The 72089-nt window shown below is 31.6% G+C and overlaps 1 protein-coding gene across 2 annotated transcripts; it reads left to right on the top strand.

The window, feature by feature from the left end:
* Positions 1-17060: 17060 nt before the first annotated feature.
* Positions 17061-57408, top strand: LOC126892962 (uncharacterized). Of its 2 annotated transcripts, none has more exons than XM_050662907.1 (2): positions 17061-17366; positions 56868-57408. In XM_050662907.1, exons 1-2 carry the CDS (start codon positions 17157-17159, stop codon positions 57060-57062), a joined length of 405 nt encoding a protein of 134 aa, XP_050518864.1. In that variant the 5' UTR covers positions 17061-17156; the 3' UTR covers positions 57063-57408. The 2 variants fall into 2 exon arrangements, with proteins under 2 accessions (XP_050518864.1, XP_050518865.1); XM_050662908.1 differs by lacking the exon at positions 17061-17366 and adding an exon at positions 29999-30232.
* Positions 57409-72089: the final 14681 nt, after the last annotated feature.

Here is a 72089-nt window from a genome sequence, read left to right as displayed (position 1 = left end):
GTAAGGAAATGGGTGAGTCCCAAAGTTTCACAAGAAAAAAACGAATATTTCGCGAAATGAATGACAGATCAAAAAACTAAAAAATATTTGCCCAATATTTTTTAAAAATCTATCGAATGATACCAAACACGACTTCCCACGGAGAGGGGTGGGGGGTAAATTTAATATTTTAAATACGAATCCCGCGATATTTCGCGAAATGAACATCAGATCGAAAAACTGTAAAATACACTTATTCAACATTTTTGAAAAATCTATCGAATGGTACTAAACACGACCCCCCATGGATGTGGGGTGGGGGGTTACTTTAAAATCTTAAATAGGAGCCCTCATTTTTTATTGCAGATTTGGATTCCTTACGTAAAAATAAGTAACTTTTATTCGAAACATTTTTTCGAATTATGGATAGATGACGTTATAATCGGAAAAAACGATTGTTGGAAATGGAAAATTAAATTAAAAAATGGCAAGCGCCCACTAAAATGGAAAACTTTACTTAACTTTTTTTGGTTTAAGGACCTACTCTTCACAACCCAATAGGTCCACAAAGCGCTCGAGTGACTGCACATTTAGCATACTTTGCTCCCCTACCATAAAAGTATTAGATAGATATTGTTGAATAATTTGCAAAACCAATAGTATCAAATTAGCTTAAGAGGCAACATCGTCGCGTTGAAAACGCGTTCCAAGATTGCAGCTTTAATTTTGAATATTTTGTCGAGATATTTGGCACACATATTCGAAATATAGTAAATAATGTCGGTTCAAAGCCCAATTTGAAATATAATGATAGTATGTGGAAATTACTCTATTATAATTAAAACTATAATTAATTAAAATATGACAAAAACGAGTCCGTACCGCCATTTAGAAGAACACAAAAATACACTTTTTTCAAATAAACTTTTTTATCACTTGACTAGATTTTGTGTCACATTGGAATTACTTAAAATCGATTATCTATAAAAAAAAAATCGAACTTGACTGACTTGGCAACGTTTAGCACGCCTATGAGTATAATAATTATTGTTATCACAATATTGTGCCTTTGTTTTTGACAGTATAGTGTCGCTGTCGCTGTCATACTGTCGACGCACTGTTGCCGTCCTATTGAAATTTCGCAGGATTTTCGAAAAAAAAAAAAAATATTGATGACGCGCTGAGGTAGCCTCTTAATAATATTGGTTCAGTTTTTAATAGTGAATTGAATTCTAATTCAGACACATAAAATTGTGTTGAAGTGTTGCATATTGATTTTGTGTCCAATTCATATGCGTCTACGCTCATAAATATATATTTATTTATTTATTTATACGGGCAAGCCCAATTCGGTAATACATTAATAAGATATTGATAATTACAGTGTTGAATATATAAGAATAAAATGAGAGAGTACAAAACATTTAAAAAGACATGACAAAGTAAAATAATTACAAAACATTAATTACTAACAACTAATAAGGTTATGACATTGCTAAATATTTAATTTGGTTAAATGGTTCTTAAAAACATCAACAGAGTTACCAAAAAGTAAAAGGTCACCTAGGGAGTTAGCAAGTCTTAGTGTTCTAGGAACAAAAGTAAAATATGAGTAATTATATCTATGAAAAGAAATATGAAAGGATTGAATTTGTCTTGTTGATCGTGGTGGAACAAACAACAATATTTTAGCAAGGAGTTCAGGGCAGTAATATATGCCATTGATAATATTAAACAATACTGTAAGATCTTTACGCTTCCTACGGACATCCAGAGAAGAGATATTCAAAAATCGTTCCATATCTGTATAATTATAATTGATGTGTTTTTTGAACCCAATATATCTAAGAAAATTATGTTGAACACTATCAAGTTTGTTCTTGAGGTGTAAATAATGTGGGGACCAAACTGGAGAACAGTAGTCAAGGTGCGTCCTGACTAAAGAACAATAGAGCATTTTAATAGCGAACACGTTCGTGAAATCACGAGTTGTCCTTTTAACAAAGCCAAGCATTTTCATGGATCTTTGAGTAATATTGTTGATGTGATGGTTAAAGCTCAGAGAGGAATCAAGAACAACACCTAAATCTTTAATTGAGTCTACCGTATCCAATAATTGATCATTTATGGTATAATTAAATACTGATAAATGATGATTCCGACAAAACCGGATAATGTGACACTTGTTGACATTCAAATCCATCCCATTATCAAGACACCAGTTGGCTAAATTATCTAAATCTGATTGCAATGATATTGCATCATCTTGATTATTAATGATTTGATAACATTTAAGATCATCAGCGAATAAGAGAGCAGAAGTGTTAGAGAAGCAGGTGACGATGTCGTTAATATACAGGTTAAACAAAAGTGGACCCAAATGAGAGCCCTGAGGTACACCAGAGGTTACTAGAAAAGTGTTGGAGTAATGATGATTAACCCTAACCTGCTGTGTTCTATTTGTTAGGTAACTGCCCAACCACTTCAACACAGAACCTTCTATGTCATATAATTTGAGCTTATGTAACAAAAGATCATGGTTCACCCTATCAAAAGCCTTGGAGAAGTCAGTATACACTGAATCAATCTGCAACCCCCTCTCCAAAGCTTCAGACAAGGTATCAACATAAAGCAACAAACTAAGTTCTGCTGATTTACCACAAGAAAATCCGAACTGTTGAGAATTTAGTATCCAAGAGCAGTCATAATTAAGGTAATCAGTAACAATACTCTCAAATACCTTGGGAATTGTGCCGAGAATAGAAATAGGACGATAATTCGTTATGTCAGCTTTATTACCTGCTTTGTAAACTGTAGTGACATAGGATAGTTTCCAAAAGTCAGAAAATTCCCCCAACTGAAGGGATTTATTAAAAATATGATAAAGCGGCCGAGACAAAATAAAAGAGAATCGTTTAAGAAAAATGGGAGAAATACCATCTGGCCCAGGTCCCTTATTGACATTAAGAGTTGAAAGTTTTTCGTATATTTTTGAAATTGGTATAATATAGGAAGATACACAGACCTTAGACTGTATTAAATTGTCATTATGCTTAAGAGTTTTATTACTAAAAACTGAAGAGAAATGGCTAGCAAATAAATTTGCAATATCGTTGCCATTAGAGGCTAGTGTATTGTTGAGTGACATTGAGACATGCATACATTAAAGTCAATAGCATAAAAAATTTCAATGGAAAACGAATAATGTTTAAATTGTTTTTATTTATTTTTTGTTTGTTTTTTTTTTGGTAGTCAGTGTTATCACCTCTAGTCCTTATGCAAGCTTCAGTTTGCGTGGGCACGCTCCTAATCAAATTATCAACATTTTGTTGTGGTAGGTTGTTCCATCCTTCAAGATCAGTTTGTACTAGCCGTGTGGTGTTTTGTGGATTATCCTGGCGAGCTTTAATTTTTCTTTTAAGCATATCCCACAAATTCTCTATAGGGTTAAGATCGGGTGAGCAAGCAGGTCACTCCAAACAAGGGATACCTTCTGCTTCAATGATGTCTCTAATCACTCTAATGGTATGTGGAGGTCCATTATCATGCAAGAAAATTAAATTTTCTCCTGTTGCACCTCTTCAGAGCCTAACTACAGATTATCAACATACCTGTGAGCAGTTAAAGTTGATTGGATGAAAATTACATGGCCACATTACCAGAGGAGAAAAATATGAGTTGCTGATAATTATTATGCAAGGAAGGATCCAAGGAAGAAGAAGCATAGGAAGAAGACGCATCTCCTGGCCGAGGAACCTTAGAGAATGGTTTAACTGTAGTCCATTACAACTATTCAGAGCAGCAGCCAACAAAGTGACCATAGCCATTATGATATCCAAGCTCCGATAGGAGAAGGAATTTAAGAAGAAGAAGAAGAAGGATGAAAATTAAAGGAGTTTTTTTACGGATCACAATTCCTCTCCAGAACATTACACTTTCTCTTGTATATTTGTGAACAGATCTGACAGTTTTCGTTCTTGCTTGTCTTCCTCGACCTCTAAGTACACGATATCGTGGGTCATCTGATTTTACACAAATCCTGACTTTTTCTGAAAATAGCACATTTTGTCAATTGCCAATGTTACAGTTTTGGTAATGAAGACACCAATTTAGGCGATCAATCTTTTGCTGCCTGGATAACTCGGGAACCCATAACTGTCTCCTGCTGTATACTTCTTGGCACGAACTCTTCTTCTTATCGTTTCAACTGAAAGAGTTACACCTGTAGCTTCCAAAAGCTGCCTTTGGCGCTGCAGGTGAGAAATGCTTGGGTGTCTTCCAGCTGAATGGAAAATTAAACGATCGTGGCGAGCCGTTATTACTTTTTGGCGATTTTCCCTTGCTTTATTTTTGAGCTTTCCCAGTCCTGTTTCCTAGCATAGGTTTTGGACAGAACTCCCTGTGATACTTCTAGCTCTACAGCTATGTCCCTCTGAGAACATTACTTGCTCCACAAGACCAATAATCTTTCCTCGTTTTAAGTTATATAACCCCATTTGTCGCATATTTTCGGTTTTGGACGCAACAGTTGGTTTATTTATTTTCGTTCAATTTACAACTCAAGCAAATAACCTATACCGTACCGAGCTGTACTATCTGATTGTCATAGATTTGTTTATTTTCAATAAAAACCTTTATTCTTCGCAACAATAACAAGTTTTTTCAAAAGAAATAAATATATTACTTTGAAATACTTGGTGATTCCATATAAGTTTTGGTGTGTGTACATACATGTAATAATCATGAGATTATCACCATCTGCAACGTTACTTAGAGTACAAATGATGACATTTAATTATTTGTCATAATAATAAAAAATATACAATTTACATAAATAATATTTGATTAAATAATATAGTGCAGTTACTGAAGGTAAATTTGAGCTATTCTTGGATGTGAAAATTATTTTATAAAAAAAAAATTGAAAAAAAAATTTTTAAGAAACGCTTTTCTTTAGTTATGAGTGACTAAAATTTAAAAATTATAAAAAAATTAACTAAAGAGCAAAAAATAAAAAAATCAAACTCGAAAGATTATTCGAAAAAACGTTCGTTAAAAAAATGAGAAAATCTAACATTCGTTAAAGAAAAGCGTGGGGCGCTATCCTCAAACCGTTTATTGGATGAAGACGCGCCCTACGCTTTTCGTTAACGAATGTGTTAGATTTTTTTCATTTTTTTAAAGAACGTTTTTTTCGAATAATCCTTCGAGTTTGATTTTTTTATTTTTTGCTCTTTAGTTAATTTTTTTATAATTTTTAAATTTTAATCACTCATAACTAAAGAAAAGTGTTTCTTAAAAAATTGTTTTCAATTTTTTTATTTTTTACCTTTTAGTCTTACACTGTTCAAACATTAAAATATATCGTCATGTTTAGAAAAGGATGTAAGTATAAGCAGATACATGTTTTGCATTTATTTCAACTTTTGATACATACATTGTACATTTTCTGTAATTTCTTCATACATTTCTTGAATCAAAATCATTATTTACACCTATTACAGTTTTCGCAGTCTTTCCATCTCTTCTAATACTTTACTATTGCACGGTGTAGACCCTGATAATTTCTCGCAATACAGTTCTTCGATGCGCAAGCCGTCTAAAGGTACGTATCCATACAAGAGTAAACTTCGCTCGGTGTAGTAGCTCCACATAGTGGATAGGTCGGTGATCGCCGCTCGGCGCTTACCCTCTTCGATTCAACCGGTTTGCGGTTTATATGTAGGGGAACGCATGCCGTATCCATTTGAGCAGCTACACCGAGCGGGGTTCACCCTTGTATGAATACGTACCTTAATGATCGCACTCGGCTCAATGAAACGTAAGCTTTGCAGGCTCAATGCAGACTTTTAAGCCTGTCCTTAAGCAAACACTTTCGGGCCAAAGTTCACGACAGCGTAATCAACAGTCGAACCTTGAGTTTTATGGACAGTCGAAGCTCACGACAATACTAAGGGCAGCATTCGTCTCTCTGCGGTGCCATAACTTTTTTTCGCTGAAAACTGGATAGAAATCAGACAGAAACTGGATAAATTTGAAATTTTATTATTTATGCATGAAGCACAACGTAAACAATTAACGTAAAAAGTGAAATTATGTATAGTCCATATAATTAGCTACAGTCTGTAAAAGTTTTAAGTTTCTGCATTGCAAAAAGCAAGAGAATTTAAGCTTTTTCCATTAAAATAGTTTTTTTTATTTAAACAATTCACAAACACAAAAAAAATTTTTGATCGACTATTCGTGTATTGTTCCCGCGAATGCATATGTCTGCAAAATTTCATTCATTTGCATTGAAGAAAAGGCAGTCAAATTAATGTCTAAAGATTGAACTAAATAAAAGCGTTTAAAAATAACCGATAATGTATCGATAGAAGGACAAATTTTAAGCAAAATTTATTATATAAAGTTACTATATACCATTCCACGAATATATGACCCTCTTGGATTATCGCGACAACGAATATTTTACTGTGCAAAATATGAAGAACGAAAGTAAATTGCAAATTATATTGTTGTTTATTGGAGTAATTATTAGAGCAAAATACTTTCGTACTTCTTATGTTGCACACTAAAATATTCGTTGTCGCGATAATCCAAAACAGTCGTATATTCGTGGAATACACCATAACATAAATCAATAATTTTTGAGTTATTAAAGAGCAAAGATTTTATTTTTTTATTAAAAATGGATGTATTAAAGCGATTTTTCATAAATAACTCAGACACTATAAATTTTTACAAAAAAGTTAGCATTGCCAAAATTAAAGCTAATAAAAAATCGAAAAAATTCGTTACTAGAAAAACTTGAATATCAATTAAACGTATTCAAGCATAAAAAACGGGAAAACGATGCATTTTATTACATATATTAAACTTACACTTGTCAAAGTACAAAGTACTCATAAATATATATCTAATGAGCTCCCGAAAAAGTCCCGAATACTAAGCAAAAAATGTATGCTCCAAAAGTTTTTCAAAATTTGTGCTCCAAAAATTTTTCCAAAAAAATGTTGTTTTTTTAATAACTCCGTAAATTTTTATAATATCAGGTTCATCTAAAAATAATTTGAAAGATAATTTCAAGGGCTATAAAATAGTATTAAATTTAATCTTTTAGATCTCTTATTTTTAAAGATAAAAGGTTAAAGGGCATCGGTTACATGGTTCTCACAATAAAATTCGGGCTTTAGACGGTTCTATCTCGGTTATTTTATATCCTACAAAAATAATATAAAAAGTAGTAGGTATATTTGTTAAAGAAAAAACTAAAGTTGGTTCTGTATGGTTTTACGTATATCCAGTCTTTTTGGAGTTATTAATAAACAACAATGAAATTTACCAAAATTTTAAAAATTCTGATTTTTATAAATCATATATCTTTCTCAAAAATATGCATTCTAAACCGGTCAAAATTTTTGATATCATTACTTATGCTAAAATAAAAAAATTATACAGATTACTATAAATTTTTTTGTGGAAATGGCGTATTTTTCACTTTTACCTAAAAAATTCGAAAGGGTTGTTTTGTTTTCATCACAACTTGCTTAATTTTGATCGTACGAACTTCTTCTTAAGCTTATTTAAAAGGCATTTCAAAGTACTTTAACAAGTATTTAGTAAGTATATTTTATAAAACGCATCGTTTTCCCGTTATTTAAGTTTGAGTACTTAGTTTTGAGTACTCGCCAAAAAAATATACATTCAATTACCTAAAGGTAACTCACCTTGAATTAACATTAAAATGTTTCATCCCTTTCGTCTCCTTCATTTGTTGTCTCCTTGCCTTATAAATGGTAAAAGGCAGATATTAAGGATATAACCAGAAAGTGGTTCAACGAGAAGTTTCAAATTTATTGTTTAGATCTCTCTCAAAAGGTTTTTCAAGTAAGGAGTTTATTCTATTTTTTATTAGCTTCAATTTTGGTACCAGTAGTAACTTTTTTGTAAAAACTTTTTTGTTTAGTTTTTGAGTTATTTATGAAAAACCGCTTTTAAGCATAGGTAATGTGACATAATTAGCCCACTGACTGTTTTCAGCTCCCGGCCTAACAGACTCGAAGTTGTTTACCAAGTAACCTTTTTTTATGATTTATGATGTTCTATTCCTTCTCGACTTTTGGAGTAAAATCCTTTAAACTTGGAAATACTATTCGAGATCTTGTTATTTATTTCTAGAACATTGAATGTTGTATAAATAGCAGGTTTTTGGAATTAGTAGTTCAGTTGTGAATTTGAAAAGGTCGGTGTACTTTGATATGTAACGGGCGCGGTACACTTTTGAATTTGTAATTAGATAAATTATTAGATTTAGTGTAATAAATAAATTAGATATCGTAGTTTGTAAAATAAAGGATATAAATTCAGTGTTTTTCATTTGTTTAGTTGTAAGTTATTAAAAATAAATAAAGTCAACTAAAATTAAACATTAGTGCCTAAAAGATCATAGAGAAGTCAAGTTTTGTAACAGTACCTACATATTCTTTCAAGAAAAATTAAAACTTTTGATCTTTAAAAAAGTATTGATTTATTCTGATAACTTTATATAAAAAAATTGCTTATAATTTATCTCTTTACCAATTTGTGGGGTCATTTTAATAAAATCCTTTTTACTCCTGAGAAGGGGTGGCATCAACCTCCACGTTTGTTTCTTGAGGCTTTGAGTTATCTTATTCTAAACGTTGAACTGTGTGTACACTTCGAAGTGCACTAAGTAAATACTTCACCAGTGAAGGAGCTCCATTTAATTGCGTTATTACGAGAGGGATATAGTCAGAGAACTGTCGCCCGTCGCCTCCTTATGACGAAGTCGGCAGTCTCAAGGGCTTACCGTCGCTACCGGGGGACCAGTAGCAGCAGTCGACGCACAGATCACTAGTCAACGACCAGATTCGTGTAGGCGACGTGTAATGACAGAGGGGGATGATCGATTTAAGGATCCCCCAAACCAACACGAATTATTCGTGCCTGTTGCGGAAAATCGCAAAGCATGCGATTCGCATCAAATTATTTCAACTATGCTCAATTGACAAGTTCAGACTCGCACGAATTTTATCGCTGTAAGAGCGATTTGTCTGCGTAAATATTCGTCCGAAATTTTAGTTCGCCATCGATTGCGTTTTTGTCCGGATTCGTAGTACGGAAGTAATTTATTATAACGAGAGAATTTATTATGGAGAAATTTATTGAATTAGTTCGACAATATCCCATTATTTATAATCTTTCCCATGAAGAATACAAGAATATTCGAAAAAAGGATAAGGTTTGGAGTAAAATAGGAGAAGAAATAGGCGAAAATAGTATGTATATTGAATTTTATTACATATAGGTAGTAAAATATAAAAAATTTTAATTCATAACCCTGAATTTAAAAAAGTGGCAAATCTGTCTCGGACTGGGAATGCTAGTCTCGTAGCTCTCCTTGGGTCATAATTAAAACCTAGAAACGCTGTAACTTTAGGTTCTGCTGGCCCTAAAAGTTCGATAAATCCATCATCACATTTGTTTGTTCGTAGGAAATTATGTAAGATACATGCAGTTTTCACAATTTGAATAGTAGTGTCAACTTTTGTTTCGATAGGTCTGTAGAATATACGCCATTTTTGTGCTAACATACCGAAAGCATTTTCTACAACTCTTCTCGCTCTACAGAGCCGTAGGCAGGGCCCCCGCAAGGCTGAACGGCGCCCGCGTGCGGCACATATTTTAGCGCCCCTTAAATCTACTATTATCCACTTATGAAATAAATCTATATTTTTTATTTTTTACTTGTAATAAAACAACAGAAATTGCAGGAACTCAAATTTTATTTTTCTTGTAACTGATTTGTTGATGAACGCAAAAAAACAAGTAAAACAATATACCTAATTAGTTAAATCTGGAAATCCATACCTTAAATCTAAATTGAATTAAATGGGTGTGTTTCTAGATTTGACTGCAGCAAATTCTTTTATAATATCTTCAAAGTCAATTTTATTGACGAGCTTTTGCTATATAGCTAATATTGCCAAATTAGATAATCATTCCTCTAGCATAGTAGACCTCAAATAATTTTTAATTAACTTTAATTTTGAAAATGATCCCTCACCAGAAGCCACAGACACAGTTAAAGTGAGGAGTGTTATTAATGAAATTGTGATATTTGGCAAAGATTGATGAAGTTAGATATTTTCATATATTGAAGATTATTAAGAGGAAATTTGATGAGTCAGGTAATAAAAATAATTTTAAAGCTTTTATCTCACTAAATAAATCAGTTGCATCAATATCCGCCCCCGATTTTACTGGATCCGTTAACTTTTGCTGAAGAACAAGACAGTTTTTTAAAATATCATGGTCACTCAGTGTAAAAATATCACTAAAAAACCAAAAACATTATCATAACCAGACATCATAGATATTATTACCAGATCTACTATTTAACGAACTTAGTACCCGGGAGGTATTAGATAGAAGTTCAGCCACGATTTTCTGAGTCCTGTCATATGCAATACTACTGGAGGTGGTACTGGTTTCCTGTGACATTTTCCTGTGAAAATTAGATTTTCCATGAAAAAAATGGGGTGCAATGAATTTCTGAGTCCTGTCATATCCATAGAATAACAGGATACTATCGATTTTATGAAGAACATTTTTTGGACAGAAGGGTTGCAATTCTATGGATATGAAGGGACTTAGAAATTCTTTGCAACGCCCCTCTTTTTCATGCAAAATCTAATTTTCACAGGAAAATGTCACAGGAAAGCCATGGATTTTTCCACAAATTGTAAGTACCTCCAGTAGTATTGCATAGGGCAGCACTCAGACATTCGTGGCTGAACTTCTATCTAATATCTCCCGGTCTATTGATCAATTATTCTAGTACTGTCTACTTTCTGTGTTAAAGGTATCATTATCTGCTATATCTAAAAGATTCTCACAAATTTTCATTGTATGAAATTTTAATGGATTTATAACTTCTATCCTATTCGAACATCTTGTATCACTTTGGGGTTTTAGATTTATCCCAGGAACATGTACTTTTATAATATCCCATCTTTTTGTGGAGGAAGAGAAAAATACGTAAAGTTCTTGTACAATATTAAAAAAGTTTACTATTTTATTTGACACTTTATATTCTGCATCATTCACTACTAAATTTAAGCTATTTGCAGAGCGTGGAACAAAAAAGCTCGAGGGTTATCCTACCCTTATCATACAGGCATATAGGCAACGTTATCATACCCATTACCTCTCATGTCTCTTGTATTTAAATTTTGTAATTTTACTACAAAATTAAATAGTGATTCCTCTGTAGTGTCAAGTAAGTAGAAAGCTAAAAAACTCTCTTTTATTTGAACTTTTTTAGAATAACACAATATTTAATTTTTGGGATTTTGCTAGGTGTTCATAAAAAAATTATAATTCAAATTGTCTAAAAAAATGATTACCTCATTTGAAATAAATATTTCATATTAATCAAACCTTCGGTTTGGCGCCCTTTTGTGGTTGCGCCCGCGTGCGTCGCACGCGTTGCACGCCCAGTTACGGGGGCCCTGGCCGTAGGTACATTATAATTTTCCTTGAAAATGTATGTTTTACTTTGGCTGTATGGAAAGGGCGTTAACAAATATGATTTTAGAGCAAATGCTTCGTCTCCGATTGTGACATGAGGAGAAGGTTCATCTTGTCCAGGAAGATTTTTTGGCTCAGGCACATTCATTGAATTTATTTCAAATCTTCTTCCCATGTTGGAAACTTTTAAAATTCCACCATCACTATTTTTACCAAAACCACCAATATCAACCAAAATAAATTTATAATTTGCACAAAAAATAGCCAATAATCCTATTGAAAACTTTTTTTAAATAACACCAGTGATTAGCTCCAGTTTTGTCTGGACATTTTATAGTAATATGCTTGCCATCGATGCTACCAATACAATTTGGAAATCGCCAAATATTTATAAAGCCTTCTTCAGATTTTTTCCATATTTCTGTAGTTGGTTCTGGTAAATATGTTAATTGCAAATTTCTACATTTTGCTTCACAAACTTCTACAACTATGGCACTTAGAGTCGAGAAACCAGCTCTAAAACTATGGCCAATTGTATAGAATGAATCTCCGGTTGCCGGATATCTAAAAACAATTTTTTTAGGTGATGAGCTAAAGAAAAAATGGAGAAATTTGCGAGATACTTATGCCAAGTATATCAGAACCAGCAAAACTAAAACTGGACAGGCTGTAAATTCTACGAAAAAGTGGATATGGGCAGATCAGATGGAAGCATTCAAACCATTCTTAAGTTTTGCAAAAACTACATCTAACGTTAGCGATGTCCGAATACCAGAATATACAGAATTGACAAATGTAGAGTCTTTTGAGAATGAAATTGGCAGAGCACAATCATCTAGTTCACAAAACACTCAATCAAACAATTCAGGAACATCGAACACCGATATCATTCAGGTTTAACCCTCAGCAGTTTCACCTAGATTAAGTGGGGGCCCTATAGTTACTTCTGAGCGTAAAACTCCCATCACAACCAAATCAAATAGAAAACGCCAATCTGAACCATCCACATCTGTGAAAGAAATGATAACTTATTTTGAAGGCAAAAAGCCTCTTTTGATGCAATCGATCAACTTTTTTTGGCTCACACATTTGCGATAAAAACTTTCTCTCCTAGAAGACAAATAGAAACAAAAATGAAAATTGCGCAAGTCATCATGGAACAGGAGCTTCTTCAATTGGATGAATGTTCTACAAATCAATCTAGATCTGCAAGTGCAGATACTTATCCAAACGTCTCTTCCGTTGAAACATATTTCACCGAGATAAATGAAGAAAATGGTTTTACTAACCTTACCAACAAGGAAGATTATGTTAGCTCCCAATCAGCGTCACTGCTGGATCTGTCCTCTGCTTCAAACTACCTCCACTCATCAGTGACGTAGCGTAGTGGGGGCGGCAGGGGCGGCCCGCCCCGGGCGGCACTTTTTAGGGGGCGGCAAAATTTAACAATGAATAACAAAAATATTTTGTAAATATTTGAACCATTTTATATTTTTATCTCAACTACAAATTCGGACCGATTGAAAGGAGCACGGAATTTTTCATTACATACTTATTTTGTGACGAATTCGGGGAATTTCTTTTCTTTGAATGATATGTTGTAGCGACTGGCAACAACGTCTATACTGATTGAGGGAATTCCCCGTTTGTGACTAAAAATCAGCACAACTTTTTTCGGCACTTTAAAACGTTGCTATTCTTTTTTTCCTCATCGACAGATCGTTGGGAAGTTCTGAGAGCAGCTACAGGCAAAATAAGGATTGAAGATACGCGGTGGAGTGCAAGAGGCGATGCCGTAAATGTGACGGCATCATTACAAAGACATTCTCGTCACTTTGGAAAAACTGACAGAGGCAGGTGAAAGCTTGTACACTAGGACAGATGTAGGTGCTTTACTAGTTTCGATGCAGTAATTTTGTTTTATGAACCTGTGGCAACCGGTGCTTACATGAAGTGAATGATGCACAAAAATACAAACAAGGAGACTTGACATAAGATTGTGCGCTCAGAAAGTAAATGCTTCGCAGTTGATATTGACAGAGAAAAGAAAGGAATGGGCAAATGGCGCTGTAGGGTATGCAAAAATATGTGTGAAGAACTTGGAATTTCCATAAAACCTCGGAGGCGCATACCAAGAAAGCATATTTTCGATGACGGAAAAATGAGTTGAGACGAAAGCTGTTTTCTTCGTTAGATAGAGTTATTGTAGAAATTCGTGAGCATTTTCAACAGCAACAGAATTTAACGGATAAGTTTTTTTATCTTACGCTGGCTATATTATTAGATCCAGACAACACTGAATGTAATCTAGACTACGCATCTGACGAAATTGACGAGCTGGCAACGAAATTGATTAATGCAGACTCACTTGAATTATTTAAATTTATTGTTAAATCCAAGCTGGAAGATACTCTGCCCAATATTTTAATAATGTTCCGAATATTTTTCACTGTGCTATAAGCAAGGCCAGCTGTGAGAGGAGTTTTTCAAAATTGTTTAAGATCGACAATTAGTACTCTAAGCCCGACCGCACATCAAAGAAACATGAAACGTAAATTACGTTTCATGGAAATAAACCACTGCTAAATAAATATACGTCCGGCCATTTATGAAACTCTCCGAAAATAAAAATGTGTCATGAGCATGAATCACACTCGTTTCATTGGTAGGCGGACTTTGAGATTTGTTTAGCAGTGTTTTAGTTTCATGAAACATGTTTTTCGTTTCATGTTTCATGTTTTTCGTTTCATGTTTCTTTGGTGTGCGGCTTGGCTAAGATTAACTAATTTGGCTATTTTGTCTATTGAGCAAGAGGTGTGTGATGCGAAAGATGCAAAAGACTTTGCTCTTAAAAAAGGTAGACGTATAAATTTTTAATTGAAGACGGAAGTTTTGTTTTTAATTCTAACAAATACTCATATTACTTTTCAATAGAAATAAAAATATAACATTATAGTATCGTTCTAGTTCTAATTAAAAATTGATATTATTTAATTTGGTCGATCGTCAAGGTGTACCTAATCTTAAGTGATAGGTACAGTTACGATCATTGAATAGTTTACAGGCTTACGTATCTAGGAGCCAATTTTTTTTTTAATTTCACCTCGTTTAAACGCACCTTTTACGTCAAAGTGACGTTACCAGTGGTGTACCTAGAATAGGTTGATTAAAATTAAAAGATCAAAATAATATAAATATATTTTACAAAATTTAACAAAAATGCCAAGGGCCATTAGTTGTCGAGGATTTAAGCTAAATAAAAAAAATAACAAAATGGAAAGTATACAAAGAAGTTTTTTTTGGAGGAGTTTGATATCGATTTATTTTATTTTTCAACACGCGAAATTTTGACAAGTATTGACTTTTTGAAATTTTTTGACTTTGACATTTATCAGATCCGTACGACACTGCAACTTTACAGTATTACAATATAAAAATTATGGTGTAAACTATTCAGTGATCGTAACCGTAGCTGTACCTAAGTTGTATCAATGTATCTAATTAATTAATGTAAAAGAATTTTTGTATTAATAAACGTGATTGTATAACGTAGATAAACTTTTTTATTTAAAATCCAACCTGTATAATGCAAAATAATGATGAACGTTCTGGCCGAAAAGTTCTCTATAATTAATGTATGTAATGTTATACAATAAATTAAAATACCTAAATAAGAGGGCGGCAAAATTGTCCTCCGCCCCGGGCGGCCGACACTCACGCTACGCCACTGCCACTCATTTAACGCGTACAACAAATAAATCCATTTTTTCCTAATAAGTACAAAGACTGATGCTATGACTCAATGTTTTGAGGAGAAGCGAATTTTATTATTGTATGTTGATTAAATTATATTTAATATTTAAAATAGTTTATTATTTTTTTTTTGTTCTCGCCTTAATGTAATGACCAATCGCTCTTCAGGGGAAATCGATTCTCGATAATCTGTGTCTGATTTTCGTATATCATTTTCTATAAGGTGCAAAAGTTCATCGAAACAATTTATTGGCATTCTAAAATAAATATAGAATATTTTTTCATCTTTTCGTAATTCTGGCATTAATGCATGAAATTCGCCATATTCTCTTCTTTCTAGGTTGATATCGTGAACCCATTTTCTTCTTTTCCTTCTTCTTCTTCTTCTTCTTCTTCTTCAGGTGCCATCTCCGCTACGGAGGTTGGCAGTCATCATTGTTATTTTAATTTTTGAGGCAGTAGCTCTAAATAGTTGTTTTGAGCTGCATCCAAACCATTCTCTCAGGTTCTTCAGCCATGAAATTCGCCTTCTTCCGATGCTTCTTCTGCCATCTATCTTTTCTTGCATTATGAGCCTTCTTTTCCTATAAAGTTGTAATCATAAAATGATCAATGTCGGTATTTTCAGAAAAAGCTAGTAATTACTTTGAATTAAATTGATTAATCAATAATCAAAAATAACAATAATGGACTGACATCCATTAAGTCCGGATATAAATCCCATAGAGCACCTATGGGATAAGCTGAAACAGATAAGACAGTGGCGGAGTCACTGTCATTAGATAAGCATTCTAAAAACTGCATTAGATGATGAATAGTGGGAAGCTATTCTTCAGGAATCAGTAAGAAACAATAAGATCGCATGGACAGTGTAATAAAACGTAGAGAAGGAAATACGTAGCATTAATTTTGATTTACTCAGATTTTTTATGTTAAGGTGATACAGTAGCGATCAACAGATAGCCAAAACGCGTTCCAAGATTGCGGCTGTAATTTTGAATATGTTTTCGAGATATTTGGCACACGTCTTCGTAATATAATAAAGAATGGCGGTGCAGAGCCGAATTTGAAAAATATATTAATATGTGGAAATTACTCTGTAATTAAATACAATATTAAAAAAACGAGCCTGTACCGCCATTAAGAAGAACAAAAAAATACACTTTCTTCAAATAAACTTTTTTATCCGATGCCTAGATTTTGTGCCATTTTGGAACTACTAATGAAATAAAAAATTTGAGTAGTTCCAAAATGACACAAAATCTAGGCATCGGATAAAAAAGTTTATTTGAAGAAAGTGTATTTTTTTGTTCTTCTTAATGGCGGCACAGGCTCGTTTTTTTAATATTGTATTTAATTACAGAGTAATTTCCACATATTAATATATTTTTCAAATTGGGCTCTGTAAGGCCATTCTTTATTATATTGCGAATACGTGTGCCAAATATCTTGAAAAAATATTCAAAATTACAGCCGCAATCTTGATCGCTACTGTTTCCTCTTAATTTACTTTTATATTCATTACGTAATGACTTTCATCCAAAACATGTTTTCTTACATACAATATTAAAGTTACCTTTCTTATGTACTTTAGTCACTAATCTTACTCAACGAAATCGGAGGTGAAAACCTTCAGTGACTGCACTAATGAAAGATTTACAATAATTATTTGTAATCAATATCTATTGCGGTAGTCTACTCCCATGCATACGCTTATCTATTGTCGTCTTTCATAAATCAAGATTTAAAAATGCATTTATGTTAATTTTCTCGGAATTTTCTCTTAATAAAAATATTTAATAACCTACTTCATTGCCACTATAGTATAACAACAGAACACACCTCAACAACTTAAACTTGAAGAACCTACCATGTCGCTTGGTTGTAAAGTGATAGTCGTAGCTTTCGTTGTTTTCTTCTTTTGTGGCGGCAAAGATTTTAAGGAACTAAATGAGCTGTATTTGGAGCATCGAGAAAATAGTTCCAGTGTGCCCTGTGGGGAGCCTCAACAGAGGGCAGTATACCTTGAAGAAATTTTAAACAAGGAGTTATGGAATAAGTATAAAAAGTGGATATCGAAGGTTAGTTATTTTCATTTTAGTTGTGATTTGTTATTGTTCTATACTTCTTCTTTATGTTCTCTTGTAATCTTCGTCGAGCTTTTTTATTCCTGGTTGAATATGTTTCTCAATTTTTTTAAAGATATTATGATTCACTTGCGATGAGTCACTCCACAATCTTCTTTTTTTACAGTTTGCCGGGTAACATTTATTGTCATTATAATTAAGATATACAATTAATAATCTATTGTAGTATCCTGCTCCCATACATAATCTAGTTTGACATCTTAAACATAATCTATCTGTCTATCTAAGTAGCCTGGTATGAGTTTTTATTGAATCTCACCCCAACAGTGGCGAAAAGGGTTTAATTATTATCTTTTGCCTTCTTCGCCACTCTTCACGGTTCTGGGCTTCTTGTTGCCATTTCTTGGATATTCGGTTAATGTCGTCCATCCAGCATGTTGGTGGTCATCCTCTGCTGCGTTCGTCTTCTCTTGGGCGCCAGTCAATTAGTTTTCTGGTCCATCTTGAGCAGGGGTGGGCAAAAGCCGGCCCGTGGGCCGGATCCGGCCCTTTTGCTTACTTTATCCGGCCCATTGAGAAATCTAGCAAGCGATTTTTTTAAGAGCGTAATGCATTCATTTTTTTAAAATCCTGAGAAAACTAATAAGTATTTTTGGAAAATTTAAACGCAGAATGAAATATTACATTATTACCGAGGGCCGAAAGTTCCTAAAAACTTCTATATTGTTTATCACAGAGGGGGAAAAAGAGAAAATTTAGTGTGATTTTTAATTTCAAATTATGTTTTTCTCCTTTTAATGATGGTCAAAAGTCCTTTTCCATTCTGTGTAACACCATTTCGTTCGTAATATGATCGGTCCACGGTATTTTCATAATTCCCCTAAAAAGCCACATCTCAAAAGCTTGCAGCTTTTTCATTAAGTCAGCATTAACAATCCAATAAAGAAGAAGAGAGTGGACATAACTTTTTTTATTATTATCCCGGTTTTTTTTTATAGCGTTCTCCGTCTTCCGGTTGCCAGTTTTCAGCTTCGTCCGTCGTTGCATTCGTCAGGGTGAAGGTTCCTTTCCGACATTGCCTTCTGAATGCCGCCTAGCCAGGATTGTTCCGGCATTTCTCTCTTCCTTCTTCCCTTGACGTCCATTTTAAAATTTGTTTTGGCAGCCTGTCGTCGTCCATTGACATCGTACATGACCATACTACACCAGATCAGTTGTCTCCTTTGAATTTCGTCTATGATGGTTGACTTGACATAACATTTTACCATCCGATATTAGATTTGCAGATTGGATCTTTGGTTGCTCAGAAATTTCCTCATCTTCAAAAAGGCTGTTGTTGATTACTCTATTCTTGATCGAATTTCTGAAGTTCATTTTTTATCTGGATCCTTGTTATGGCTTAATACAGTGCGCTGGATTAAGTGTTACCTCTCCCTATTAACTTATTTATTTTTAGCACATAAGCAAAACGCTCGGGCAGGTCGATTTTTAAAACAGTCATAGTATATTCTGGCATCAATGTTTCGAACTTTACGTGATCCCTCTTCAGGTGACAGTCATAAGTTTGATTTTTTTTGAAATGGGAAAGTACATCATGTGATACCTCATTTAAAAGCTTTTGAAATACTGATTACAAAAATGTATAATACTTAAATCCTTTTTGAGAGCGTAGACGCAAAATTTCAGGTCGAATTATTTTTAAATGCATTCATTTTTGCGGATCCTGAGAAAATTAATAAGTATTTTTGAAAAAATTTAAACGCAATATGAAAGATTACGGTATTACCGTAAAATCAAAGTTATGCCTGTCACCCGAAGAGGGTTCACATAAAGTTCGAAACATTGATGGCAGAATATGCTACGATTGTTTTAAAAATCGACTTGTCCGAGCGTTTTGCTCATGTGCTAAAAATAAATAAGTTAATAGGGAGGGGTAACACTTATTCCAGCGCACTGTATAATGAACCATATTAAAAATTTCGTAATTTTACTGGGAACAAATTGTTCGCATGTACACACCAGAAAGACAATTTATTATTATTAACAGTCAAATGTCTTTCTCCAAATGCTTTAGTTTAAAATGATACTTTAGTATCTTTGTCAAAAAAATTTCTTGGGCAGAGAAAAACCTCCGCCAAAAACATTAGCGTACATACTGGGTATAGTCTTCCGGCCTGGGAGACATTTTGAAAATTTCATTTTGGCCCGCGCTTAAAAGTATTTGCCCACCCCTGATCTTGAGTCTTTCAGTCGCACTATGTGACCTGCCCAATTCCATTTCAGCTTGGCTATACGTTCAACGACATCAGTGATACCTGTGATACCTGAAGCAGAGATTACTTCGATATTAACAAACTAGTGAACTTTTAGGGCAACTGGTTCTCAGATTTATTTGCTCCGGTTTTATAGTTACTAATAAACACGGTATGAAGGGTTGTGCAAACGAAAAATAAAAGATTTAAGCGAACAAAACATTTATTAACAACAACGAGTTTAACAAATGCACGGAATTAACGATTAATTGTCTTAGTAGCGAAAGAGAAAGTCTTTATTATACACATTAGGTACCGTCTTAAAATTTAGCGTGCGAGGTAATTATTGCGAGCGGGAGAAAAACAGAGCAACACACGAACTAGTCGCCTTGGACCCTCAGAAGGAACTGCTCTTCTAAAAACTGCATAATATCTTAATTTACACTTTGCTGCCTGAAAAAGGTCGTCTCACATGTTTTTCTTAGTTCGCTAAGGGTTTGAATGACACTTAACAAGAGCGTATCCACATCCACACATGTTTATACCCTTGCGACCACCGAATACGCTAAACAGCAACCATATGTCCGTTTTATCTTTTGTGCCTAACACAACACTTAAAAACAAAATTCTTAAATTTTACTAGAAGATGGTACACATTGTCCCAACAAATTGAAAAGCGATATTTGTACATAAATTCGAACCAATATAACTGTTGTTTTCACAACATAGCCCATGTTATCCATTTTAGGACAGGCCTCCCCTTCTTGTCTCCATTTGTGTCTGTCCTAAGCTAAGTTCATCCATCTGGGACCGCCTTGCCTCTTCCAGTCATCAACCCATCTCATCGGTGGTCTTTCTCTACTTCTTTTGTATTCGTATGGTCTCTAGGGTAGTCCTTGTTCCACATATCGTCTCTGTGTCTGATATTGTGCCCTGCTAATTTACATTTAGATTCGGCTACTTTTTCTCTAACAATCTTCAACTTTGTAATATTTCGGATCCACTCGTTACGTTTTTTGTCCTTCAATATTTGCAATATCTGTCTTTCCATTGCTCTCTGTGTTTTTATAAGTTTATCCATATTGTTCTTAGTTAGTGTCCAAGTTTGTGCTTCATACGTGATTATTGCTAACACACACTGGTTGAAGACTTTGATCTTAAGATGTTGCGCAAATTTCATACTCTTCAGGATGTAGCTCAATTTGCCAAATGCCTTCTTCTTCTTCTTCATGTACCATGTCCTTTCAGAACGTTGGTTACCATCATAGCTATCTTAATTTTACTCATGGCCACTCTTAATAGCATGCTTGTATCAACACCATACCAATCTCGTAAGTTCTTCAACCATGAGGTTCTTCTTCGTCCTGGACTGCGTTTGCCTGCTATTTTTCCTTGCATAATATTTTGTAGCAACCTACATATATTTAGGACCTCTCATTACATGTCCGAAATACTCCAGCTTTCTCTGCTTAATGCTTTTTATGATCTCAGTAGTCTTGCTAAGACGTTCTAGTATTGTGAAGCTTCGAATCTTCTCCACCCAGGAAATTTTTAAAATTCTTCTATAGCACCATAATATTTCGAAAGCCTCAAGCTCAGGACTCGACACCGTAATGTAAGACCGAGAACACGTAGCAGCGAAGTAGGCGGATCCTCAATGCCAATTTTATGTCTCTGTTACATAACACCTTGGACATCCTTATAAAAGCGGCTCTAGCCTGCTCTATCCTAGATCTAATTTCGCCGTGACTTTCTGCGTTACAATTTAATTGCTGTTCAAGGTAAACGATTTTATCAACTGGCTTAAGTTTAGTATTATTTACATATATAGACGGTTTTATATGCTGTTGTTTACTTATTACGAGTATTTTGGTTTTCCGTATGTTCAGATCCAGATCTGCCTCCCTACAACTCTCAACGACACTATCAAGTAGTGTTTGCAGATCTTCTTGAGTAGAAGCTAGGAGTACTGTATCGTCCGCATATCGCAAATTATTGATGACTTCACCGTTCACAAGTATTCCTTCTTTTTTTCCAAAAAGTGCTTTTCTGAAAATTCTTTCGGAGTAAACGTTGAAAAGCAGGAGTGACAAGAGGCATCCCTGCCGTACTCCTCTTTTAATATTAGGAGCCTGTGATTCCACACCATCTACTAAAACTGACGTTGTTTGATTCCAATATAAATTTGCAATTATCCGAATATCTCTGCTGTCCAAGCCAATGCCTTTTAGAGCTTCGATCAATATAGAGTGCTTAATACGATCAAATGCCTTTTGAAAGTCAATAAAACAACAGTATATGTCTAGAGATATATCTCGACATCTTTGAGCAAGTACGTTCATTCCAAACAGTGCCTCTCTCGTTCCAAACCCAAATGCCGCCCATGCCAATCTTGTACGTCTTTTAATTTTTTCTGTTTGATTTTCTCTGCTCGCTTTTATTACTTGCTCCAAATCTATGTATTCTCGTACTTGTTCTATTTCACTTCTTCGAATTATGATAGCAATATCTTATTCTGTGTTTGTCATCGACTTTGTTTTGCCTAGTTTCATTCCTAAACCTACTTTTTTGCCGGGTGTTCTAATTCTTCGAGCATTTTTTTCAGTTTTTCTACACTGTTGACTAACAGGACAATGTCATCAGCGTATCTAAGGTGACTCAAGTATTGACCATTTATTTCGATTTTTTTATTTTCCCATTGTAATTTGTTGTAATTTTCTAATACCTGAATGAATAGCTTCGGTGATATGTTGTCACCCTGTCTTATTTCTCTTTTTAGCGCTATAGGGTTTGCATATTCGTGCAGTTTTATTCTGGTTGTAGCGTTTCTGTAGATGTTGTCTATTAATTATGTGTATCGGCAGTCTAGTCTGCTACTCTGTAGTGAGTTTTTTATAGCCTAGTGCTCAACACTGTCAAAGGCTTTTTCAAATTCAACAAAAGCGATGAAAATCGGTATGTTATATTCGTTGGATTTTTCTATAGAGATCTTCATCGTAAAGAGGTGGTCACGGTCACAGGTCCTAAAATCTTTCCTAAATCCTGCTTGTACTTTTGATTAATACCCGTCAAATTTTGATGTTAAGATGTTTGATATTATTTTTGTAAACAATTTATAAATCGTGTTGAGAAGGGTTATTGATCGGTAATTACTTAAATAAGATTTTTCACCTTTGTTGTGTTACAGAATTGTAATTGACTCATTCCAATCATTGAGGATCATTTTTTTCTTAAGTATTTTATTCATCATGGTGTGGAGTAAATTAATAATTGGTTTTTCTCCATATTTTAGCATTTCCATTCCGTTATATTTCCATCTTTACCTGGGGCTCTGTTATTTTTCATTTCATTTACGGCCGTTTTCACCTCCGTCTTGCTCTTGCTTATCTCTGGTTGAAGTTCTAAGTTCACATTTTTGAAGTCATACTTCTTTAGGCGCGATTGAGAGTAAAATTTCATAATACTGCGCGCATGCGCACACAGAGAGTATGCCGTTTAGTTGCTGAATCTTTCAAGTTATGTATAAATATATCAGTGCAAGAAAAGGTGTGAAAAGAATATATTAGTGTTTTTAGTAAATGTATTATTTATTATAATTTTTGTAACTTTGGATTTGTTTTCCTCGGGAATAAGATAATTTATAATAATAGTAAGTATATTTAAAGTATTTTTGTATTTTTGTCAGTATGTATGAGAAATCTTGTAACCTGTCAAAGCAAAAGGGATATAGCTCAGTGGTCGAGCGTGTGACCGGAGATCAAGAGGTCCCGGGTTCAAATCCCGGACGATTCATACTTTTTTTTTAATTTTTGGTATCGTTTTAATAAAAATTTTTTAAAAGTGGTAAAGAAAGTTAGTTTAATATTTAAATAAAATACAAATAACCTGTTAAGTATATTAATTTGGTTGAAATCATAATAATAGAAGTATAACTTCTTACGTGCGTACAAAGTACAAACACATTCTATTTTACTTTTGTTTCTAATCGTTTTATTATTTGATCAGTTGGTGATTCTTTGTTGGTAAATAGTTCTACGTAAAAGCTTTCGATTACTTCAATAATTTCTTTTCTGTCTTACGTTTCTATTCCTGTCTTACTTTTGATTTTGTTTATTTCTGCCCGACCTAGTGTGGATGATAAGCACCACAGATTTTTATTATTTTAATACATATATATTATATTGATTTTGTAGCGTTATACGCCTTTCGGTTCCTAATCGCCACTCCTTTCTATTGTGGCAGTCTTCCTCTCTTAGATTTCTTTCGGATATCGCCTTGGAGATGCCCTTCATCCATATAGTTGCTGATCTTTCTCGTTTTCGTTTTTCTGTGGGGGTCTATTCTAACACTTTTTTGGGGATTCTCCTTTCCTCCATTCGTCTTGCGTGTCCGTACCAAACTAGCTGTTGTCTTTCGATGTCATCTATGATTGTTCTTTCTATTTCCATTTGTTATCTAATGTCGTCGTTTCTTATGTGTTCTAGTCTAGATCTTCTTGCTGACCTTCTACAAAAATCCATCTCAGTGGCTAGTAATTTATCTTCTTACTTTTTGGTTAATTGCCAGACTTCAGCTCCATAGGTTAACACTGGTTTTAATATTGTGTTTTTTAGTATATTAGTTTTTTATTTTCGGTTCTTATATTTTTTGCCACAGTACCGAATTCAGGGCTCCTATCCCCTGTTTTCACTTTACTATCCTTTTTTTGATATTTTCCTCGTTTCGTCCTGTGCTGGTTAGTTTTATTCTCATATATATATATATATATATATATATATATATATATATATATATATATATATATATATATATATATATATATATATATATATGTATTTATTGCAGCTTGTAATTGTCTGCTGTTCCAGGTTCAGGTTCTCTGTTTCTTCCCTTCCTACGCATAGATATTGTGTTTTTGTATTCGCCTCCAGACCCCATTTTCTATATTGCTCTATTAGTTTCCTTGTCATATATTCAAGATCTTCCCTGTCTTCTGCAATGACAATTTGGTCATCTGCATAGTGCAGCGTGTAGAGTATTGTATCTCCTATCGATAGTCTAATTCCATTGCACATCTTCTTCCATTGTCCAAGGGCTTCATCAATATATATTTTGAATAATACTGGCGATATACAGCATCCTTGCATTAACCCTTTAGTGACCAGGAAACCTTTTGATATTTTATTTCCGCTTTTAATCTTGGATGTCGACTTTCTATATAGTTATTTGAGTGCCTATATAATAGATACATTTATACTCATCTTTTCTAGTACTTCCCATAGTCTATTAATTGGGACCGTGGCATATGCCTTCGTCAGATATACCAGGAGTAAATGCAATTCTTGGGCTCTTGGCAGCCATTTTTCTATTACTTGAGCTATACAGAAAATGTTTTTGTAAAGCCGCTTTGTTCATCTCATTAGTATGGATGGATCTCATAGGTACTCTTCGCATATTAGATCTTTTAGAATTTAGAATTCTTCCGTACTACACCAGGGAAATAAGGCAAAAATATACCTACCATGTTTGGGACACTTGAGCAGCCAGGTTGCAAATGGGTTTTTTGGGTACTATATACCTAATACATTATAAATACAAAAATGTCCGTCAGTTTGGACGAGAAATTTAGTTATTAACAAATAAGGGTCAAAAATGAGAGTTTTTTCGTTTAACTCGCTACAGGTAAAAATAGGGTAATTAAATGTCTTATTTATAATATTTTTCTTCTAGTAGATGAGCCAAGGTTTAAAATAGCGTTTTTTGAATTTTGGTCCCATTATTTGTTGCTTCGGATATTGCAAAATAAAACTAAAATTTCTAAAATAAAAAATTTGCTATAACTTTTGCAAAAATGAATTTAGTACTTTCATATTGCATAAAAAGTTGAGTCAAACAGTCGGTACAATGCACAAAAAATTTTAAGACGATGCATGCGTCAATTAGTTTAAATTTTATTCAATTTGTTTATCCCAAAGAGCTTTTTTTTCGCAATGTTATTGTTCAGAAAATAATGATACAGTAATTCTGTGAAAACAACATGAAAGGTAAATAGTCATATTTTTAACGCATTTAAAAAAATCATTAAAAAGTCATTTTTATCACTCAGAAAACATTTTGCTAAAATAGAGTCATTTTTGGCTTATAAACAATTTTAATAACTTTGTTAATATTGACTGTAGGCTAAAACTACAATGAAATTTGAAAAACTGGTATTTTTATACGAATTTTCAAAGAAAAACTTTTGGCCTAGGTCAATGACGGTCAAAGTTAGCCACTTTTTTTAGCTAATTGACGGCTACTTTGTTTATAACAATTAAGTAACCTAACTAGAGCCATTTTGAAGTTGAAGATATATAGGTTATGAGTAAAAGTTTGAGTAAACTTTGAACCTTAACAGAGTGGTTAATAAAGCTTTAAAAATGGCGTCCGAACGGAATTAATTCGTGGTCGGCGGAGGAGAATTACTAAAATACGTGCACTCAAAAAATGAAACTGATTCTGCAAATATATGCTGCGATTAATATCGCTAAAACTTGTTGATGGATTTTGATTATATTTTTTTTAATTTGTATGTACTCGTAGTCTTATAGAGAGAGTACGTTATGTACACACAACCCCACCTAACATTAGAAAATGTTAGGGGAAACTCCCCTTATCACTCAGGAATATGAAAAATAGATTACGACCGATTCTAATACCTACCGAATATACATATATCATTTCATAAAAATCGGTCAAGCGGTCTCGGAGGAGTATGGAAACTAACACTGTGACAGAAGAATTTTATAGATGTAAATATATAGATGGCTATTAACAAATAGGAGTTGGTGATAGAAGAGTGAAAATTAGGGGTTGTATCTATTTTTTAATTCTACATCATATAAAATTAAGGTAGATAATTTTGTCCAAAAAAATAAAAAAATGTCAGGTGGGCAACCCCCTTATAAATTATGAGTATAAAAAATAGATTAAAATCTCTTCAACGTCCTACAGGATAAACGTGTAAAATTTTATAAAAATCGGCCAAGCCGTTTCGGAGTAGTATGGTAACTAACACTGTTACAGGAGAATTTGATGTGTATAGAAGTAACTGCGAATTAAATAATAAAAGTGGCTAACTTTGAGCCTAATTAACCTAGGCAAAAAGATTTTTCTGAAAATTCGTATAAAAATACCAGCTTTTGAAATCCTAAAGTAGATTTACTCTATAGTCAATATTAACAAAGTTATTCAAATTGTTTAGAAGCCAAAAATGACTCTATTTTACTAAACATTTTTCGGAGTGATATAAATGACTTTTTAATGATTTTTTTCAATACTTTAAAAATATAACTATTATTCTTGCATGTGCTTTCCACAGGATTGCTATGTCATTATTATTTTCTGAACAATCACATTGCGAAAAAAGCTCTTTGCGATAAATAAATTGAATAAAATTTAAACTAATTGACGAATCGTCTTAAAATTTTTGTGTGCATTATATGGAATATTTGACTCAACTTTTGGTGCAATATGAAAGTCTTAAGGCCATTTTCGCAAAAGTTATAGCACATTTTTTATTTTTGAAATTTTAGTTTTATTTTGCAATTTTCGAAACAAAAAAGGATCGGACCAAAATTCAAAAGAGGCCATTTTAAACCTTGGCTCATCTACAAAAATAAGAATATTATAAATAAGATATTTAATTACCCTATTTTTACCTGTAGCGATTTAAACGAAAAAACTGCCATTTTTGACCCTTATTTGTTAATAACTAAGTTTCTCGTCCGAACTGTGACGGGCATTTTTGTATTTATAATGTATTATGGTAGGGGAGCAAAGTATGCTAAATGTGCAGTCACTCGAGCGCTTTGGGGACCTATTGGGTTGTGATTATTAGGTCCTAAAACCAAAAAAAGTTAAGTAAAGTTTTTCATTTCAGTGGGCGCTTGCCATTTTTTAATTTAATTTTCCATTTCCAACAATCGTTTTTTCCGATTATAGCGCCATCTATCCATGATTCGAAAAAACGTTTCGAATAAAAGTTGCTTATTTTTACGTAAATAATCCAAATCGGCAATAAAAATTTGGGGCTCCTATTTAAGATTTTAAAGTAACCCCCCACCCACCTACTTGGGGGGTCGTGTTTGGTATCATTCGATAGATTTTTCAAAAATATTGAATAAGTGTATTTTGCAGTTTTTCGATCTGATGTTTATTTTGCGAAATATCGCGGGATTTGTATTTAAAATTTTTAATTTACATCCCCACCCCTCTCCGTGGGGGGTAATGTTTGGTATCATTCGATAGATTTTTAAAAAATATTGAAAACGTAGTTTTTAGTTTTTCGATCTGACGTTCATTTCGCGAAATATTCGCTTTTAATTTGTGAAAGTTTTTGACTCACCCATTTCCTTACGCCCCGCTCAAGTCGTCAGATTTTTTAAATATAAACTCGTTTGCATGTACTTAACTTACCTTATCTTAATCTGACAATTTCGAGTATTTTTAAGGATGGATTTTTTTTTTCGGGCCCCCCTTAACGAACTCCCCTGTGTTAAGAGACAATATATGGTAGAGGTACATCTACAGGGTACCAGGTTTCTCCCCATATGATAATCTGACGCGCTCGAGTAACTGCAAAAATCCCCGCTTGGGCTCCCCTACCATTAGGTATATAGTACTCAAAAAATCCATTTGCAACCTGGCTGCTCAAGTGTCCCGACAAAAACCTTATTTCTCTGGACTATACAGTCGACTTAGTGTGCTAGTTACGGTAATACTTCTGTAGTTATTTGGATCTTGTACTACCTTTCTTATGTATAGATATTCTCCATCCTTCTTTGCATGTCTGTGGTACCGGTTCTCCATTTAAGAATCTGTTAATTAATACTGATATTATTTTATATAGTTTGTCAGTACCATTTTTAAGTAGTTCTGCAGGTATTCTATTTTGTTGGTTCTTATTTATTTATGAATCTTCAAGCTTCTCTAGATTTTCTCCCTCCGATATATGTGTCCACTGTCCAACTTCTGACATTTGTCTTCTCATTTTTGATTTTTAACGTTTATATATTATGGTAGGGGAGCAAAGTATGCTAATTGTGCAGTCACTCAAGCGCTTTGGGGACCTATTGGGTTGTGAAGAGCAGGTTCTAAAACCAAAAAAAGTTAAGTAAAGTTTTCCATTTTAGTGGGGACTTGTCCATTTTTAATTTAATCCAACAATCCTTTCTTTAGATTATAGCGCCATCTATCCATAATTCGAAATGATGTCTCGAAAAAAAGTTACTTATTTTAACGTAAGGAATCCAAATCTGTAATAAAAAATGGGGCTCCCATTTAAGATTTTAAAGTAACCCCCCACCCTACCTCCGTGGGGTGCCATTCGATAGATTTTTCAAAAATAATGAATAAGTGTATTTTTCAGTTTTTCGATCTGACGTTCATTTCGCGAGATATCGCGGGATTCGTATTTAAAATATTAAATTTAACCCCACCCCTCTCCGTCAGAAGTCGTGTTTGGTATCATTTAATAGATTTTTGAAAAATATTGAGTACGTATTTTTTTGTTTTTCGATCTGTCATTCATTTCGCGAAATATTCGCTGTTTTCTTGTGAAACTTTGGGACTCGCCCATTTCCTTACCCGTTCAAATCGTCAGATTTTTTAAATATACACTGTTTTGTATGTACTTAACTTATCTTATCTTAATCTGACGATTTCGAGTTTTTCTAAGGGTATATTTTTTTAGGCCATCCTTAACGAACGCACCTGCATTAAGAGCCAATATATGGTAGAGGTACGTTTTCAGGGTACAAGGTTTCTCTTCATGTAATAATCTGACGCGCTCGAGTAACTGCAAAAATCCCCGCTTGGGCTCCCCTACTTCGGTTTTGAATTTGTCTCGTGCTTGCCGATATTCACTTTTTTATTCTCGTTTTCTCTGTCATTTGGCCATTTATGGTATACTTCCTGTTTATGCTTTTTCATTTCTTCTAGCTGATCATTCCGCCAGTAATTTTTAACTTCTGGCTTTTTCGTTGTGATACCTAAAGTTTCTTGTGCCGCTTTATATATTTCATCTACTAATTTTCTGTAAAGATTTTCCGTTGTTTTTTTAATACATAATACATAATAATGAGAATAATTTTTATACTAACATAACAGATGACTTTCGTCATCAATTAATTATTTGTCGTTATAATTAAAATATAGAATGTATAATAATCTATCAAGGTATTTTACCCCCATGCATGGGCAAGTTTGTCGGCGGAGATCAAACATAAGATGAAATGAATCATAAGCTTCTCGGAATTTCCTCTAAATCTAAATATCAATATTTAATAACCCACTCCATTTTTTACTATAGTATAAAAACAGAGCAAATCTCAACAACAACTTAAATTTGAAGAACCAACCATGGCTCTTGTTTGTAAAGTGATTGTCGCAGCTTTTGTTGTTTTCTTCTTTTGTGATGCCAATGCATTTGAGCAATTAAATGAGCTGTATTTGGAGCATCTAAATAGGTCCAAAGTGCCATGTGGGGAGCCTCAACAGAGGGCAGTATACCTCGAAGAAATTTTGAGTAAAGATGTGTGGAATAAGTATAAAAAGTGGATAAAGAAGGTTAGTGATTATCATTTTAGTTGTAATTTATCATTATTCGGTACTTCTTTTTTATCCTCCTGCTCCTAAGTGCCTTCTCTTTTGAGGTTGGCGATCAATATGGCAAATATCTCTCTGTTCTGGGCTTGATGAATTAAGTCGTTTTATGTTGTGTGGGTCCAATCTCTGATTTTTCGTAGAAAAGATTTTTTCTTTGTTCTTATATCCCTTTTAGTTTCGATCTTGCCTTCTAATATTACCTGGAGCTGCTGAAATTCCCTATGGCGCATTATATGTCCTAGATATGACGTCTTTCTAATTTTGATGATATTGACCAGATGAGGATATGTGTCCATTTTTTTGAGTAGTATGGTTTTTGAGTTACCTGCAACAGATTTTGATGATATACATAGTTATAAACAAATAAAGATCAAAAAACGGTAAATTTTCGCTTTTTTGGTGTATTACCAAAAATTTAAGCATTTTAAACAAATTTGAAAGTAAGAAACTCATAAATCATATAAAAAACTTAAATATGGCGTTCGCTGAATTAGTATGTTCTTTGAAGGTAAAATATTGCCAAACCTCGAAATTTTAAAGAACTGCTTGGATTGACATGAAATTTGGCATACACATAGCTAATAAGTCAAAGAAAAAAAGTGATATTGTGCCGATGTGTGCTTTTGCCCTAGGAGTGTTTCAGCCCCTTTTGGGGGTGAAAAATATATGTTCGAAATAAGTCCGGAAATAGATAAAATGCCTAATTCTAAGCAACTTTTGTTCTATAAAGTTTTTTCATCAAGTTAATAGTTTTCGAGTTATTTGCGAGTGAATATGTTAATTTTTCTGCAAAATAACTACGTTTTCAAACGGTTTTTCGCAAATAACTCAAAAAGTAAGTATTTGGTGGGAAAAAAATCTTATTAAAAATATAGCACATAAAAAAGTGAAAAACTTGGTGTATACAGAGAGAGTCTGTAAAGTGGAATAAATTCAATATCTCAAATACTAATTGTTTTTTTGGAAAATGCTCAGACCCGTCGATTAGTATTTCAAATTGTTCTTTTTGACATTCAATAAAAATGTATACAGGGTGTCCCAATTTAGAGATATGACGTCATCGTCGATTTTCTTAAATGGCAACACTGTCATTTTGATAGCTAATTTGATAGGATTTGTAAAGTTATACATAACTGCAAAATATCAAATTTTTATTCTCTACCATTTACAAGATAATAAAAAATAACAAAGTTATGAAGAACAAAAAGTAATCAAATAATAATTGAATTTATTTATTTCAATTAAGAAAATGCTCATAACGTTGCCCATTGACAATTTGACAATAATTGAGGGCAACATTATGAGTTTTTGCTTAATTTATTGAAATAATTAAATTCAATTATTAGTTGATTACTTCTTTTTCATAACTTTGTTATTTTTTATTATCATCTAAATGGTAGAGAATACAAATTTGAAATTTTGCAGTTGTGTATAACTTTACACACCCTATCAAAATAGCTATCAAAATGACAGTGTTGCCATTTAAGAAAATCAACGATGACGTCATATCTCTAAATTGGGACACCCTGTATACATTATTATTATATGTCAAAAAGGACAATTTGATATACTAATCGACGGGTCTGAGAATTTTTCAAAAAAACAGTTAGTATTTTAATTATTGAATATATTCCAAATTACAGATATAACTTTGTTATTTTCTATTATCTTGTAAATGGTAGAGAATAAAAATTTGATATTTTGCAGTTATGTATAACTTTACAAACCCTATCAAATTAGCTATCAAAATGACAGTGTTGCCATTTAAGAAAATCGACGATGACGTCATATCTCTAAATTGGGACACCCTGTATACATTATTATTGAATGTCAAAAAGGACAATTTGAAATACTAATCGACGGGTCTGAGCATTTTCCAAAAAAACAATTAGTATTTGAGATATTGAATTTATTCCACTTTACAGACTCTCTCTGTATATTAGGACACTGTATCTAGTAGAAGCAGAGTTATAGCTAATGAAAAATAGGTTCATATTCGTCGAATTCCAAATCGTATATTTTAACGTGCCATAACCAAAAAACGAAGCACTTTTTTGGGGAAAACTCATTTTATCTTTTTTAAAGTGTTTAAAAAATGCTTATTTTTGTTTTTTAAAAAAATTTTAGCATCAAAAGTAAACAAGTTACGCTCAAAATAAAGTTGGTCCCTTTTTTTTGGTAGGGAATCGGGAAAATCACCCCCTAATTAGCATTTCGAATGAACTTAATTGTTATCACTTTACAAGCTTTTTACTCGCGTATGTATTGATCATACGATCTGTAGGTTTCATCGGTTCAAAGTCCTCATTTTTGAAAGAGCTGTAGTTAAAAGGGCTTGAACGAGTCACTTATCACGAGTGTATGCAAATTTAGAAACACCGAATCTTGACCAATTTTTGTCTTAAAGAAAAACAAAAAAATACAAAATATTCAGAAAAGTAAAGCCGACGTTTTTATTGTTTAAGACTTTTGGTATCTCTAACAATTTTTAAGTTATTTTGAAAAAAGCATTTTTTTCAAAATTAAAATTTTTAAAAATTTTTCCTTAAAACCAATTTTTTTTCAAAAATAAGCACTTTGAATCGATGAAACTTACAGATCATATAAACACAACATAAGTAAAGTAACTTGTGAAGCGGTAACGATTAATTTCATTTAAGTTGCTAATTGGGGGGTTATCTTCCTGATTTTTTTTTTGCCAAAACAAAAGGGACCAACTTTATTTTGAGCGTAATTTGCTTAGATTTGATGCTCGAATTTTTTTTTATAAAAAGAGAAATATATATTTTTTTAAACACTTTAAAAAAGTTGTCATGTGTTTTCCCCAAGAATGCTTCATTATTTGGATATTTCAGATTGAATTATTCTATTCAGAATTTTTCGAATATGAACCTATTTTTATTTAGCTATAACTCTGCTTTTGCTAGGTATAGGGACCTAATATATACACCATTTTTTTCACTTTTTTATAGGCTATAGTTTTGCTAAGAATATTTTTTTCGACAATATGCTCACGTTTTGAGTTATTTGCGAAAAACCGTCTAAAAACGTGGTTATTTTGTTGAAAAATGAACAATATTCACTTGCAAATAACTCGAAAAGTATTGATTTGGTGAAAAAACTCTATAGAACAAAAGTTGCTTAAAATTAGTCAGTTTATCCATTTCGGAACCTATCTTGAACATATATTTTTTCACAGGACAAAAGCACACATCGGCACCGTGTCACTTTTTTTCTATGACATGTTAGCTATGCGTGTGCCAAATTTCATGTCAATCCAAGTGGTTCTTTAAAATTTACAGCAAAAACAGTGAAAGAATAGACTAAATATGTCTATCCTTATTGGTTACTTAGAAAATTGCAAAATAAATCATAAGTTTTGAGTTTTTATAAATATTCATAACTTATGTAAAATTAACTTAGAACCTTCTTATTACACAGAATGCTGAGACTTCTGGTGTCATACCCTAAATTTTAAAGTAATCGGTCAAATAGTTTAAAAGTTATTTAATTTGTTTATCCCAAATTAATTTTTTTTGCAACACTATAAGTCAGAAAATGATGAAGTTACAGTAATACTTTGGATAGTTTATGAAAGAAGAAGATTTACACTATTAATTTAATTTTAAAAAAATGGATGACTAGACACCCTCAACTAAAGGGTGACACCATTTAGTTGTATATTTGGTGTAATTTGTTCATGGGAGTTTTTGTGGAATACCATAATACTGGTTTTGGAAAAGTTAATGACCAAGTCCAGCCTGTGACTTTTTTTTGATAATATGTTCATCAATATTTTTAGTTGGTCTTCTGTTTCCGCTAATACTACGGGAGATATCTTACATTGGGGATATCTTACATTGTCATGGGGATATCTTACATTGTTAATGATGATTCCATTGATTCTACCACCTTCAGGGTGACCTTCAAGAGAAGCTCTGATTATACAGTGAGCACGTAAAGGTTGGAATAAATTCATTTTCTCGAGAATGCACGATTTTGTAAAAAATCCCGAAATAGGTCAATTTTTATTTTTAAATTACGACTTTTTGGCATATATGTATTATACTAGTGACGTCACCCATCTGGGCGTGATGACGTCATCGAAGATTTTTTTAAATGAGAATAGGGGTCGTGTGATAGCTTATTTGAAAGGTAATTCGATTGTCTATTCAGTAATATAAACACTAACATAATTATTTATACAGGGTGTTCAAAAAAATTTTTTGGATTAAATTTATTGGCATAAAAAGAAGAATGTATGTAATTTATTTAATTCAAAATACATTTTACTTCTCTCAAAAAACAGAAAAAAATGTTTATTTGAAAAATATTCGTGGCTTTTCACTTACATTAAATGTTCAAACTGTCACGAGGCTGGTGGGTGGCTGCTTTAATATTGAATTTAAGCAAAAAACAATATTTATTTGCCAAATAAAAATTTTTTCATGTTTTATGATAGCAGTAAAATGTATTTTGAATTAAATAAATTACACACATTCTTCTTTTTATTTCAATAAATTTAATTAAAAAAAATTTTTTGGACACCCTGTATAAATATTTATGTTATTGTTTATATAACTGAATAGACAATTGAATTACTTTTCAAATGAGCTATCACACGATCCCTATTTTTATTTAAAAAAATCATCGATGACGTCATCACCCCCAGATGAGTGACGTCACTAGTATGATATATATGCCAAAAAATCGTAATTTAAAAATAAAAATTGACCTGTCTCAGGATTTTTTTCCAAAATCGTCCATTCTCGAGAAAATGAATTTATTCCAACCTTTACGTGCTCACTGTATATTCGGCATATGCATCGAATAGGGGGGACAAATTGCACCTTTGACGCAATCCTCGTTCTGTGTTTATGTAATTGGTGTTTCCTCTCTCCGTTCGAATGCATCCTGTGTGGTACTGTGGTCCTATGTCGTGTCCATCCAACTCTACTTCTTTTAGCACCTCGATCAATTTTTCGTTTTTGATGCGGTCGAAAACCTTTCTATAATCGATAAAGTACAAATACAGCCGTTTTTGAACCTCAAGATACTTTTCTTCCATCAGTGTCAATCCCAGAATTCCTTCCCTGGTGCCTGTAGCGTTTCTAAAACCATATTGAGAACGAGTCAGATATTCTTCGCAATTATTGTGAATTCGGCTATAAATTATTCGCATAAAAATCTTAGCTGCATGCCTCATTAGAAATACAGTTCGATGGTCTTTTTTATGTTCTCTTGTAATCTTCATCGGGCCTTTCCAATCCTGGTGGATTGATTGCCAATTTCTTTTTAAGATATTATGATTCACTTGCGGTTAGTCACTCCACAATCTTCTTTGTTACAGATTGTCGCATAACATTTATTGTAATTATAATTCTGTGACTTGGTTCTAAAAGGGCCAATGTCAAATTTTTGTTTTTTTTGTACAGCTTTCTTTTGAATTTAATATTGACCAAACAAAATGCAAAAAATTGACACTGGCCCTTTTAGCATTAAACCACATTATGTGACTTGGTGTCAAAATGGCCAATTTCAATTTTTTGCATTTTGGTTGGTCAATATTAAATTCAAAAGAAACAGAAAGCCACAGAATTAAGATATACAATAATAATAATCTATTGCTGTATCCTGCTCCCATGCATAATCTAGTTTGACGTCTTAAACATATAGTCTAGTAAAATAAGATTACACTACATGTAAATCAAAATGTAAATCCGTACAGGTTGGAATAAATTTTATATCAAAGTTTAGGTGAATACAAAAGATATTTTCAAGAAAGTATCCAAATCATATAAGGGGATCATTGTTTAAATAATTAAAAAGTGGTCATTTTTGCACAATAGTTACTTTGTTAACTGCTGAGGTAATTTATATTTTAATGAAGGTCTTTAGGGATTTTTTTTATAAAGCTGAAGGACAAATCTTTCACCTAGGACTTACTAAATTAAATTTGACCCCCTATTTATTTAAATAATTATATATAAAATTTAAAAATAAAATTTGCAAAAAAAATGTTTTTTGCGTTTTAAATAAGCACGATAAATTATTTTATTTAATAGGAGAAGATGCGACATGTTACTAGTATTAAGGAAAAAAAATGGTTAAAAAATATTTAACAATTTATGAGATATTCAATTTGTTTATCAAATGTTACTATATATTTTATTGCAAAAACGCGGTTGTTACCAAAAGAACATAAACCTGCTTAAAATCTCATTACTTTTATTTTTATATATGTTTTCGATAAATGTGTTGATATATTCAAATTTTAAATTAATTCCCCTCTAAAATGACATTTGAAAATTGTTCTAATTTATTTAAAATTTGTTATGCTGTTTCGATAATCGGGTTCCGTGGAATTTTTCACTAATTAACAATTTTTTTTGTCGTTTTTTCTTCTTCTTTTCTTTCCTTATAGTAAAAGATATAGTTTTGTTTATAGAGTGGGTGTCATTAAAAATATACAATCTCTGAGTTGACGATTCTAGACCTCAAAATATTAAGATTTAACCAAAATCTCTTAAATAAAATATGGCTCCTTATTGAGTTACAGGGTGTTTTATTTAAAAATTTAAAGATTATTTTTGCTCAGTATTTTAAAACTATTCGACGTATCCTTTTCATACTTGGTAGAAAGTGTAGGTACTATACACTATATGAAATTATGTTAAATACAGGTTTCCGGCTATTACCAGAGGCGTTCGACAGGGGAAGCAAATGGTTGACCCTTCCCAAATTCCCAAAATTTTAGCGCAATTTTTAGATTCTCCAATACTCTCTATGTAAATAACTTAATCTTCACTCGTAACGATAAAGTCATTAGTTTTCGAGATATTTGAAGTTAAACATGTAACGGCACAGTTATTTTGATTAATCTTTTGGGCCGCTTAATTTTTAATTTCAAATATCTCGAAAGCTAATGATTTTATCGTTAAGACTGAAAAGTATATTAATCATTCTTAACGATAAAATCATTAGTTTTCGAGATATTTGAAACTAAAAATTAAGAGACACAATATATTAATCTAAATAACTAAACAACTGTGCAGTTACATGTTTAACTTCAAATATCTCGAGAACTAATTTCATAGGATGTATAGTACTTACACTTTCTACCAAGTATGAAAAGGATACGTTGAATAGTTTTAAAATACTGAGCAAAAATATTTTTTTAAATTTATAAATAAAACACTTTGTAACTCAATAAGGAGCCATATTTTATTTAAGTGATTTTAGTTAAATCTTAATATTTTGAGGTCTAGAATCGACAACTCAGAGATTGGATATTTTTAACGACACCCCCTCTATAAGCAAAACTATATCTTTTACTATAAAGAAAAAAAAAAGAAGAAAAAACGACAAAAAAATTTGTCAATATGTGAAAAATTCCCAGGAACCCGATTTACAAAACAGCATTTCAAAATGTTTAATCCCCATGACGTTATTAAAAAAAAAACAAATTATAAACAAATTAGAACAATTTTCAAATGTCATTTTTTTAGAGGGGAGTTAAATTAAAATTTGAATATATCAATACATTTATCGAAAATATATAAAAATAAAAGTAATGAGATTTTAAGCAGATTTATGTTCTTTTGGTAACAACCGCGTTTTTGCAATTAAAGAGATAGTAACATTTGATAAACAAATTAAATATCTCATAAATTATTAAATATTTTTTAAACAATGTATTTTTTTCTAATAGTGGTAATAAATAGACTAAGAGCCGCTATAGGTGAAAATTCTTAATCATTTTAGGCACGACGGGACCCTATAACTTAAATAGTAGAACCTAAAAGAAAACGTTTGAACACTGTGCCGTCACTTTTCAGTGGCATCAAACTTTCCACTTATGGACGGGATACATAAATTAAAACATACCCTCCCTAATTACCAGAATTTAATTTTTTTTCATTTTTTTAAGTTTTATGTGATTAAGACATAAGATTCATCGTAATTTTAACCCACCACCCCCTTCTCCCTGCCCCCACCCTCAAAAACTTTACTTTTCAATTTTATTTTTTTTGTGGGATGCAATCAATTTTAAAATTTTAAAAAATTTACACGCATAGTTAAGGGTTTTATAAAACACGTCTATTTTTTATAGACCTGTAGGTTGAGTGTACATAACCTCAAAAAAATTTTAAAATTTTTTTTTTTTTGAGAAAAAGTATATAACTTTTTTTTGGGGATAGCTGCAGATCTAATTTTTTCTTAGTCTTGTGTATTTTATCAAACACTATATTTCTAATTTTTTCAGATTTTTCTGTAACGTTGATCACCTTCAAAAATCCAAAAAACTGTTTTTTAATGGGGTTTGGGGGGTTTGAACGTGTTTTTCTGATTTTTAAATATTCTAAAGAACTCAGTTACTTCAAGTTACATATAACCTATAAAAACAAAAAACAGAAGCAAACTGAATGTGCAATCTCACATCAGCCAGAAACAATTATTAAGTTTTATTATAATATTTCCTTGAAAAGGTATTTGTAATCATAATATTTACATAAGAAGTGATCTGGTTGAACTAGACGCAAACATCATCTATTTTTCACACTTAACTCTTGACATTGAAAGTGGGTGAATAACTTTTTCTGATTACCAAAAAATAATGCTCTGATTATGAATATCGAATTACTGATTACGAATACGAATCTCCAAGAATTTCCCTACGTTTTCAAAACGATACACCCATACAGGAAGTATTAAATGAGTTAAAATGTACCTATTCTACAAATATACAAACGTGTTAAAAGTAATACATTATGATAATTTTTTATTGATGGTAGTAAAAATAAAAGATAAATTGCATTATCCAACTTATAGGTCTGGATCCCGCGTATGAAAAAAAAGTTGATTAATAGCAAGCTGAAAATTTGTTAATAGCTTAAGGGTGTCTAGTCGGACAAACTTTGATATATGGGAACACTGGAACAGGGGCAGTTTTAATTGTGGAACAGGTTAAAAATTTGGAACGGTCAGACCACGAAAACGGCACATATATTTTGTCCGACAGAATAGACTTAAACTCTCCGAACAGAGATTAAACTCTCATGCAAAAATCAGACTGCTATTTATCACCAAATGGGCGTTTTAATGAGTGGAACATGTAGAATATGTCAAATGACAGGAATTATGACAGGTGATAAATAGCAGTCTGATTTTTGCATGAGAGTTTAATCTCTGTTCGGAGAGTTTAAGTCTATTTTGTCGGACAAAATAAATGTGCCATTTTCGTGGTCTGACCGTTCCGAATTTTTAACCTCTTCCACAATTAAAACTGCCCCTGTTCCAGTGTTCCCATATATCAAAGTTTATCCGACTAGACACCCTTAAGCTATTAACAAATTTTCAGCTTGCCATTAATCAACTTTTTTTTCATAAGCGGAATCCAGACCTTTTATTTTTAAGTAAAATATTTATGTTGATATTATTTTTTTAAATCCCATTTCAAAGAGTCTGGGATAATAACAATAGTAAAATAATAAATAAATATATTAATTAATAGAATAAAATGGTTTTATTAAAAATTGTGTTTTATTTATATTGATATTGATGTCCTTTCGATAGTACTAACTTTGATCATATTGATATCGAGTCGAATGGAGTATCACAAACTAAAGTGCATTGTAAATGTAACTTTGTAACCCATTGGATTAAAATAACCGAAAACCGGTTTTTCCAAAAACCGGTTTTTTTGGCCGGTTATAACCGCCAGGTTAAACTGTAAGCAAAAAAAACCGGTATAACCGAAAACCGGTGTTTTGTCAAAAACCGCCATCCCTAGTGACCAGACACCTCGTAACGCGACGATTCGTAACCGGACAGTTGGTAACGGACAATTCGTAACAGCGACAGTTCGTAACGGCGACACTTGGTAACGGTGGCAGTTCGTATAACTGTACAAATTCGTAAAGGACAATTCGTAACGTCTAAATTGAATTATTACAGTGGCGCACCCAAGGGGGGTTTTGAGGGTTAAAACCCCTCCCAGAGCATATAAAAAATAGTAGTAGGCGAGGAAATAAAGCACTAAAATCGTCTAACTTTTCTTCTAAAACATCTAACTTTTTTAAAGTAAGACCGATCGTTATGAAACCTTTTGCATTCGATTCGACAGAGCTTCAGAAAAATTCTTGAATACTTGACATGAGGGACATAGGCAAATTGTATTCTTGTATGCGGAAAATGCATTTTCCAAAGTGCATCTCAAAGTGTTCACAAAATAAAAATTCACAACTCGGAAAGTAATCATGGGAATGAGTTCAATTTTCATATTTGGTGGGTTTTTGAGGTCGCTGAACAGGAATATAGGGTCGGCGAAGCTGTAAGAGGTACCTGGTGCCAGGTATCCCAGTATACATGTCGACTCCTAGAGTTTTATGGAAATTCATTATGAAAATCGTTGAAACTTGTTATCCCTAGATTTTTGGTCGAGGTCGCTGAACACTTCGGCCATGCTGTACGAGGTACCTGCTGCCCGGTAACTACGTCATCTCCTCTAGCTTTATGGAAATTTGTTATAAAAATAGTTGAAATTTATTATCTTGGGGTTTTGATATCGCGGAACACGAATCGTGCAACGAAGTTGCTGTACGAGGTACCTGGTACGATGTATCTACGTTGTCTCCGGGAATTTTATCAAAATTCGTAATAAAATTTGTTGAAACTTGTTATTCCGGGTTTTTAAGGCAACTGGCAGTTTTAATCATATACTCGAGGTTCTGACATCTTTTTATCTAAAAAAATTATTATTGACGCTGAAAAAAATTTCAAATTATTCCTTTTTTCATAATTTGCGCTCTAATTTAAAATAACTTACTGTTATTGTTACTCACTGTTGAATTTCATAACGAATTTCCATAAAACTCTAAGAAGCGACGTGGATACAGGGCACCAGGTACCTCGTTCAGCATCTTCCATGCAATATTCGTATTCAGCGGCCTCGAAAATTTCGAGATCATAAATTTCAACTATTTTTATAACGAATTTTTATAAAACTCCAGCCAGGAGATGACGTAGATACGGGGGCACTAGGTACCTAAAACAGCATCTTCGATGCTATATTTGTGTTCAGCGACTCAAAAACCGCGAGATAATAAATTTTAACTATTTTCATAACGAATTTCCATGAAACTCTAGGAGACGTTGTAGCTACCGGGCACCTGGTATCTAATACAGCTTCACCGAAGCAATATTCGTATTCAGCGATCTCAATAACCCCGGAAAAACAAGTTTACACGATTTTCATAAAATGAATTTCCATAAAACTCCAGGAGACGACGTGCCTACCGGGATACTGAGCACCAGGTACTTCTTACAGCTTCGCCGACCCCACATTCCTGTTCAGCGACCTCCAAACTCCCGTGTATGAAAATTGCACTTATTTCCATGATTAGGTATTTTCCCAGTTGTGAATTTTTATTTTTTGAACACTTTGAGAAGCACTTTGAAAATGCATTTTCCGCTTACAACAATGCAATTTTCATTTGTGTCTCATGCCAAGTGGTCAAGAATTTTTCTAAAACTCTCCCCAATTGAATGCAAAAGGTTTTATAAGGATCCGTCTTACTTTAAAAAAGTTAGAAGTGTAATGCTTTATTTCCTAATGTTGTTTTGAAGCTATTTCCTTGCCTATAGAATAGTGTAACCTGTCTTTCACAAACAATACAAAAAAATTTTGGTACCTAAGCCAACCCCACCCAGAGGAAAATTCTAGGTGCGCCACTGAATTATTATGTTTATTTTTGTTAACGTGGAAACTAACTGTTACTACAGTTATAATGGAAATTATGTTGATCAATTTAACGAATCAGTACGGATAAACATGATTAACACATTTTATACTTCGTGTTTCAGAATATTTAATAGTAGTTATTTATGATATAAGTGTTAAAAGTACACGTTTAAGGCACGCATGTGAAAGTTTGCAGAATGAGCGAAGCGAGTTCTGCAATTCACATGAGTGCCTTAAAAATGTACTTTTTAACACGCATATCATACAATATTTTTTCTACAAACCTTATCATCAAAATTGCCTATACGGTCAATAAGAACGGCAGTGCCATAAAATTTTTAAAGCACTATATAGTGCCTTAAAGTAGCATTTTAACGTTAGTATGGATTACTAAAAATTGCATTTTTAACACGGTTGTAGAAAAAAGTCTTTAAATACAAACATATATATTTAAATACATAGAAACTTTTAACATTATTTTTAAAATGTTATCACTCTTATTGTTCCTTAACTTTGCATATACCTAGACAAAGGAACAATGAAGTACTAATGCCTGAAATCTTTAATTTGACAACCGTCTTTAGACATTCCAAACTTTTTAAATAAACATTTTGTAAAGGAAAGATTATAATTACCTGTTACTATAATAAACCTTGTGATTGGTAATAGCTTTGAGACATTCTATCAACGGTTATAGTTGATAAGAGGGATGGCTTGTAATACTTTAATACTTGGTTTAACTGCTTTTATTATATTCTGAAACACGAAATATGAAATGCCTTAAAAATGTTTATTCTGATACTGATTCGTTAAACTAATAAACATAATTTCATTTATAACTGTAATAACACTTAGTTCCCACGTTAACAACAATAAACAGAATAATTCAATTTGGAGGTTACGAATTGTCCGTTACGAATTTGTATAGTTACGAACTGTCGCGTTACGAGATGTCATGGAACCGTAACCTCGATATTAAAAGTTTCATAATCTTTTTATGAAACATTTTGATCTGCAACTTCCCAGAAAACTTCTTTGTACCCTATATCAGAAAACAACGAACACTGTGTTCGTTGTTCTCTGCCTATATTTTATCATAAACATAATTATTACAAAGTTAAATTTCAAAATTTGTCACTCAACTTTTGCGATTTAATTTGGCAATTCATGAATCTGCACCTTTTATTTTAAAAAATTCATACCTTTTATTAGAATACGACTGAAGGTCCCATAGTCTTGTCAACGAGTCCCATAGTCTTGAGAAAGGTAAAAAATATAGGCTATAAAAATTTCTGAAGAAAAAGATATTAGAACCGAACAGAGTTGTAGCGAGTTAAACTCAAAAAACGTGATTTATTTTTTTTTATTTTTAGAGTAAAATTGCGTTTTTGCCAATGTTCCCCCACTTGAAATTCACAGTAAACTTCATTTTCGTTTTCAGTACCATCAAAAACAGAGAGGAAGACCAAAATTAGCCATTTTAGCTATTTGCATTTTTTGGGGGTGTGCCGTTCGTCTTTCCTTTCCTGGTGAAATGGTTGCCAATTTTTTTAAGATATTACGATTCACTTGCTGTGAGTCACTCCACAATGTTCTTTTTTACAGATTTGTCACGTAACATTTATTGTAATTATAATTAAGATATACAATTAAAATCTATTGCAGTATAAAACCTCTTCATATGCATAATCTGCTTTGACGTCTTAAACATAAGTGAGGGTATGGATTTATGATAATATGGCATTTATGGTAATTTTCATGGATTTTCCTTATTAACAACAATATTTAATAGCCCACTCCATTTCGATTGTACCTAGTATAACACCAGAGCAAACCTCAACAGCAACTTAAACTTGAAGAACCAACTATGGCGCTTCGTTGTAAAGTGATTGTCGTAGCTTTCGTTGTCTTCGTCTCTTGTGGTGGCACAGAATTTAAAACATTAAATGGGCTATATCTAGAACATCTAAATAGACCCAATGTGCCATGTGAGAAGCCGCAACAAAGAACCCTTTACCTCGAAGAAATTTTAACTGTAGATATGTGGAATATGTACAAAAATTTTTTACCGAAGGTTAGTGATTTTCATTTCAGTTGTAATTTGTTATTGTTCAGTATTTCTTCTTTATTTGGATATATGATATAGTACACAATCTTTATTGATAAAAGATGAAAGGAGGCGACCGGTTTCGAAGCTTAAAATTTGTAAGGCCCATTTAAGAGTTTCTTTTTGTAAAACAATACTAAAAGATATCAGTTGTAAGAAGATGTAGACAGACAGTGCCTTTGATGTTAGAGGAAAACTTCTTACAGCTGATATTTTTTAGTATTATTTTACAAAAACAAACTCTTAACTGGGCCTGAGAATGGGGCACAAATTGTAAGCTTCGAAACCGGTCGCCTCCTTTAACACCTTTTTTCAATAAAGATTGTAAGTATTAACCTTTTTTCATATATTAGTTCAGAGAAATAAGGAAAAAAATATCCTGTTGGTGACACAACCCCCTCCAGGCCGAAACCAAATTTTTAAACGCTTTTCTTTACTTCAATAGTTTGCATCAAATCTTTAGACGTTAATTTGACTGACTTTTCTTCAATGCAAATGAATGAAAATTTGCCGACATATGCATTCGCGGGAACAATACACGAATAGTCAATAAATTTTTTTTTATGTTTATTAGTTGTTTAAATAAAAAAAACGATGTTAATGGAAAACGGTTAAATTCTCTTGTTTTTTACAATGAAGAAACTTGAAACTTTAACAGATTGTAGCTAATTATATGAACTATACATAATTTCACTTTTTACGTTACTTGTTTATGTTATGCTTCATAAATAAACAAAAAAGTTTCAAATTTTTTGCCGATTCCGACTACTTTTTATGTTTATACATCATATGTTTTATATATATTTTAATAAACATGACTATATATTTTATTGTTTGAAAATGTAAGACTAAAAAGTAACAAATAAAAAAAATATTTTTAAGAAACGCTTTTCTTTAGTTACGAGTGACTAAAATTAACCATATAAAAAAAATTAAAAATCTAACACACTCGTTAAAGAAAAGCGTGGTGCGAAAACCGTTTATTCAATGAAAACGCGCCACGCTTTTCTTTGACGAATGTGCTAGATTTTTTCATTTTTTTTTTATTTTTTGCTTTTAGTTGATTTTTTTATAATTTTTATAATGTTTAATTTTAGTCACAATTAACTAGAGAAAAGCGTTTCTTAAAAATATTTTTTTCATATTATTTTATGTTATTTCAGTAGTATGGACATCTACATATAATAATAACCTATATGTTTCCTGCAGCCGATTTTGATATACATAGTTATAAACAAATAAAAATCAAAAAACGGAAAATTTTCGCTTTTTTCGTCTATTACCAAAAAGTGAAGCATTTTAAACAAATTTGAGAGTAAGAAGCTTATAAATCGTATAAAAGACTTCAATATGGCGTTCCCTGAATATGTCTATCCTTATTGGTTGCTTAGAAAATTGCAAAATAAACATAAATTTTAGGTTTTTATAAATATTCATAACTTTTGTAAAAATTAAGTTAGAACCTTCTTAATACACGGAATGCTGAGACTTTCTGGCTGCAGAAAACCTGTATGTTTCCTGCAGCCGATTTTGATATACATAGTTATAAACAAATAAAAATCAAAAAACGGTAAATTTTCGCTTTTTTCGTCTATTACCAAAAAGTTAAGCATTTTAAACAAATTAGAGAGTAAGAAGCTTATAAATCCATACTGAAGTAAAAACTTCTTTTGTATATTGGTATAAAAAGTTTTATTAAAAAAACATAAAAGTCCTCCAAAAGGATTTGCAAAACGTTTTCAATCTGAATCAGATCATCCTCAGTGCCTAGAACGAAGTATTTCCACGTTAAAATGAATGCAAAAGGTTTAAAATTGTGAGTAGGTTAAAGAAAAATGTGGCAATACTTACGTTCTGCTTCATAAAAGAAACCTATCTACCTAACACTAACAACAGTTCTTTCTGTAACAGAGAGTAGAGAGTTGCCTTATATACTTTTACAATAAAATCTAATTATTATAATTTAAATTTCAATTTTATACAGTTACTAATATATAATCCAAAAATTTTTTAAACAACAACAATAATTTGAAATTCATAACCAAAAATTGACTACCTGTCTTGTGATGTCACTTAGGTCTGATAATTGGATTGTCATCTCCTTCACTTTAGTTGGTCTGTGTCCATTGAACTGGCAAGAACCACGAGTTCTTAACGAGCAGGGAACCATGTTGCCCTTTGAGCACTCCTAGCACATTTCATCTTGTAACATCGACTTGGAGTCGCTACAAATATCACTTAATTATTATGTAAACCATTTATATCGATGTAACCTTTTTAAATAAGTTGCTAGTTTCTTTTATGAAGCAGAACGTAAGTATTGCCACTTTTTCTTTAACCTAGTCACAATTTTAAACCTTTGGCATTCATTTTAACGTGGAAATACTTCGTTCTAGGCACTGAGGATGATCTGATTCAGATTGAAAACGTTTTGCAAATCCTTTTGGAGGACTTTTATGTTTTTTTAATAAAACTTTTTATACCAATATACAAAAGAAGTTTTTACTTCAGTATGGTTTTTTAACTATGGTATACAGCCAGCTACGGGGACTTTCCCATTGATTTTTAAGCTTATAAATCGTATAAAAGACTTCAATATGGCGTTCCCTGAATATGTCTATCCTTATTGGTTGCTTAGAAAATTGCAAAATAAACATAAATTTTAGGTTTATATAAATATTCATAACTTTTGTAAAAATCAAGTTAGAACCTTCTTAATACACGGAATGCTGAGACTTCTGGTGCTTAAATCATACCCTAAATTTCAAAGTAGTCGGTCAAATAATTTAAAAGTTATTTAATTTGTTTATCCCAAATTAATTTCTTTTGCAACACTATAAGTCAGAAAATGATGAAGTTACAGTAATACTTTGGATAGTTTATGAAAGAATAAGATTTACACTATTAATTTAATTTAAAAAAATGACAAAAAAAATTCTAAATATTGCAAAATTATTTTGCAAGAACATGTGAATTAAAAAAAGGGTGGCTAACTTCGTCCCTAATTGTGATAGGAAAATTGTTTTTCTTTATCAGTGTGTATAAAAATTCAGTCTTTCTAAATATGAAAAAATAATTTTCTACGGGTAACGGTTAAAAAGTTATTCTAATTGTTTATAAGTAAGCAAAAAATCGACATGTTTTCGCAAAATAATTTTACACTGTTTAAAATTACTTTTTGTCATTTTTTTTAATTAAGTTAATAGTATAAATGTTCTTCTTTCATAAACTGTCCGAAATATTACTGTACCCTCATAATTTTCTGATTTATAGTGTTGCAAAAAAATGAATTTGGGATAAACAAATTGAATAACTTTTAAACTATTTGAAATTGCTTTGAAATTTAAAATATAATTTAAGCACAAGAAGTTTCAGCATTCCGTGTAATAAGAAGGTTCTAACTGAATTTTTACATAAGTTATGAACATTTATAAAATCTCAAAATTTATTACTTATTTTGCAATTCTATAAGCAACAAATAAGGATAGACATATTCAGCGAACGCCATATTGAAGTTTTTTATATGATCTATGAGTTTCTAATTCTCAAATTTGTTTAGGTAATTCACTTCACTTTTTAGTAATAGACGAATAAAGCGAATATTTACCGTTTTTTGATCTTTATTTGTTTATAACTATGCATTTCATCAAAATCGGCTGAAGGAAACATATAGGTCCATACTACTCAGAAAATTTGGTGTCAGCCTGGAAGAGATGTGTCACGGGAAAAATCTTATTTCTCTGGACTATATCTACACATCATGGACTCACGCTTGCAACCTTTTCATCACTTCTTCTTTAGGTCTTTAATCGTCATCGAACAGAAATATTCTGATTCACTTATAGTATCAGTGTTTAGTTTTTTACAGATTGTCGTGTAACTTGACATTCGTTAAAATTTGTTTTATTTGTTTTCTGTTTACTTAGCTCTCTCCAGTTTCCCAGTTTTAATATTCTAATGTCTTCGATAAGCTCTTCAACTGTTTTTATTCCTTTCAGTCATTTTGTTTATGGCTTCCATCTGCTAACAGTTATAATTATTATGAAGTTGATTTCTCTTGTTTTATTTGCCTCAGCAATATCCGTCACTGTGTTTTGATGACTCTGATTATGTTTTCCCAATTCATGGTACATATCGCTTATCTCACGGTTCATTCGTCTTCTCTTTATTTTATTTTTTTTAAACGCTTTTCTTTAGTTCAATAGTTTGCGTCAAATCTTTAGATGTTAATTTGACTGCCTTTTCTTCAATGCAAATGAATGAAAATTTGCAGACATATGCATTCGCGGGAACAATACACGAATAGTCAATAAAAATTTTTTTATGTTTATTAGTTGTTTAAATAAAAAAAAAACGATTTTAATTGAAAATGTTTAATTCTGTTGTTTTTTACAATGTAGAAACTTAAAACTTTTACGGATTGTAAATTGTTAATTGTTTACGTTATGCTTCATAAATAAACAATAAAGTTTCAAATTTTGGACGCTCATATATTTGTTTATATAAAAATCGGCGCTTATTCGTGTCAAATTTCAATACGATACCACCGGTATCATGGTCAGAATGGTATGGTCAGAAAAACCACCGGTAGAGACGTTTTGTTAAACAGTTAACATTAGAATTGATTTTGGCGTATTAATTAATTAAACGCTTGTCTTTAGTTCAATCGTTTGGATCAAATCGTTGGACGTTAATTTGACTGCCTTTTCTTCAATGCAAATGACTAAAAATTTGCAGACATATGCATTCGCGGGAACAATACACGAATAGTCAATAAATTATTTTTTATATTTATTAATTGTTTAAATAAAAAAAAAACGATTTTAACGGAAAATGCTTAAATTCTCTTGTTTTTACAATGAAGAATCTTGAATTTTAATTATTTATAATGGGAAATAAGCCACAATATTATTAAAAAATGATTTTTATTAACGTTTCGACGCCCAAATCGGGTGCCGTTGTCAAAATACAAAATGTATTTCCCATTACAAATAGTTAAAATTGTAAAAATGCCACAAGAAAATAGCTTCAGAACAACATTAAGAATCTTGAAACTTTTACAGATTGAAGCTAATTATATGAACTATGCATAATTTTACTTTTTCACTACAAAAGTTTCAAATTATTTACCGATTCCGACTACTTTTTATGTTTGTTCATCATATGTTTTATATATATTTTAATAAACGATATATTTTAATGTTTGAAAAGTGTAAGACTAAAAAGTAAAACATAAAAATATATGAAAAAAAAATTTTTAAGAAACGCTTTTCTTTAGTTACGAGTGACTAAAATTAAGAATATTATAAAAAAATCAACTAAAAAGCAAAAAATATTCGTTAAAGAAAAGCGTGGGGCGAAAACCGTTTATTCGATGAAGACACGCCACGCTTTTTTTTTGACGAATATGTTGGATTTTTCAATTTTTTTTATTTTTTGCTATTTAGTCGATTTTTTTATAATATTTTTAATTTTAGTCACTCGTAACTAAACAAAAGCGTTTCTTGGAATTTTTTTTTTCATATTTTTATTTAATTAGCTCTACACTCTACAGACCTTATCTCTTTATAATTTTAAAATTTTACATAATACACATGACAGTATCTACTAATGTCTTATTATAATTATGTTTAATTTCTATGTAAAATTGCTGCACTATGGCTCTCCACTGTATCCTATTTTTCGCTTTCTCTGTCCAATCTGTAATTTCCATAAATCCTATATCTTCCTGAAACTTTTCGTGCCATCTTTTTCTTCGTCTACCTCGTCTCCTTGTCCCAACTGGTCTTCTTAACAGTACCTTCTTTGGCATTCTAGCCCTATCCATTCTCTCGACATGACCTACCCACCTGATTCTTTGTGCCTTTGTATGCCTTTGTGTATTTTGTTATACTTGGTTCCTTGTAAAGCATGCTTAATTCTTGATTGGTTTTTCTTAACTAACTGTCTTTCGTAGTTTTCCCTCGAACGTAGCTCGACCTTTCGTTCCAACCTCCCTGTCATTTTTTCTTCTATTTTATTTAGCAACCATGTCTCACATCCCTAGAGGACTGTGGTAGTCCAAGTAATAAAGCTTAAAATAAGACAAAACCTCTCAATTTTGACAGAATGGATCGATTTGCTTGAAAATTTGAGAATAAGTAGTGGATAGTCCAAGGATTAAAATTTATATCATGCCGAAAGGCGCTTTTACCATGGAGGTGGTTGCCACCCCATCTCGGGGGTAGAAATTTGTTCTTATATTTTAATCGCAAAAGTTGGTAAAAACGTTCATTCTAAGTAAAAAACGTTCTATACATTCTTTTGATAAAATTGATAGTTTTCGATTTATTCGCTATCGAAAGTATTAATTTTATATCGAAAAAATCAATGTTTTTAATAAGTTTTCTGCTAATAACTCCAAAAGCTTTCGTTTTATCAAAACAACTTTACTTAACAAAAATGTACCTTTTGAAAAAATAAACAAAACCGTTTTTTTAAATTTTCTTTAAGGTGAAACAGTAGCGATCAACAGGTAGCGAAAACGCGTTCCAAGATTGCGGCTGTAATTTTGAATATTTTTTCGAGATATTTGGCACACTTATTTGTAATATAATAAATAATGGCGGTAGACAGCCCAATTTGAAAAATATATTAATATGTGGAAATTACTCTGTAATTAAATACAATATTAAAAAAACGAGCCTGTACTGCCATTAAGAAGAACAAAAAAATACACTTTCTTCAAATAAACTTTTTTATCCGATGCCTAGATTTTGTGTCATTTTGGAACTACTAATGAAATAAAAAAATTTAGTAGTTCCAAAATGACACAAAATCTAGGAATCGGATAAAAAATTTATTTGAAGAAAGTGTATTTTTTTGTTCTTCTTAATGGCTTCTCAGGCTCGTTTTTTTAATATTCTATTTAATTACAGAGTAATTTCCACATATTAAAATATTTTTTAAATTGGGCTCTGTACCGCCATTCTTTATTATATTACGAATACGTGTGCCAAATATCTCGAAAAAATATTCAAAATTACAGCCGCAATCTTGGAACGCGTTTTTGCTACCTGTTGATCGCTACTGTTTCCTCTTAAGACCAATAGTAATCGAGCTATACTTTATTATAATGTGATGGCTCTTCTTCGTCAAATGCTAAATATTGTAGTTTCAAAGTCAAAAGACGGGAAAACTATACATTTTTCGAGAACAACTTAAATATCTATCTCCAAAAAAAAGTCTCTAGCTTAAAAAGTAAGTGACTTATAATGAAAAGAATGTCAGTCCCTATATTTTTCAGCGAAAAAGTGATCGCAAGCAATCCTCTAATCACCACCCTAATTAAAATTAGTCATTGACCTTATTTGGTCTTTTTAATTAATGTATTATTAATAGGTTCTAGAAGTTTGACTGGCTTAGAATGATTAGCTTTAAAAAAACTGGAGTTAAAAGTGAATGACGAATTTTTATAGTTTGGAAAAAATGGCTTTTCTTCAGAATAGCAAGATTAGCATTAGAGATACGAAAAAATGTTTAAATACGAAATTGTAGCTTATTTTATTTCCAAGAATATGGTTTGCAAAAATTTTTTCTACGGTAAAAATTGAGTGAGCTATTAACAATCAAAACTTGTAATAACATGCAAAAACCACCTTTACCAACCACTTCAAAGTCACCTCTTTTTGCGACTGAGGATTTTAAAAAGATTTAATATTAATAGTCTTATAGATATTGTAAAAACCTATCAAATTATTTTTTACCAAACTTTCTAGCATTAAAGATAAAAAAGTTACGGTTAAAAAATCAATATGTTTAAAAAAAAGGGAGAAATCCAATTGGAAGCATAATAATGTAAGTTAGCGGTTGTTTTTAGTCATTGGCCTTATTAATTCTTATTTATTTATGTATTATTAATAGATTCTAGAAATCTGACTGGCTTAGAATGATTAGTTTTTAAAAAACTGGAGTTAAAAGCGAATAACGAATTTTTGAAGTTTGGTAAAAAATGCCATTTTATTCAGAATAGAAAGATTAGAATTAGAGATAGGAAAAAATGTTTCAATATAAAATTGTAGACTATTTAATTCCCAAGAACTTGGTTTGAAAAAATTTTTTCTACGGCAAAAATTAAGTGAATCATAAATGAGTAAGTATATCGAAAAACATTGATTTTTTTATACAAAACTAACACATTGGATAGCGAATAAATCGAAAACTATTAATTTTATCAAAAAAATGTATAGGACATTTTTTGCTTAGAATGAATGGTTTTATCAACTTTTGCGGTCAAAATATAATAAAAAATCTCCACCCTCGAGATGGGGTAGCAACCACCCCCATGGTAAAAGCGCCTTTCGGCATCATATAGATTTTGATCGTTGGACTATCCACTACTTATTCTCAAATTTTCAAGCAAATCGATCTGTTCTTTAAAAATTGCGAGGTGAAAAGCTTCGGTTCCTGGCCTATTGGTCTTATTGCGGTTTTTTATATTCTGGTTTTTGTCTTTCATGATAGGTACATATTTTGACTTTAATAATTTTTTAAAACTGCCTACCTTTCGGTTACCTTTTGCTATCCATTGCTTTAGTTCATTTTTATCTTGTCCTTTTTCGTCTATTATGACACCTAGGTATCTAAAGTGCTTTATCATTCCTTTACTCTTTTAAATGTAGATATACTCTTTTCTATCGTACGCTGTTAACTTCAACATATCTCCAGGTTTTCTGTGTGTGTATTTCTATTTGGTTTAAATAGACTCTTTTCTCCTAAAATGAATTTTGTTTTCTTGAAAATTTTGACAATTTGAATTTTTGACAGCCAGATTTTGTTTGCTTTATAAATTTTAAAAAGCTCAAATTATAGATATAGTCGATTCGCTAAACTCAGACACAAATGGCTAGTGATTTTAGTAGGTAATTTTTTTGTTTTATGACAAGTTGCCAACATTGGCAAAATTACTTACTACACAGTATAGTACGTTCTTTAAAGGTGAAATATTGCAAAACCTCTAAATTTTAAAAAACCGCTTGGATTGACATGAAATTTGGCATACACAAATCTAACAAGTCATAAAAAAAGTGATATTGTGCCGATGTGTGTTTTTACCCTAGGGGTGATTTTCACCCCCTTCGGGGTGAAAAATATATGTTCGAAATAAGTCCGTAAATGGATAAAATGATTAATTCTTACCAACTTTTTTTCTATAAAGTTTTTTCACCAAGTTAATACTTTTCGAGTTATTTGCGAGTGAATATGTTAATTTTTCTACAAAATAACCACGTTTACCACACTAACCACACCACGTAAGCAAGTACTTGGTCGAAAAAAATTCTTATCAAAAATATAGCTCGTAACAAAGTGAAAAACATGGTGTATATAATTAGGTCACTATACCTACTAGAAACAGAGTTATAGCTAATGAAAAATAAGTTCATATTCGTCAAATTCCAAATCGAATATTTTAACGTGCCATAACCAAAAAACGAAGCACTTTTTGGGGAAAACTCATTTTAACTTTTTTAAAGTGTTTAAAAATGCTTATTTTTGTTTAAAAAAAAAATTTTAGCATCAAAAGTAAACAAGTTACGCTCAAAATAAAGTTGGTCCCTTTTTTTTGTAAGAAATCGGGAAAATCACCCTTTAATTAGCATTTGAAATAAACTTAATTGTTACCACTTCACAAGTTTTTTACTTGCGTATGTATTGATCATATGATCTGTAAGTTTCATCGGTTCAAAGTCCTTATTTTTGAAAGAGCTGTAGTTAAAAGGGCTTGAACGAGTCACTTATGACTATCACGAGTGTATGCAGAAACACCGAATATTACAGAAAAACAAAAAAGTAAAGTCGACTTTTTTATTGTTTAAGATTTTTGGTATCTTTAACAATTTTTAAGTTATTTTGAAAAAAAGCATTTTTTCAAAATTTAAATTTTTAAAAATTTTATTTTAAAACCAAATTTTTCAAAAATAAGCACTTTGAATCGATGAAACTTACAGATCATATAAACAAGTAAACATATAAACATATAAACAAGTAAAGTAACTTGTGAAGCGGCAATGATTAATTTCATTTAAGTTGTTAATTGGGGGGTGATATTCTTGATTTTTTTTGCCAAAACAAAAGGAACCAACTTTATTTTGAGCGTAACTTGCTTACATTTGTTGCTAGAAATTTTTTTTATAAAAACAGAAATAGCTTTTTTTAAACACTTTAAAAAAGTTGTAATTTGTTTTTCCCAAGAATGCTTCAGTATTTGGACATTTCACATTGAATTATTCTATTTGGAATTTTTCAAATATGAACCTATTTTTCATTAGCTATAACTCTGCTTTTGTTAGGTATAGGGACCTAATATGTACACAGTTTTTTTCATTTTTTTATTGGCTATAGTTTTGCCAAGAATATTTTTTTCGACAAAATACTTACGTTTTGTGTTATTTGTGAAAGAACGTCTAAAAACGTGGTTATTTTGTTGAAAAATAAACATATTCACTTGCAAATATCTCAAAAAGTATTGATTTGGTGAAAAAACTCTATAGAACAAAAGTTGCTTAAAATTAGTCAGTTTATCCATTTCAGGACTTATCGTAAACATATATTTTTTCACCCCCGAGATGGGGTGAAACTCACCCCTAGGGCAAAAGCACATATCGGCACCATATCACTTTTTTTCTTTGATATGTTAGCTATGCGTACGCTAAATTTCATGTCAATTCAAGCGGTTATTTAAAATTTACAGCAAAAACCGTGAAAGAATGTACTAGTAACTAAATAGTAATTATTAACTATTTAGTAATTAGTTTTTGCCAATTTTACCAAAATGGGAATTTTAGCAAAATTCAGCGGCGGCCGGCCAGGTGAAGTAGGTGAAGGTGATCTTCACCAAAAAATATAATCAAATTGAGACAAAAAAAAAATAAAAAAATATAAATAGCATTATTATATCTAAATACTGAAATTAATTATAAACCTATTTTTTTTAATTAATCTAAAAATTAAAAAAGAATTTTAATATGTAATCCAAAAATTAAAAAAGAATTTCAATATGTAATCCAAAAATTAAAACTGTAGGTCCTTGACGGTCAGATACTGACCTGTGTCATTTGACTTCTATGACTGGAGCAGAGTTAGATGAAGACGTAGATGAAATTTCGGCTGTCGGCTGCACAAGCGTCAACGGTTGTCATGGCAACGTGACGTCATCCTATCGGCACTGGTAGTACCCAAATTAGCAAGTGCAGAAATTTTAGTTGGATGCGTGCTATGATGGGCAGTATTCGTTTTTTTTTTTTCGGAAGATGGAAGACCGCAAATCAGTTCAGCTGGCTAAAGGCTTTTTATGAGATTTAAATGATTTTGAGTTTACATTTTTAGCAGTTTTTATCGACATGTTTCATATTATAACAGATATTTTATATGACGTTCTTAAAAAAAAACGTCCCTAGATATTCATTTTTGTTTAAACTAGATAAATAGGACTCGTCAATTAATATGTGATAAAAGAAGTGAATAATTTTTTAATTCTGTTTTTGACAAAGCAAGCACAATGACCGTTATTAATACTTTGAAAAGATATATAGGTGTGATGATGGTATGAGCACGAATGCAAATTCTACCCAATTTTTTTATTTAATATATATATTTTAATGGAAATCGATTACATTTTCAGGATTGTGATGAATTAAAATTCTTTGTGAATTGTGATTGTGATGAATAAGCTTAGCAGATACAACAAAGTTTGGGTCATACTGTCATACAGTTTGATCATTCCTTCCGACGCTTTTCAAAGTTTATTTTGAGTTTTTGGCAAATATTTACTAAAACTCAAAGACTTAAAAGAGAGCTCTGCCTTTTTTATGCTGACGGAAATTTAAAAAATGGTAATTTGCAAGAAATGGTTATAAAATTACAACCAATTAAAGACATTGTTACAGAAGCCTATAATTTTTAAGAATCGGATTAAAAGAGCTTGACAGGTACTTTTTGTTTATTTGAACTGATTTGTGTAATAGATGTAATATGTGTAATGGATAACTATTAGTATTTCGTTTTTGTTTAATAAGTATGTAATAATTAAGATTTATTTTACTCTAGTTTAGTAGATATTACAGAGATTGATTTTATACTGTATGTGTTGTAATGGGGGTAATCCCGTAAATAAATAAATAAATAAATAAAATAAATTTGTTTTGTTTAATTCTGACAATTCCGTCGAATACCGTATCTGTAGAAAGAGAAGTTTTTCGTGCTTAAAAAGGCTAAAAACTTTTAGTTTATCCTTTCTATGAAGATATAATTGAAAGATTTGCTTCCATAAACGATCAAAGACTCGACTTGATTTATAAAAATTGATTAAGTCAGTTTTATTAATCTATCTAATACATACTGCTTTTTTGTTTAAGTATCTCTTCATCCTCATCTCTAATATAAGTGCCATAAAAAAGTTTTCTAAGTTGTTAGGGCCCCAAACTCTAAACATTTTTTAAAGAATTTTTAATGAGATTTGGGCGCGTCATAGGTATAAGTATACCGAAATTTCTTTTGGGTCCGGCAGACTTTCCTCATCTTCACCACTTTTTTAGGCCACGAGCCGCCGCTGGCAAAATTGGCAAAATTACTTACTAAAATCACTAGCCAGTTGTGTCTGAGTTAAGCGAACCGACTATAGATACCAATAGCTCTGCATTTCGACCTATAAGAGACAAGAAAATTCTCTTTTTTCTTTTCTATTTTGTTTATGTATGTATTTGTTTCAGATGAAACCCTTGCACACTATTCTTCATAGATGCGAAGGTAGTGGAGGATGTAATAAACATTATGGGTACAGATGTAAAGAAAACGAGACGGACCCAGTAAACTTGGTATATTACTTGGGATATCGTGACGACTTGGTGAAATTTACAGTCCTAAATCATACATCATGTATCTGCGGCAAGTATAATGATTCATGATGATGATAATATAGTATGCAGCTATCTTTTAGTCAACGTCAAGATTTGTTTCCACTACTACTATCGGCTTACAGCGTTCTCCGACGCCTTTTGACTCCTAACCGCCATTCTTCTCTGAAGATTTGTTTCCTTGTGATTTAAAAAGAACTGGTGAGGAACCTGGTCGTTATCAGTGCCTCGTGATAAGTTATTTTGGTGCTTTATAAAGGGAGTTTAATTTTTGTGAAAACGTGCGTTATATTTATATAGGAACGATATATTATGTACTATAGGATCCTTGATTTCAGTGATATAGGAACTCATGCCCAGTGCCTTCTACAATGAATATTACAATTTTTTTATTTAACTTTTGTTGTATTTTTTGCAGTGTTGATCCCTCCCTACTTATCAGCCATTTTCCCACCTCCATCCAAATATCTCTAAAACTATTAACTATAAAGCAAAGAAAATACCTGCTACAAATTAAATTACATTTTCTTTAAAAATGATGATATACAATACAGGGTGATGCATTTAAAAATAATGAACAAATAATGAAGTTCTGCTTTGACTTACCCGAGTTTCACAATATTCCACAACTGTGTAATCATTAATAAGAATTAAATGAATTAATAGTTATTTATGATAAACGTGTTAAAAGTACACGTTTAAGGCACGCATGTGAAAGTTTGTAAACACCACTAACTTGTGGTGACTGTCCGAAAACTTACATCGGTCAAACTGGCAGAACTTTTGACAAACGGATAGCAGAACACAAAAGGGCTTTCAACAATAGAAAAACAGACACTTCTACATACGCACTTTACCTTCTAGATCATAATCATTCTTTTAATGAACAGTTTCAAATTCTGCATATTCAAAATAAAGGCCTTAAGCTATCTTTGTTAGAATCTATGGAAATTAATAAATTGAAAAATACAGATATAATTCTGAATGACCAACTCGAGACAAACAGCTCCCCACTCCTCAACCTCTTCAGTTAAAGACTTTAAATAGGCAAACCATTGTAAACTAAATCACTTGAGAAAGGAACTCTGCCGAAACAGCTGTAGTCACATAGTTGTAATAAATTTTGTGGAAGTATAGAAAACAAACGTTTTCAGTGTTTTATTGTTAGATAAGGAGTTTATTTAGTTTTTATTAGCTTAAATTTTGGTAATTATAACTTTTTTGTAAAAACTTATAGTTTTCGAGTTATTTGTTAAAAATCGCTTAAAACATGCATTTTTCTCACGAAAATCAAATTCTTTGATCGTGAATAACTCAAAAAGTCTTGATTTATTTTAATAACTTTATAAAACAAATTTTGCTTAGAATTTGTCCCTCTATCGAATTATGGGGTTATGCTTAATACAATAATTTTCACCCCCGAGAAGGGGTGGCATCCACCACCATGCTAAAAGCGCAAGTTGGCATCATGTCACCTATGTTCCTTGAGATATCCTCTAACCACTTATAAATTTTCATGCAAATCGATGGAGGTTCAATGAAATCGGAGGTAATAGCTCATATCCACCTTCAGTAACTGCACTATGGGTACATAATTCGCAAATATTTTACGGCTATCCCTACTTTTTCTATCTTTACGCGGCAAATTACGTGTAGTAAAATTCACACTGGTATGGATATGTAAACATTACTAGAATGTCATTCTACTTGAAAATGTCATCATTAACTTAAAGATATGGCTTTTGAATGTTCTTGGATAACTGTTATTTGTATAATTGCAAATTATTAATTCAGTTAATAAATGTGATAATTTTTTCAGTAACTATGTATTCAGTGACTGTAATAATTTATATGTACAACAAAAACTAATACTCAATCGAGAAAAGAGGAAAAGTGTTAAAGTGATTTTTTGATAATATATTGTTACTATGAAACGCTTACAATTTTAAACATCTTTAACAAAAAAATACTTGGATCACAGAATATATTATCCTGATGTATTCTCTGCTTGGATCTTCCACAAAGAATACACAATCAATAAGTTTTTATTAAGTTCACGTCTTAAATCAATTATTTATCAAATACACTATATATCAATATTATTTAATCAACAACTCAAAATATTCCCGATGCCATGTCAAATATTTAAAATTGTCACTGATTGTCACTGTCTGACTGACAATATGCTGGCAATATTATATTCTACTGAGTGCGTTGTAAGACAAAAATAGATTTGGAAAATATTACCACGGACATGGTGTCCATTTTTTCTTCTTCTTCTTTTATATAGGCAGTATTACCTGTTTTTCTTCAACGGTGCCTTTCATTCTGCCCCTAAGTTGTCATTCCATATTTTCCTTGGGCGTCCTATACTTTTCCTGCCTAACGGTGACTTGTCCCTGGCTACTCTTACTATCCTTGATTCAGACATCCTGATTATGTGCTCATTCCACTCTTCTTTTCTGTTCTTTACCCAGGTATTTACATTGTCTACCCCACATATGCGTCTGATTTTCTCACTTCTTACCCTATCCTGTAGTCCATTTCCAGCAATCCTTCTTAAGATCTTCATTTCGTTGGTTTCCAGATGTCTTTGTGTTTTTCTTGTATCTGGTCTTGTTTCGGCCGTGTAAGTCATAACTGGCCTAATAACTGACTTATATATTCGGGCCTTTGTTTCCAGTCTTAGGTGTTTTTTCAAATTGTGTCGTTTAGGCATTTTTTTCGAATCCTGAAAAAATTAATAAATACCTTTAAAAAATTTAAACGCAGAATGAAAGACTAAATTATTACCGAGGGCCGAAAGTCCCTTAGAATAAATAAATAGTTTATTTTGAATGAGATATTTGAAATTAAAAAACACACTAAATTTTCTTAGTTTTTCACTTCTGTAACTTATTAAAATAAACATTATACAAGTTCTCAGGGACTTTCGACTAATAACGTAATCTTTCATTCTACGTTTAAATTTTTCAAAAATACTTATACTCTGGGCTAATTAGCAAAATTCATGGAAAAGTTATTTATTAGCAATTTTATTGTTGGAATCGAATTATAAGATCCTATATATTAATAATATAGGTATGCAAAGTCCGCAGATAGTGTGCTACTTTTTTATAAACAAAATGGCGCCGACAAATCGTATTTTTTTCAATTATTGCTCTAGAACTCCGAAGATTTTAACATTACAACAAAAACACTCAAATAAAAATTCACCACAATTAAATTTTGCATAGAGATATGTTTTTCACGATTTGCTCCGACGAAAATTTTCCTCGGAAAATGCGGGTTTTCCTAACAAAAACTATAATTTTCAAATAAAGTTTTAGGTAAGTAATTATTAATCAATAATTAAATAACTTAGTGACATCAAAGATTTCTTGGTATAGATTGTAATTCCAGAAGCCAGTGAAAATTAAACGAATATTTTAGCAACAATTCAATTGTTAATTAACAATTTACGATCGCAATAATAACCAAAATAATCATGATACATTGATCAAACTTATAAAGATTATAAAGATGAGATGCTTGTTTCATATTTTATCGACAAAATATAAATTTTTCTTTTTTTTGCATAATCTTTAAATTTTGAAAAAAAAATAGTTATGATACGTAGTCTAATTAATAAAGTACAAAGAAAGGTTATTTACCAGCAATTTTATTGCTTTAATCGAACTATAAGATCCTATATATTATTAATATAGGTATGCAAAGTCCACAGATAGTGTGCTACTTTTTTTATAAACAAAATGGCGCCGACAAATCGTATTTTTTTCAATTATTGCTCTATAATTTCGAAGATTTTAACTTTACACCAAGAATACTCAAATAAAAATTAACCCCAATTTAATTCTACATAGAGGCATGTTTTTCCCGATTTGCTCCGACGAAAATTTTCCTCGGAAAATGTGGGTTTTCCCAACAAAATCTCGAATTTTCAAATAAATTTTTTGGGCCAGTAATTATTTATCAATAATTATATAGCTTGGTGAAATAAAAGCCTTCTTGGTATAGATTATAAATTCAGAAGCCGGTTAAAATGGAACGAATATTTTAGCAACAATTAAATTGTTAATTAACAATTTACAGTCGCAATAACAACCAAAATAATCATGAGACATTGATCAAACTTAGAAAGATTATAAAGGTGTGATGCCTATTTAATATTTTGTCGACAAAATATAAATTTTTCATTTTTTGCATAATCTTTAAATGTTTAAAAAGAATTGTTATAAACAAATTAACATTTCTGAGAAATTGTTTATTATATTCTAATTTTAAAAAATACCTAAAATGCGTATTTCATAGGTCTTGAAAATGAATGTTTTAAAAAAATTTTCCAACCATTTGCAAAAAAGTTAGGAAACAGCAAAATAAATATACGGTATCTCCATTGTTTATAATTTGTTTTAATTGTTTCAAAGCTTAAAAGTGAGTCTACGGTACAATCTAATTACTCACAAAGAATGTCAAAAATTAGTGCAATGGTTATATTTTAATCAAAGATTAAAAATACTTTTTTTTGTAATTTTTAGCGCGAAAGTAGGCTTGATACAGAGCCGGAGATGAAATGTTCACTCGAAGCGACTGACACGCTTAAACTCGCGCGAGTTGTGTATGTGGGCGGGTAGCTACGGTACTGTATTATTCTACTTTTGCGCGTGTAAATTACAAAAAAATATATTTATAATCTTTAATCAAAATATAACCATTAAGCTGATAATCGATATTGTTTTATAAATAATTAGCTTGTACTTTAAACTCACTTCTACGCTTTGAAAGAATTTAAAAAAATTATTAACACCGTAGTACCTAATCGTATGTTTACTTTGCTGTTTCATAACTTTTTTGCCAATGGTTGCAAAAAAAGTTTTAAAACATTCATTTTCAAGATATTTGAAATGCGCATTTTAGCTATTTTTTAGAATTATAATAAAAACTTTCTGAGAAACGTTAATTTGTTTATAACTATTTTTTTTAAACATTTAAAGATTATGCAAAAAAATAAAAAATTTATATTTTGTCGACAAAATGTTAAATAGGCATCTAATCTTTATAAGGTTTCAAAGTTTGATCAGTGTATCATAATTATTTTGGTTATTATTGCGACCGTAAATTATTAATTAACAATTGAATTGTTGCTAAAATATTCGTTTAATTTTCACCAGCTTCTGGAACTATAATCTAAACCAAGAAGGCTTTTAAGTCACCAAATTATTTAATTATTGGTAAATAATTACTTATCTAAAACTTTATTTGAAAATTAGAGATTTTGTTGGGAAAACCCGCATTTTTCGAGGAAAATTTTCGTCGGAGCAGATCGGGAAAAACACGTCTCTATGCAGAATTTAATCACGATGAATTTTTATTTGAGTGTTTTTATTGTAAAGTTAAAATCTTCGGAGTTCTAGAGCAATAATTGAAAAAACACGATTTTCGGGCGCCATTTTGTTTATAAAAAAAGTAGCACACTATCTGAGGACTTTGCATACCTATATTATTAATATATAGGATCTTATAATTCGATTCCAGCAATAAAATTGCTGGTAAATAACTTTTCCCAAAAATGGCCTATTCTCCGATAATCAGCCCAGACTATTATTAGTTTTATCAGGATTCGAAAAAAAACTAATCCCCATTTGAATAGCATTGCAGCCGAAAATACGTACTCATCCCCGTAAAATTTAATTAAACTATTTATTTAAAATATTTCAGCATTAAATCATTGGATTATTAAATTATTAAATTAAACTGTTCATATTATATTGTGTAAAAAATTTAATTTTTATTATTTAAAAAGCGAAAAGGTCTAAAAAGACAAAAGGAGACAATTAAACCGGGAGATATTAACAGAAGTTCAACCACGATTTTCTTAGTCCTGCCCTTTGCAATACTGGAAGGATAGAGAAGGTACTTACGATTTGTGGAAAAATCCACGGGTTTCCTGTGACATTTTCCTGTGAAAATTAGATTTTCTATGAAAAAAAAATTGGCAAATGCGATGAATTTTTAAGTCCTGCCATATCCATAGAATAACAGGGCACTATCTATTTTATGAAGAAAATTTTTTGGGCAGGACGGTTGCAAAAGGACTAAGGGAGTATACAGATATATAAACATGTAATGAAAATAATGAAATTTTCATAATTTTCTAAGTCCTGCCAACTTAATAAATTAATCATATTTATTTCAAAATGACCAAAAACAATGTTGGCATGACGTCACCTAATGTTTAACTGCACTTGTTTCTTGGAAAATTCTGTATAAAATTTTCACTCTGGTTCCGTGATTACCTAAGTCATAAAATAAATTTTGTTATAAAATAAATAATTTCAGTAGACATTATTCAAAATGGCAGGATGTTTAGTTACACCTTTTTTACTATATATAGTTAAAAAATTTGTAAGAAAATTCGTGGAAAATTACACGATTTTCTAAGTCATGCCATTTCGCACATATCTTAAGAAGGTTAATATAAATCTATTTTCAAAGAGGCAGGATGGTTGTATAGTTATTTCGTATAAAAAAATTAAATTGTGTGTCTGTAAAATTATTTCAGGGTGTTATACAAACATATTCATATCACCACAATTTTCTGAGTCATACCATGTCGAGTATGCTTAAAAAAACACTAATTTAAAACCGTTTACAAATTGGCAGGATAACCGCAAAGATGAATAATCCAAAAAATTAAGTTGTATGTCATTAAAACAATCGTATCCTATTAAATATTATTTTCCTGAATAATGTCTAGGAATTTTTACACACTTTTCAAATCTAATAGCAAACTGTAACACCTTTATTTTAAGTGATTAGATCATATTTTTATCTAAGTAAACGCAATAAAAGTAAATAAACAATTTTTACAATTTATTGGTTACAGTAGGGAATTTACCTACCCATTATATTATACAGGGTGTCCAGAAGCTCCCATAACAAACGAAAACCGGAGATTCCTCAGATAATTTTAAGAAAATTTAACTCAATTCACCTAGTTCAAAAATGCTTCCGTGGAAAGCTAAAGCTCTTTAAAGATGGGGTCTTGTAATTCATCATCGTCATAATTCAACCCCGATCTATCCAATGCTGGATATAGGTCTGCCTCAGTCTTCTCCATGCATTTCTGTTCTGTGCTGTCTGCATTAAGTTTCTGTCGATCTGTTTGATATCATCAGACCATCTGGTTGGCGGACGACCTCTACTTCGATATGCTTCGTCGAGAAGAAGCATATCGAAGTCTTGTAATTAGTTTTTTTTAAATAGCTGCAGAACGCTATTATTTGGAAAAACGAAAGCTGGTACACTTATTTATCTTCCAGAGGTCAATTTTCAAATGTCAATTATCAATTGTCAATTTTTAGTACCAGTCATAGGGGTCCGTTTTGGGTACGAAAACGGATATTTTATCGAATAACTTTTCTATCTAACTTTTAAGCATTTCTGACACTGGATTATTAAATTCTGGGATAGTTTTGTACTAAAAGGTACTTTTGCTTTAACTCAGAAGAATACGCAGTGTTCTAGAAAAATCGATTTGAAAAATTTTTCGTTTTTTCTTTTTTTGAGTTTAAAAGAATTTAGAAAAATTCTATTTAGGAAAACGAAAACGGCTACGTTTATTTCTCTTCTAGAGATGAATCGATTTTATCAATTGTGAATTTCTACTACTGGTCATAGGCATCCGTCTTGGGTAGATCAACGGATATTTTATCTCATAACTTATTGGTCTTTAAATTTTTAGACATTTTTGAGAGTAGAGTATTAAATTATGAAGTATTCTAGTACTAAAAGTTACTCTTGCTTAAGTCGGCAAATACACCGGTTTTTTTTTATTTTTTTTATTTTTTTTTTCAAATTCAAATAAAAGGTGTACAATATAAAAATGGGTGGAAATTGCATTTTAGTGGATAACATGCATCCAAAAGTGCATAAACCTGTCAAAATCAGTGTATTAAGGGCAAAATTTTGTTATTTGGGAGGTTTATGGAGTTACGAATACGCAAGCAGAACCGACCTCCGAATCACCTAGTGCCCAGAGTTGCTGCTAAGGCACGTCATCTGGAGTTTCGTGTGATATCGGCAATAAATGAAAGAAAACAGATTATTCGAGGGTTTTTGGGATGGCCGAACACGAATATAACATTACAACCGACCCTCGGAGCACCTGGTGCCCAGGGTGACTGATCTCGAATTTAGAGAGTTTTTGGAGGTCGATTTTGATGGCGTATTCATGTTCAGCAACCACAAAACTCCCCGAGTATTCTACTTGTATCACTTTAGTGTCTGAAAGCCTCGAAATTTAAGAATATGGCGTGTATATTAGTCACCCCGAGCACTAGGTAAAGATCTGTTCTAATGTGACATTCTTGTTCAGAAACCCCAAAAACCACCCGAGTAATCTGTCTATCAATTTACTGCCGAAATTAATATATAAATATGGTACAGAAAATGCTTAACAAATAAAAAGGTACCATAAAATATCATTTTATTATAATACTAAAATACAGGGTGTCCCATTTAAGAAAACTCAGAAAATACTCATTCCGAGTTTCAACCAACCCCGTATACTAAAATTAAACATTTTGGTATACTACGAGTATAATTAACTGACAATAGTAGACTATATTAAAAATCGTTTAAACATAAATTAATAGTAGTTTGGATATCAAATCACTAACAATATGTATAGGGTGTGAATGTTCCTACAAAATTAACAAAAAAACGTAATTATATTTTAAACTACCTCGTATAATATTTCAAAACACTATATTTTATTAAAGAGAACATCGAGTAGAATCCAAAAATGTAAAAATATACAGGGTATTCCAATTAAAAAAACATAAATTTGTGTCACCCTGTGAAAACGGGTAGCCCTGTATATTAGAAAATACTGTTAAATCATAGTCCTATCTGTGGCCCATGTTTTACCTAAATAACTTTTTTTCGTATATCTTACGACAAACGAGTAATTGGACTTTGTGACACTAATGCCCCACCCTGTATACAAAATAACCATAAAACCATCCTGCCTCTTTGTAAATAGACTTATATTAAGATTCTTGAAACATGTGCAAAATGGTATGACTCAGAAAATCGTTGACTTTTTCACGAATTTTCTTACAAATCTAGGACTCCTGCCGTCTTACAAGAAACGTTTAACCTTCCTGCCGAGTACCGAAAAGGTATTGATTGTATTTGAGTATTATAACTTTTTAAAGGCAGGACTAAGAAAATCACGGAATCAGGGTGAAAATTTTCCGCAGAATTTTCCAAGGGACAAGTATACTTAAACATTAGGAGACGTCATGCCAATATTTTTTTGATCATTTTGAAATAAATATGTTTATTTAGTTGGCAGGACCTAGAAAATCATGAAAATTTCATTATTTTCCTTACATGTTTGTATACATATATACTCCGTTACCCCGTTTGCAACCCTCCTGCCCAAAAAATTTTCTTCATAAAATCGATAGTATCCTGTCTATCTACGGATATGGCAGGACTTAGAAATTCATCGCAAAACCCTATTTTTATTTTTTGGGAAAATCTAATTTTTACAGGAAAATGTCACAGGAAATTTGTGGACGTTTCCACAGATTGTAAGTACATCGTCTACCCTTCCAGTATTGCAAAAGGCAGGACTTAGAAAATCGTGGCTGAACTTCTGTATAATATCTCCCAGTTTAAATATTTAAGTAGAAGCTGATTATGCCTAATTCTGCAATATTAATGCACAATAAATTTGGCTCAGGTTACTAATATCAGTTCTTTTATTTAAAGAGTTAGGGTGTTTCGATATATAAAACATTTCTAAAAATTGCTTTTTCAAAAGATTGCGTTCGTTGATAAGTATCCTAACTTGGTTAAAGTCCATCTAATGTTTTGTATTGATAGCATGCAGAGCAAGAGCACATGTATGCTTGCATAAGTTTATATCACTACGGTGCCTTGTGAGGTGTCCCCTTAGTTGCCTCCTTATCTGGCTGATATAGCATGAGTCACATTCAGCACAAGGTCTGTGATAGATAACATTAATTTGTTCCAGAGGGGACAAGGATGTTTTGGTTTTAGAAAACAAATTTTTTACAGTCTTTTTGGCATTTTTGGCATTTTTAACTGCAATTTTTACAGGAATATTATTGTGTTTATAAAGTTTAATAAGATTTTCAGTAACCCGAGGAAAATATGGCAAAGGGGAGTAATGGGTAGATGGAGTCCCAAGTGCAGTAGTAGGCAGAACAGTGTTATTGATAGTATTGTTAGGTATTACACTGAGTTGGTCACCATTGGGTATGGCATTTAAAGAAGGGCCATAACTCTGAGAAAAGAGGTATTTACTAATAAGGGAAGATGGGTGGGAATTCTCAATCAATATGTCTCTAAGCCAGGGATGGGCAAAGTGCGGCCCTCGGGCCGCATGCGGCCCTTTATACATTTTTTTGCGGCCCGCGGAAAAAAGTGAATTATTTTCATTTAAAGATTTTTTTTTTAATTGGTGCTAATATTAATAAATAAATATAGATAATGCAGCTATTAATTAACAAGTTCGCAGCGGGTGATTTTTCCGCAAATTTTCAACATAACGCGAGCAATTATTTGGGTTTCCGGCAGAGTTGTGTCGGCTCCCTGAATGAAATCCACGAAATTTCAACAAATGGAAACGATATTTTTGAAGTAGTCTGAAACTGTTTGCAAAACTTTAAATTAACGCTGTAACCTAGTAAGTGTAACAACTGACGGAGCACCAAATTTAGGAGGAACAAATATTGTAATATTGAAAAAACTTAATGATTACGTCCATGAACAATTTTCAGAACATTAGTTATTATTTTTCACTGCTTAATCCATGAGCAGGTATTGTTCAAAAATGTTTTGCAAGTAGTCAACGCCAACGTCATTTCAATTATAACTAATATTGTTAATTATTCGTTCAGTAGGATTAAATCATCGTGCATATTTTTATATTATTTAATTCTTTCAAAGAAAACAAAAACAATGAAGGGAATCTAAGATTTTTCAAATTTATAACTTTGTTTATTTTGATTTAAATGACGCGTGTTGCATATTACGTATGATGCGTGTTTGCATCTATTTAAGCACGGAATTTCCCTTCAAGTATTTAAGTAACTAATAGCAATGTGAAAATATTTAATTCATTATTTTATTTGGGAATAAGCCACAATTTAAGTTTGAAATTAAATTTATTTGACGTTTCCATTTCCACTTCGGAAATCGTTATCAAAATACAAAACATTAATAAATTAAACTAATTAAATAAATGCTTAATTTATTATTGTTTCGTATTTTGATAACGATTTCCCAAGTGGAAATCGAAACGTCAAATAAATTTAATTTCAAACTTAAATTGTGGCTTATTCCCAAATAAAATAGTAAATTGCATAAAGGACCGTCCAAGTATTACGTAACGCAGGTTTGGGGGGGGGGTCAAAAATCTTCAAAAATTGCGTTACGCAATAGTTAAACTCCCATAAGAGTGCGTTACGTGGGGAGGGGGGGGTTAAAAATCTTTAAAAGTCGCTCCCTAAGATGTCACAAGGAAATAGCTTCAGAAAAATATTAGGGAAAAAAGAAATAGGTTCAGAAATAAAACAAAAATAAATAAATATATAGATACACTTATATTTGAGGGAACTACCATACTTAATTAAGTGCGAATACTGTTTAGGGGGATGGGGTACGGTTTGAAAATTTTTTTGTTTGAAATTTTTGATTTTTTTTATTATTTTAAATGAAAGTACATAAATAAATAAACTTTAAGAATACTCTCTGAAATTTTCAGCTTGACCGGAGTAAAATTACCGGAAGTAAAGCATGTTTAATATGCCTACCTTCGACTCGCTTTGCAGTAGCTTGAGCGTAGTGAGAAAAGTTCAACAGCTGTTGCTGTCTCTTTTGTAAATTACTCTACGATTCAAAAACATATTCCGGCGTGCATCACTTTACGATTTGACAGACAAAAACAAATTGAAATAAAAGTTGTCAAACCAAACGCGTTTTTCTCAAAACTGCTTTTTTCAAAGGCGGTGGACATTAGAACTCAAAAACTACCTACTTGACAGATCCACCCGAAATTTTTCATAGATTTTCTTTGGACATTTTGTGAGGTAACTCGAGATATGTTTTGGTTAACAATAATAAATATGTTGATTTTCACCCTCTTTACAAAAATTTTCTTATTTTGACTGGTATTTTGAGTGATATCAAAAACTCAAAAATCATTAAATTAAAAACTCAACAGCGTTACCTCGAGAAACTCATAAGCTAATAAAATAGTTTTGAATTTTTTGTTTCATATGATCCATTGACGAGTTCTACTGCAAAATCCATTTTTTCTTGGAGCTGCCTGTAAAAATTTGCCACCGTTGGCTTATTTTTCAATATTTGGCCTTGAATTTTTCTTTGAATAATCTTTGAATTCTACTGAATATGTTTATTTAATTTAACCATGCCCCCCCCCCCACTCGTAAACAAAATTAGTAAAAAGTTAAAAATTCGAACATGTTAAGCCAAAAATATTGCGGCCCTCGGTAATAGACCAAAAATATTTTGTGGCCCTTACTAAAAAAAGTTTGCACCGCTGCTCTAAGCAACAGAAGGGATTCCCCCCATCATCAGTGTTTAGTTACAGTGATGTACATTGTACATGCATGAGCCACCAAAATGTTTTACTAAAAACCCTTTAAATGTTATAAAGTTTTAAAATTTGCTACATAATGTTATTAAAAAGAATAGGGGAGTGCAATTATAACGAAAACATGCATTGTTTCCGAAAAATTTAAACAAGCTTATATTTTTCTAAAACTTTTTTTGTTTGTTTATATACATGTTAAAGTAAAAAGTTCTACTCGCAGATTTGGCCGCTATTGTTTATTAATTGTTTAAACAATAACAATTTTTTTGTATAAATAATTTTAAAAATATCGATAAATCCATTATTTTATTTTGATCAAATATGTTTCTATATTGTTTTTGATTATGCTGAATCTGAATATGGCATTGCAATTTGAAAATTCTTATACAAAAGCTCATATACATTGTGTCTGCGTAGCTAGGAACCACATGGAAAACTTTTTATTATCAATTTTGCAAAAAAAAAGTTATTCTTGATAAAATGCTCTGGATAGTCAAAAATCTAAAACTCAACCATCAGATATCAAATTTTATCAATTTTATACGAGTTATCTCAAAAATATGAATTTCGTTAAAGAGTAAAGTACCTTTATATTCCAGAATATCAAAAAATGCTCTTATGAAAAGTTGTTTGAAATTAGAAACTATGTCTAAATATACAATTACATCATTCTAATCGAAAAGAAAATTAAATTTTTTCTCAAAGTACGGATAATCATCATCATTTTATTACAATTTTATGATAACTATTTTATTATCAATTTTACGAAAAAAAGTTATTCTTCATAAAATGCTCTCCCTGGTCTAAAATCTAAGGTACAATCATCAGATATCAAACTTTTTTAATTTTATACGAGGTATGTAAAAAATATGAATTTTTCTTAAGAGTTAAGTGCCTTTATTATTCACAATATTTTAATTAGAAGGATGTAATTGAACACTAAAACAAATTTTTTAATTCCAAACAACTTTTATAAATAACAATTTTCGATATTATCAAATGTAAAGGTACTTTGCTCTTGAGTGAAATTCATATTTTTTGACATACCTCGTATAACAATAATTAAATTTGGTATTTGATGATTGCATCTTAAATTATATACGATGTAGAGTATTTTATAGAGAATAACTTTTTTTCGTAAAACTGATAATAAAAAAGTTATAATAAAAAGTTTCAAGTTACGCAGACATACTGTATAAGAGCTAAAAAAAAATTTTTGTGCTGAACATTTATTATTGATGAAGTTTATTATTAAATGTATTTTAGGTAAGTTTTACAGAAAAAAGTTTTGATCACTTTGTATAAACATTTTTTAACTGGCAATTTTCGGGTTTTGTATTACATTTTTGTTATTTTTCTTAATTTTCTTAAAAAGAAATAGTTCATTTCATTTCTAAGGTAAAATAATTTAGTGCATTTTAAAGACTACATCCTAAGCTTTAAAAAAGCACTTATAAAACTGTAATAGATCTGTTCAAACTTGAGTAATACCGTCTTAAAGTGGTGGTAATTCTATAAAACTACGAAGATTTCAAAAATTACAATTTTTGAAACGTCATATCATTTGAATTAAATTTTTGAGATATTTTTAATGAAACATCATTTAGTAAGATACTTGAAAGGTAGGTTGTGCAAAATTGAGAGTTTTATAAGAAAAATTGTATTAGTTACACACTTTTAAATCATTTTTAAACAAAATTCATGTAATAGGTCTGGATCCCGCGTATGAAAAAAAAGTTGATTAATAGCAAGCTGAAAATTTGTTAATAGCTTAAGGGTGTCTAGTCGGATAAACTTTGATATATGGGAACACTGGAACAGGGGCAGTTTTAATTGTGGAACAGGTTAAAAATTTGGAACGGCCAGACCACGAAAACGGCATATTTATTTTGTCCGACAGAATAGACTTAAACTCTCCGAACAGAGATTAAACTCTCATGTAAAAATCAGACTGCTATTTATCACCTGTCATAATTCCTGTCATTTGACATATTCTACATGTTCCACTCATTAAAACGCCCATTTGGTGATAAATAGCAGTCTGATTTTTGCATGAGAGTTTAATCTCTGTTCGGAGAGTTTAAGTCTGTTCTGTCGGACAAAATACATGTGCCGTTTTCGTGGTCTGACCGTTCCAAATTTTTAACCTGTTCCACAATTAAAACTTCCCCTGTTCCAGTGTTCCCATATATCAAAGTTTGTCCGACTAGACACCCTTAAGCTATTAACAAATTTTCAGCTTGCTATTAATCAACTTTTTTTTCATACGCGGGATCCAGACCTATAAGGCTCATTTTCCGCCCACACCGTACTTATGCCCATACATTTTATTTTTTTTCTATTTCAACCATAAGATAGCTTAATTATTTTTCTTTCATGCTCAATTTACAAAATTTTTTTTTGATCCATTAGTTAAAGAATTA

This window comes from Diabrotica virgifera, chromosome 9 (genome assembly GCF_917563875.1).
Source record: "Diabrotica virgifera virgifera chromosome 9, PGI_DIABVI_V3a".
Classification (NCBI taxonomy): Eukaryota; Metazoa; Arthropoda; class Insecta; order Coleoptera; family Chrysomelidae; genus Diabrotica; species Diabrotica virgifera.
Note: the sequence above shows the minus strand (reverse complement) of the source record. Positions and strands in the feature narration are given on the sequence as shown.

Coding starts and splice junctions, on each gene's coding strand:
- LOC126892962 (XM_050662907.1), top strand. CDS start 17,157: ATGTCGCTTGGTTGTAAAGTGATAGTCGTAGCTTTCGTTGTTTTCTTC. Junction 17,367..56,867: donor ATAAAAAGTGGATATCGAAG/GTTAGTTATTTT, acceptor TATTTGTTTCAG/ATGAAACCCTTGCACACTAT.